The sequence below is a fragment of the Syzygium oleosum genome, unplaced genomic scaffold, assembly GCF_021117445.2.
Source record: "Syzygium oleosum isolate NSW1041296 unplaced genomic scaffold, Sole_v2.1 Sole_v2.22, whole genome shotgun sequence".
In the NCBI taxonomy this organism is placed as follows: Eukaryota; Viridiplantae; Streptophyta; class Magnoliopsida; order Myrtales; family Myrtaceae; genus Syzygium; species Syzygium oleosum.
In genome coordinates this window covers 4599985-4672073 of record NW_026607506.1, presented here as the reverse complement: position 1 = coordinate 4672073, position 72089 = coordinate 4599985, and the positions used below count along the sequence as shown (strand labels likewise).

General features: G+C 41.2%; 2 pseudogenes; one reads left to right on the top strand and one right to left on the bottom strand.

The window, feature by feature from the left end:
• LOC115669855 (wall-associated receptor kinase 17-like) overlaps positions 1–1443 on the top strand; it is a 6456-nt pseudogene extending 5013 nt beyond the window's left edge.
• A 22452-nt stretch (positions 1444–23895) lies between these two features.
• LOC115665859 (wall-associated receptor kinase 2-like) lies at positions 23896–42730 on the bottom strand (annotated as a pseudogene).
• Positions 42731–72089: the final 29359 nt, after the last annotated feature.

Here is a 72089-nt window from a genome sequence, read left to right as displayed (position 1 = left end):
AATTGATTACTTATTCGGTTTATAATGACGCTCGTCAGATTTTAAATAAGGACTGTCATAAGGATTGTTGCATGATAATATGTATAATTATTTTGTTAGAGAAACAATTTCTATCACCATTAAATGGTAGTTATATTTTGAAAGGTTTGACCAATCATCCAAATTAATGGTAATAGATGCAGATTATGTAAAAAAGGATTAAATGGGTTGTGCATTTGAAATTAATTTCTTTTAAGTACTATGTGGACCGCATAAGGATTACATGCTTGAATCACTAATCTAGTTACATATATTAGTTGGCAGCGATTATTCTGTGCTTCTTCACAGCTGTTGGTGCTTTAGTCTTTTGCAAGTGGCGGAGGAGGAGAATCGTAAAAAGAAACTTCAACCGAAATAGAGGAGAGCTCTTGAAACACCAAAGAGTTCAAATCTTTACGGAGGCCAAGCTGGCCAAAGCAACAAACAACTATGATGATAGCAATAAGCTCGGCGAGGCCGGTTTCGGCTCCGTCTATAGAGGCAGAATAGCTGGGGACACCGTAGTCGCGATCAAGAAGCCTAAAGATGTGCACAAGTCTCTGATAAGGAAGGATTTCCAGCATGAACTTGAAATAGTGATGCAAATAAACCACAAAAATGTGGTGAAGCTCCATGGCGTATGTTTGGAGACTAGAATACCATTGCTAGTTTATGAATACATTTCGAATGGTACGCTTTTTCAACACATCCATCAGAATGTGTCAACCGTCTTTAGATCGTGGAATAACTGGCTCAGAATAGCCGCCGAAGCTGCTCTTGCACTCGAGTATATGCATTCCTGCGCAGAACCTCCAATCATTCATGGCGACATCAAATCGGTGAATATACTTCTGGATCAAAACTACTCAGTAAAAGTATCTGATTTTGGAACTTCGGTACTTACATCACCAGAGCGTAGTCATGTCTTAGCCAATGAAATACAAGGCACATTAGGGTACATCGATCCAGAATATTTAACCACTGATATGCTAACAGTTAACAGTGATGTATACAGCTTTGGAGCTGTCCTCGTCGAGTTGCTCACGGGAAAGAAGCCTACAAATTTTATTACTAAGTCTGGAGAGTCAATCAATATCATCCATTATTTCATCTCTTCCGTGAAGGATAAGACACTCACCGATGTCATCAACTTTGAGGGCGCTACTAAAGATGAAATGGAGAGAGTAGGAATGGTTGCTGAAATTGCAGTGAAGTGGTGCGAGGAGGCCGGCAATGAGGGAAGTGGCTGAGCAACTCGCCGGGATTAATCGCGAGCTCAACAGCTCAACAGTTGAAGAAAACAATGAAGAGACTGAAGGCGAGGTGCACGAAGAAAACCTCTACTCCCATGCGACTTCAATTACTTCCGAGATGAGCCAACATGGGATGACGGGCTCTCTTTTCTGATCTGGAAATGAATTCAGCAGGTTCCAGCATCTGATACTTTATTACTGTAGTAACATGTCTATTAATTGTCCGTAAGGACTTCTAGGGATGATTGTGTATTCTGAATATATGTAATGTTTGCCATTTGTTTTGGACTTGATAGTTGTGCAAGCATTTGTGTAAGTTTGAGTGTCACAATCTAATATTATATATGTACAGCTGTGCACTGAGGTAGATTTGTAGAAGGCTGACGTATGGCCATTTGGACATTATCATAATCTCTCTTTCCCATTATCTTTTCTTCGTTGTCTATTTTTTCCTTACATATAATAATAGGTCAGAAAAATACTCTACTCACTCCTTTTTATCATTTTTTTCTATTATTGTAATCCCAGTTCACTTTTATAGCAAGTAAAAATCTCCATTCACTTTCGGTCTTTTACTTTTACCTAATTATATTGCAATTAATCTTAATATAATTTTCATTTCCGTGAAAAAGATAAAAGAATTGTTGGCCAACAGGATTATAATAGGCCAGAAAAAAGTATCTACTTGCACTCTTTCTTCCTTTTTTGTAATAGGATCTTAATTTGATATGATGGGAAAACAAAAATAAAATCTCGATTTGCTTCACTTTCTCTATATTTCTTGTTCATTTAATCAGTTTAGATGTTTCGACCAAAAAAAATTCAGTTTAGATGTTAAATCGGAGTGAACGTGGGAAAAACAAACCGATTCAAAACTCGGAAAATACCACATCTTCCAACCTTGATATGATTACTTATAAATATGATGAAGGGATGAAAAACACTATATTAGTCCATCAGGAACCAGAAAGTTCTTATCCAAACCTATTTGAGAGGATCACAAGATCAAGAAAGAAGTATCGGGGAATTTACTTGATAATAACTTTATTGTAGAACAAACTGTTTTTGTTTTTAGGATGAAAGATCTTAAATTGTATTGTAAGTTTGGTACTAATAAACCGCGATGAAAAACACTAGGTGGCAAGGAATATCTTGCCTATATTAAAGGCGATAGAAATAAGTAGTACTTTTTCGTACTTTCTGCCTAAATTTTACAAATTAATGGCTTACACTAAAGTTTAGCCATTGACCGCGGTCCTATGTAATATCTCAAACGACAGTGTAAAGTAGTAGTCTCAAATTATACTTTTAATTGATTTGTAGGTGCAATTTGAGCCTGGCATTATTTTCAAAATATTCCAAAAAAACCATCTCTTATCAAAAGATTGAAAACAGAAGTATTTCTTGCAGTTTACCTTCGAGTAAGGCATCTTCGCTCTATTTCTATGGCTTCCTTACATACCAAGTCACCACAATGCCTCGTATTATATTGAAACTGAAGTCAGAATAATGCCCTTGATGGATGATGGAAACGCCTTCCACATGTGGCAAACCCCTCACATTTTGCTCATTCCTAGGATTCAAAGATATTTAATTTTTCATATTGTTTAAGGTTTTTGATAGCCACATCTAATACCACAAGTGGTGCTAGAATAGCAATTAACTGCAACTGTGCCATATTGGCAGCACTTTCGTAAATTTTTTAAATAGATGGACCGATACAAATAAACAAAACATATACTTAAAGGACCCAATCAAAAAAAAAATCGCGGGCTTGATTAAACATTGTGTAAGACCCAATAGTTACACTGTCACGCCAAATAACGGTTAATATCACGAAAAACCCTAAACTGATACACATGTAACAAATTTACCTCAAACTAATTTTTTGATCACCAAAAACCCCAAACTGGTACACCTATGATAAATTTACCCTCCGTTAATTTTCGTTAAATTTTACTATCAAATATCTTAGTTAAATGACATGTGGCAATTAACGGATGTATCAGTTTTGGGTTTTACCCTCTGTTTGTCACAGGTGCACTAGTTTGTGATTTTTTTTTTGTATAAATCTAATTTAACGGAGGGTAAATTTGTCACAAATGTACCAATTTGAGGTTTTTTGTGGTAAAAAAATTAGTTTAGGGTAAATTTGTCACAAGTTTACCAGTTTGAGGTTCTTAGTTGTCAAAAAATTAATTTGGGGTAAATTTGTCATAGGTGTACTAATCTGGGGTTTTTCGTGGTGTTGACACCTAAATTTTGGTAACCCATTTTATGTATTTATTGGATAGAAAAATTAAGGATCGATTCCGATCCCTAAACAAAAATATCACTTAAAATGCATATAGATGTTAGGAGCATTTTCATATCATTGCATTATAGGTAATGGACTGGCGTGATGGGGTCCTGAGCTTAATTTATGTTAATTGGACTAAGCCCATGGTGTAAGAAAATTCGGCCTAGCTCATGAGTATTATAAGAGCCGAAATTTTCCGATTGGATAATTAAACAATTAATCTTGATTATTATTCAAATCTTGAAAGATAATTATTCGATTTGATTTGATATTATCAGGATTTTAAGAGATAATAAAAATTTCATATTAGTAAAGTGTATCTCTTAGAATTTAAAATTGAGAATTGTAATCTAAATCTAGTACTATATAAAGGGACGCTCATTCACGTTTGAGGAGGACACAATTCATAATTCACGACAAAACAGAGAATGCGGCCACAGAGAGGGAGAGGGAAAAAAAAAAGCGTTAGAGAAGAAGACCAAGAAAAGACAAAAGAGGGGGATCTCTCTTTTCTCTCTCGGTCAATTCTACAACTTCAAGGGAGAGAACACACTTTCACCACGAAAGGGAAAAAGACAAAAAGAAAGAGTCCAAAAGATTTTCCCTGTAAGACCATCGAGTCCAGTCGCCTTGGCGTGAAGTCTAGATCAGTCCAAAAAATTCACCCGTCGTCTGGTGATTACCTAGCAGCCTTCACGAAGCCTCGTTGTCGCGCTCAACAGCCGTCCACGCTTCAAACCAGGCGAGTCTTCAAGCAATTCCAGCAAGACCAGAATTCATTGCCACGTCGGCCATCAGCCCACCACGCCAAATCACAGCTTTGTCGTTGCAGCTGCAGTAAAGCAACCCTCAACATCAACGGAGCTTTTCGCTGTTTTATCTATTCCCTTTGCGGGTTCCTCGAAGGCCCAGTACCGGCAATTTCATTGTTAGCGGGGGAGTAGCAGTAGAACTTCTCCAGGTGATTCAGGCCAAGCTCAGTCACGCCGGACCGGTGCTCTTTTCTTTGTCTTTGTTTTGCAGATTGCTTGAAACTCATCCCCACGGGTTAACCAGCCCCTGACGAGACCCGTCACCATTAAGTCGGCCACCGCAATCCGAGCCATCCCATCATTCAAATTTGGAAACATCGAATTAGGTAATATAATATCCGATTCAATTTCGATATATTAAGTTGCCTAATTTGAGTTTATTGTGATCTCAATTAGATGCCGTGTCGATATTCTCATATCCAAAAATATTTTCGAAACCCGTGAATTGGGATATTTTCCTAATTTCACAACGTGCATATCATTGCCAGTCTGATTTCATGCCTGAAATACGACTTGCGATCGCATGGAAAATCGTCAATCTGATCTCCTACCCGAGATACGATTCGCGGTTGTACGGAAAATTGGATTGATCTCATGCCCGAGATACGATTCGCGATTGCACGAAAATTGGCCAATTCGATCCTCATGCTTGGGATATGATTTGTCAATTTATTTTCCAAATTTAAATGGATATGGATGATATCTTGGTGATTGGATGCTATCTTTGATTTTGGTTTGATCTTTGCTTTGATTTGATTTGATTCTTTGTTAAGAAATCCCAAAAAGATTAGATAGGATCAAGGTAAATTTTTCTAGATAGATTGCATGCTAGGATAAGGGTTTATCTAGTTAGGATAACATTCCAATTAAAATTAGGATTTGGCCTAGTTTAATTCCTAAAATGAATTGGATAATATCTTGCACTAGATAATAAATTTTCATTATTTTATAATTTTGAATTTCAATGAAAAATAAAAAAAAGTATCATGTGCATGTCATATAGATTAATTGCATCATGCTTGCATGTCATGTTGCTATGTCAACATAACTTGCCATGTCATTCATAATTTGTCATGTCATCATGTATGCCATGTCATCACTTGCATCTGATATGTTAGGTTCGTGAAATTGTGTGTCATGCTAGAATAGTTGCATATTAATTTTGCTCATCATTAGAAATCTCATGCTAGACTAGTTGCATAAGACCTGTTAGTATTCTAACAATCTGGGTTGTGAATACGGGTAATGTTGCACGTGGAGGAAGTTCAAATCCAACAATGACAAATTCTGGCTCCATAGCACAATCTGTAATGGGCCTCTCTCCCCTTCGTGAGAGCTTCCATCTCCCTCATTGGGAGTCTACCTCTCCACTTTGTTGGAGTTTTCTCCTTCTTCAACGCATCATCTTTACTTAGTTCTTTCTACATCGATTTTTCATTCAAGGTTGCCGATTCCCCCTGGCTGCGACAAAGCCGATCTGTTTCGTCCGTGCTATCTTGTTCTCCATTGGTTGTGCGTCAGCGAAGGAGATGTTCCTTTGGCAGCGTCTCGGTGATGCCGATACTCGAGTGGTTCCCTGCCCATATTTCATTGCTGAGTGAATGCACACCAAGCGTTTGTTCTAATGACTGATAGAAAAGTCTAATTTGTTTGTTTGTACTCCTCCCAATCTCTCTTTCGTGAGAGCTCACCTCTCCCTTTTTGGGAGTCTTCCCTCCCTCAGTGGGAGTCTACCTCTCCACTTTGTTGGAGTTCCCTCCTTTCGTCATCGCATCAACTCCACTTACTCCCTTCTTCACCCATTTCTCGTCAAAGGTTGCCAATTCCCTCCTGACCGTGGCGAGGACGATCTGCTTCATCAGTGATGTCATGTTCTCTGCTGGTTGTGTGCCAGTGAAGGAGATGTTCCTTCAGCTGGGACTTGTTGGTGCTTGGTGATGCTAGAGATCGAGTGATCCTCGTCTATACTTTGACTGATGAATGAGTGCTCACCAAGTGTTTGTTGTAATGCCTGGTAGTTAGCGGTTGGAGAATGGTGGCATTTTCATGGGTGGTGTGATTACTGCTCTAGCCTCAGCCCCTGTAATTCAGATAAACAGAAGTTAAGTGAGCAGATAAATTCCCACACTGTTATTCTCTGCTGGTTGTGCATTCACTACATTGTCCATTGAACAATAACTGAAGGCAGGGTCTGGTTTTTTGTTGACGACTGGTGGTGATATCTTCCAGCTCGAACATATTCCATTACCTCGGTATGGCTGGAGGGGGTCAATGAAAATGCGCTGAAATCATTTCAGCACACCAAGTGTTTGCTACGATGCCTACTAGGAAGTTGTTAGAGAAGTTTGGTGTTTTCTTTGGAGGTTGTTGGTGATTGAGGAGTAACTCTTATTCTGTCGCTAGTGGGTAAAGGAGGCGAGCCATTTACTGCCCCTACGTTGCCATGAATATTATAGCCTGGAATTGTCAAGGCATTGTAGGAATACCCACTCTGAGAGAGTTGAAGGCTACGTGCCGAATTTGTAACCCAGATATTGTGTTTCTATCGGAGACAAAATGTGATACTAGTCGAATAGAAACTATTACACGACGGATTGGATTTATCCACTCCTTTTCAATTCCTGCGGATAATACAGCGGGAGGTTTAGCTGTCATTTGGAAAGATCCTGTGGTCTTATCCATTTCCTTCGCAGACAAAAACTAAATTCATACGGAAGTTTCTATCAGAGAAAATCCTGAGCATTTCTTGTGGCTTTCGTTGGTGTATGCACCCCGTTATTTTGGACTTAAGCAAGCATTTTGGGAAGAATTCACTAGTCGGGTTCGAAACTTTGGAGAGGACTGGGTTGGAATTGGAGACTTCAATGAGATCATCTATGATTCAGAGGCGTCCAACAAAAGGGGCCCGGGCCCATCACGTCGCTTCCTAGCGGACTTTATGGATTTAGCGGGCTGTGTTGATCTTGGGTTTAAAGGCCAACCTTATACATGGGCAAATGGTAGAGGGGGCTTTGCAAGCGTTCGAAAAGACTGGATCGAGCAATCTGTTCAACTTCATGGTGTGAGAAATTCCCTCGGGCAGGGATTGTCCACTTACTAGCTGTAAATTCAGATCATTCTCCTATTTGGCTGAATTCGACTTCCCTTGAGGATAATTCAAGACGCCCTTTTAAATTTGAAGCCGCTTGGTTGCGGGATTCAACCTGTGTTAATGTTGTGGAAGAGGCTTGGAATAGTGTGGTGGACAATTCAATGGCCTCTTGGCATAGGAAACAAAAATCAACTGAGATAGCCCTCAAAAAGTGGAATAAGGAACACTCTGGCATTTGCCAACAACGCCTTAAGAAGTTGACTTCATCACTTGTTTCCATTCAAATGGAGGATCCTTCAGAAGAGAATAGCAAGAAAGAAAAAGAAATCAAGGCGGATATTAATGAGCAATGGGAGAGACTGGAGATGATGTGGAAGCAAAAATCAAGACAATTGTGGCTACAAGAGGGTGATCGAAATACCAAATTTTTCCATCTCTCTACCACTATTAGAAGGCGCAAAAATTATATCTTGACAGTGCAAGATGATGGGGGCCGATGAATCACGAATATGGATGAGATCAAAGGATTTTTTCTATCCAAGTATACAGAGCTTTTCTCGGGACCAACACTCAATCCACACCCTTGCATAGGGGAGTTATTCCCTAAGGCTATTTCTGAAGAGGAAAACTTTGAACTTTTGAAGATTCCAACGGAAGATGAAATCTACAGAGTCCTAAAAGTGATGGCCCCTCTTAAATCACCGGGCCCAGACGGATTTCATGCCATCTTCTATGTGAAATGTTGGGATGTGGTGAAGGCCCAGATTATCCAATTTGTACAGCAATTTTTTCGCACAGGTCATTTGCCCCACCTCATTAATCATACTTTCATAGTACTTCTCCCAAAATCGTAGAATGCACATACCTTTACCCAGTTTCGTCCCATAAGTTTGTGTAATGTGAGCTACAAACTTATCTCTAAGTTGTTAGCCAATAGACTAAAAGGGTTTCTTAGCCGTTTGATTTCACCTCAACAATCGGCTTTTGTCTAGGGTAGAAGTATACAAGAGAACTCAGTTATGGCACAGGAAATCATAGACTCCATGAAAAAGAAACGAAATGGTAGGGCTTTTGTGGGAGTAAAGGTGGATATGTCCAAAGCTTACGATAGGGTTGATTGGGTTATTCTCGATACAATATTCCATAGCGTGGGGTTTTCTGATCACTTTTGTAGACTCATAAATCGGTGTATTTTAATAGTTCATTATACTTTGCTCATCAATGGTAGGCCGGCTGGAGGTCTTACACCTCAAAAGGGTCTACGACAAGGTGATCGTATCTCACCATACCTATTCGTAATTTATTCTGAACTTCTATCTCGAATACTCAATCAGGCAGAGGACTTAAAGATGATCATAGGGATAAGAGCAGGGCGGGACAGTCCACCTCTGACACACCTTATGTATGCCGATGACTTGTTGTTATTTGTTCAAGCCACAAAGAGACATGTGAGAGCGCTGAAGGAAAGCATTCAAATTTACTGCTCCTGGTCAGGTCAGAGCTTAAATCATCAAAAGTCGTATGTTTTCTTCTCAAAAAACACTTCCACGGGAATGAAAAAATTTTGCATGGACGAACTCAACATGAAGAAGACAAATCCTGATGCATTGTACCTTGGCAACCCTCTCGTCAAACGTGGAAATGGCAGAGCTAGATATCAATTCCTTGAACAGAAGGTTGATAACAAACTTAGTCATTGGAAAAGGAAGTCCTTGTCTTGGGCAGGTAGAGCAACGTACATTCGATCGGTTGTTCAGAATAGTTTGATCTATGCTATGCAATCCAATAGGTTGCCAAGAGTCACTTGTGACAAACTCGATGCAGCCACTAAGAAATTCTGGTGGGGTGTCCCGGCGGAGAAAAACAAGTTCTTCACACCTAAATGTTGGGACTCTTTGTGTAGAAATAAGAAAAGTGGTGGACTGGGTTTTAGACATATCAGGGATTTCAACAATGCTTTGATCCTCAAACTCAGCTGGGGACTGATACAAGATAGAGGCAAGTTATGGGTTCGACTCCTTGAGGGAAAATATTTACAGAGATCCAATTTTTGGAACCATGAGGTTAAGGCATCGGCATCTCGGTTATGGAAGGCAATCATGGACCCTAGAGAAATACTCAAACTTGGCACTCTTTATCAGGTAGGAGATGGTAAGTCAATTGAGGTTGGTAATCACCCTTGGATCCCACACGTACCAAACCATCTCCGTTCTTTTATTGATCCTGATCCTATATTAAAGCAAAGGAAAGTAGCGAGCTTCTTTATCCCAAGGACAATCTTGGGATGTAAACAGTCTAACTCAGGTGTTTTGCCCAACATCGGTCCAAGACATTCTTCAGATTCAAGTTCCATCCTCCATTTGGATGGATAAACCGATTTGGCAGCCAGCTATTGATGGAATTTTTACCGTTAAATCCGCTTATAAGCTCATCAAAGTGCCTACAGCAAATGGCTCTAACTCTGGAATTTGGACCAAAATTTGGAAAGCTAGAGTTCATGAGAGGCACAAGATGATGTTTTGGAGGACAACGGCCAATGTCTTGCCCTGTAGAGCTAACCTGGGTAGGTTATTTCACATTCCAGACCCTTCATGCCCGTTGTGTGGAAATTCAGAAGAAACTCCGGTCCATCTATTCATAGCATGCCCTTTGGCCCAGATTTTTTGGAGACAGAGCCCATGGGGTATCATCTCATCTGTTTGGAACTTCACATCACCAAAGGAAATGATAAACTACTTCCTTGACCCAGGACGAATTGCAGAGATAATGGGATTCGATTGCAAACTCTTCACTCTCTATGCAGCGATTCTATGTACTAGAATGTGGTTTTATAGGAATTCCATTTTACATGATCAAGCTATTCCAAATCCTTCCCAGGCAATTAAGTTGGTTTTACAGGAGTTCATGGAATTCTCGAACAAGTTCAAGGAAGAAAACACAGTCGCACCAAGTCCAGAAGCCGATTTGATTGGAGTAGGAATAGACACCTGGCTCCCACCATCATATCAAGAGCTCAAATTTAATGTAGATGGTGCGTGGAAAGATAACAAAGGAGCCATAGGTATCATTGCACGATCGGCTAGCGGATTAGTAGTCCAAGCTTGGACAAGGAAAGGTCGTTGGAACTCGCCTTTGCAAATGGAAGCAGCAGCTCTCCTTCTCGCCTGCAATTATGCTCAGTCCCTGGGCATTCGAAAAGCGATCTTTGAAAGCGATTGTAAGGTCTTAATTGATGCCATCCAACAAAAGGGTATTTGCCCTTGGAGTATTCAACCTTTCGTTGCAGATTCTCGCTTTTAATTTCAGCACAATCCAGGTTGGAGCTTGGACTGGACCCATAGATCCAAGAATAGAGCTGCTCATGCACTTGCAAATTGGGCCTCCAATCATATTGGCACCACATCCTCTTTTCTTTACCATGATCTCCCTTCTAGAGTTAAAAATATTGTACTAGTAGAGTCTTCTTTTATATTTCGCTCTAATGTAGGTAATGCTTCCTTTTTTGTAATTGCTTTGTTTGCAATATAAAGTTTAATTTCTAGCAAAAAAAAAAAGTCTGGCTCCATAGCATCAGGAGGGGATGATTTGACAAGTCGTCGGAGAAGAAGGACTTCACAAGTCGTCGTCGTTTGAACGTTTCAACGAAGGAAGGCGGAGTTCACGATCACGAGCAAGTCTTCGTCCCGCACCGTACCGTAGAAAATTCATGAAGGAAATAGACATTTCGGAGAAGAAGTGACAAAGTAGTCCTCGCCAGTTTGTGTTGGTCTGTAGACACAAGATTCATAGCTTTCTTTGCACTACCCATGGAAAGATGCAGTCTGGGATTAGAAGGAAGGTTGACCAAGAAAAGTTTCTTAGTCCTATCAAATATCAGCTGATATTTTATCAAATTTTTACCCAAGGCTAGTTTGAGGACCCAACTGCCAAGCACGATCATCCTTTTTACTGATATGCTTAGTTAAAATTACGATAATATAATATAGTAATTTATATCACTTTCTAAAAATATTAGAGTAGTCCTTGCAGAAGAAGTGACATAGTAGTTTTTGCCAGATTTTGTAATCTAGGGACACGACCATAATTAGCAGGTTGTGGAGGAGAATCGGCACAACAACCTACCGCCTTGATTACCCGCTTAACGTTGAGTTCCCTAAGACAAGAATTGAATGCACAATCATTGACTTTTTAGCCGAAAGCATGGGAATGCCCTTACCATTGAGTCAATCTCAAGATAGGTTCTTGGAATTTTACAATACAAGATCCGCAAACCGTATAAGACCCCTTAATATTTGACAATCTAGGTCGCAAATACAGGTAATGTTGGGCGGGTCAAAATTTCAGATCCAATAGTGTCAAGTGAGAGCATTGGCTCCATAGCGACCTGGGGGGAAGACTTGACAAGTCGTCGTCGTTTGGACGTTTCAACAAAAGAAGGGGGACTTCACAAACCTGTCTTCGTCCCGCATTCATTAAGAAAAATGTCATTTTCAAGAAGAAGTGACAAAGTAGTCCTTGCCAGTTTTGTTTGGTACGTAGACATGAGATTTGTCCATTTCCCTACCATTACTCATGGGAAGATGCAGTCTGCAGAAGTTCCTGTCCATTGACGGAGTTCCTGTCCATTGAGGATTAGAAGGAAGGTTGACCCAGAAAAGTTTCTTAGTACTCTCAATTATCAGCTGATATTTTATCAAATTTTTACCCAAGGCTAGTATGAGGACCCTACTGCCATGCACGAACATCCTTTTTACAAATATAATTAGTTAAAACTACGTTAATATAGTATACTAATTTATAGCACTTTCTTAAAATATTAGAGTTGACCTTTCTGTTAATCTTAACGTTTTCGATACAATATAAGATCTATGTTCATTGTAACTAAGTTGTAAAATAGACTTACAGTTCTTATTACATTGCATTCTTTTGACAAATTAGTGAATAAAAGCATAAAGCACTAATGTAAACAATTAAGGAAACCGGTACTACAGTAATTATAGACTTCTAGATGCGATGATAAGTGAACTTTTTTTTAAAGAAAGAGTTATGTGCATTATTTAGTATATGATGCAATGCTACATTACGTCTAAACATAGGTTATTAAAATAGATATGTGCTTTTTCTAATATCGCAAGACAATATGCTTTTTGTTCTTTACGAAATATCAGATACCGTCAAAGAGTGGTAAAATTAGCATTTTAGATCATGATACATCTTTGTTGACACCTCATTTTCAAAAAATAAAACAAATCCAAAAAATAAAAAGAACCCAAAAAAAATTTAAATAAATAAATAAACAAAAATTCTGGTTCGATCGAGCCCAATTGGGCCCAATTCACGCGTTCGGCCCGCTGCCCGTCTGGCCCTCCTTTCTTTCCTTTCTTGGGCCGAATTCGGCCCTCTTCTTCTCTTTTCTTTTTCTTTCTTATGTCTTTGGGCCCAATCATTTCCTTGAAGGCCCATTACAGCTATGCCAGCCCAGCCTGTTGCCTTTCTTCTCTAGCACGCTCACGTCTGTGGGCAGAGCGGTGGTGACGCTCACGTCTGTGAGCACCGATGATGAATAGCGTTCGTGAAGCTCGCCAGAGGTGACGGGAGCAAATCCAAGCTAGAAGATGTTCTAGAACCTGATGAGCTGGTTGATCGTTGGGGAAGAACAGAAAAAGAATTCCGCGAGCGAGGCGATAACAAACCGAGAGAGAATCGGTTCTAGGCTAGGGGAAGGAGTTAGAGAGAGAGAGAGAGAGCTCACCGAAGAGAGTTGAGAAGGAGGAGAAAAAGGGTTTTGAGGAGAGCGTTCCGGCGTCTTTAGACGACGAGGCAAATCTCTTCCCCTATTCTTCTGTTCACCGTCGCCGGAGGACTCGGGTTGCCTGTCAAAGTTGAGTTCCCTGAAACTTTTATTTCGACTTTCATATTGCTGGTCGCTACGTCTTCACGGCCAAACAGAGGAAATATCGGCGAGAGTTGTTCATTATTGTGAAGAAAGAAGAACGGCGATTTTCTGCAATATTATTGATCTTCATCGACACTGATTTTCTGCGATTTCTGTTATATTTGTAATGTGATCCCACATTTAGGTTTGACCCACGTTTTCTCTTTTGAGTGACGGTTATCCACTGGCGGTTTTTCCACGCTTCGTACCCCTTCGGTGATAACCGCCCTCTTCGGTAACCGCCTTGATGGGAAGCGGTTTATAAAGATGAACGTTCATTCCATAAGGGCTAACACAAGGTCTAACGCAAACCCTCTCATTCGGTAATACACCATCAGTACGCGAGGGGATTGGGTTAGTAGAGTGCGCCCGTAATCGTTTCGAATTGACGTTGAACTACCGTGGATTTCCGACGAACGTAAAGTTGAACAATGGCTGGAGGTCAGTTTATTTTCGATCCTGTTTTCCGCATTTGATTCTAATTGTGCTTGAATTTTGTTCTTCTACGCATGATTAGAATCCTTCAGTTTTAGTCTCACATTTGGTATCAGAGCATGTTTAGTGCCTCTGCCTTGTTTTTGTTGAATTTTGGGTGCATTTTTCGGAGCTTTTGAAATGAACAGTAATTCGGGCATTTTGGGGCTAAGAGGGAAATCGCCGATTCCGGCCAAATTCCGGCGACCCACCGCTCGACTTTGGACCGGCACGGTCACACTGCCATGGAGAAGAATAGCCCTAAGTTAATCTGGCATTTCGGTGATCGCCGGAGGCTGTTTGAGCGGCGGAAGTTGCGAGTTGGGGTTTATGCGTTTGGACGGAATTTTGCTTGATTCGAGTCTATTTCTTGGTTGTTTTCGCCGAATTTTGGGTCCATATGGTCGCGCCGATGTGGTCTCCGAAACCCATTAATTATTTTGGTATGATATGGGCTACCGAAGGAGACCCATTTGGACGAATGCGCGGCGGAACGGCGAAGAACGGCGAAAAATGGCAAGAAAACGCTTCTGTTCGCGCGGAGGAAAAAGCGCGTGGCCGCCACGCGCGCGCAACCGCTGGCGCGTGGTTTCCACGCGCGCCGCAACCGCAGCGCGTGCGGCCCACTCGCGCAGCGGTGCAGCGCGTGCGCCGCACGCGCCCGCGCTGTAAAGAAGGCGCGTGCGCGCCACGCGCCCACGCATAGGGCGGCGCGTGCCGCGCACGCGCCCGGGAACCGGCGCCCCCTTCGGTTTTTTACTCTTCCGCCCTGCTTTTGCCCGTAATTACCATTCTGCCCCTTGCCAAATTAAGTTTATTGTTTTATCCTTCATGCATTTTGTGAATATTTTTATGCATGAAATTAAATGTCTAGTGATCCATATATTTTAATTAATTGAGGAGTAGCCACAGCATCTTTAATTAATTAAATTATATATTAAGAGAATTCGGACCACATTTGGAAATGGACATTGATTGTAATTAATCTTATTAATATGATGAATTTAATCCCACAGGAATTTTCATTATATTAATTTGATTAATTAGGTTGAAATATCATATTATTTTTCTTAATTTACCCACAGGGATTAAGGAAAGGAATATAATATGATAGTTTCTTCATGAAGAATTTATGAATCTATTTAAATTAAAAACTTAGCCCACAGGCAGTTTTTATGTTATGTGATTCATATTTTGTGACATGTTTTACATTGGTAGAACATGATATATGTTGATTTTGCCTCAAATTTTGTGACATAAGCATGATTATTTGATATGCAGTTTTGCAACCTGTGAATTTCTCTGAATTTAAGAGTGATGTTCCCATACTGAATGGTGAAAACTATAAAGTTTGGAAGGAGTCAATTCTTCTTCAATTGGGGTGCATGGACATTGACTATGCTATAAGGAAAGACGAACCACCTGCTCCTACTGACACGAGCACTGCAGCTGAGATAGCCCTTTATGAACAGTGGGAGCGGTCCAACCGCCTTAGTGCCATGTTCATAAGGACTAAAGTATCTCCTAGTATCCGTGGTTCAGTCGCTCAGCATAGCAATGCTAAGGCTTTATTGGAGGCCATTGATGCTCAGTTTGAGACTTCAGAAAAGGCACATGCCATGACCCTAATAATGAAGTTTTCATCTCTAAAGCTCACAAGTGTTAGAGGTGTGCGTGAGCACATCATGAAGATGAGGGACATTGCAGCTCAGCTGAAAAATCTTGAGGTTGAGATATCTGAATCATTTCTTGTGTACTACATTCTGAACACTCTCCCGCAACAGTATGCACCTTTCAAGATCTCTTACAACACACATAAGAATAAATGGTCAATTAATGAACTTATGACCATGTGTGTTCAAGAGGAAGAGAGGCTGACTATGGAATTGGGAGAAAGTGCTCATTTGGCAACACAAGAAAGGAATAAGGGTCACGGCAAGCAGAAGGGGAAAGGTAAAATACCTCCCCAAGCTGACATTAAGAAGGAATCCAAATGTTTCTTCTGTAGAAAGAAGGGGCATATGAAGAAGGATTGCGTCAGATTTAAGGCCTGGCTCGAGAAGAAAGGTAATCCAACCTCTTATGTTTGTTATGAATCTAATATGGCTGATGTGAGTCACAGCACTTGGTGGATTGATTCTGGTTCTACAATCCATATTTCGAATTCCTTGCAGGGTTTTCGAAACCACAGGAAGCCAGTGGGAAGTGAACAAAGCATCTATTCGGGAAACAAGATGCGTTCGCATGTAGAAGCTATTGGGACATGTAGATTAGTTCTCAATAGTGGCTTTGTTTTGGATTTGGAAAGGACCTTTTATGTTCCAAGTTTCTCTAGAAACTTAATTTCAGTTTCAAGACTTGTACCTTTGGGTTACTCTTTTAACTTTTCAGATTCAAACTTCAGTTTATTGTTTAAATCTGAAATTGTTGGGAGTGGTATTTTGTCTGATGGTCTTTTTCGAATTAATTTACAAGACAATGCCTATTATAATGCGATGCATGTTCATGACAATGCTGGTATAAAACGATGTGTTGTGAATGAAGATTCCTCCATGTTGTGGCACCGGAGATTGGGACATATCTCCATAGATAGAATTAAGCGATTAGTAAATGATGGAGTACTCGGTACTTTGGATTTTACTGATTATGATATTTGTGTGGACTGCATAAAGGGAAAGCAGACCAACAAGACAAAGAAAGGTGCCAAGAGGAGTACAGACATATTAGAAATCATACATACGGACATTTGTAGTCCTGATATGGACTCGTATGGTCAGAAATACTTCATCTCCTTCATTGATGATTACTCACGTTACATGTATCTCTACTTGCTTCATAATAAACATGAAGCGTTAGATGCCTTTAAGGTTTTTAAGGCGGAAGTAGAGAAACAATGCGGCAAGCAAATTAAGATCGTGAGATCAGATAGAGGTGGAGAATTTTATGGTAGATACACTGAAGATGGACAAGCACCTGGTCCGTTTGCAAAGTTTCTTCAAGAGAATGGGATAGTTGCCCAATACACTATGCCAGGTTCTCCGGACCAAAATGGCGTAGCAGAAAGAAGAAACCGAACTTTATTGGACATGGTGCGGAGTATACTTAGTAGCTCCAAACTTCCTAAGTCCTTGTGGACTGAAGCTCTTAAGACGGCAGTGTATATATTAAATCGAGTTCCAACCAAGGCTGTCCCAAAGACGCCTTTTGAGTTATTCAAAGGTTGGAAGCCAAGTTTGCGACATGTACGCGTTTGGGGATGCCCGTCTGAAGTAAGAGTCTATAATCCACAGGAAAAGAAGTTAGACCCAAGGACTGTAAGTGGGTATTTCATTGGATATGCTGAAAAGTCCAAGGGATACAGGTTTTATTGTCCATCTCGCACTACTAGGATTGTGGAATCAAGAAATACTAAGTTTCTTGAAAGTGACTTGATTAGTGGGAGTGATCGATTGAAGGACATTGTTTCTGAGAAAGATCATTCAGATACTCAACCTTCCACTTCAAGTATTAGGTTGGTTGTTGTTCATAACGCCCCTTCAGTTCAGCCGGCTATTGAACAACCAACTATTGAAGTTCCACAACTTGCTGATAATGATCTGGTAGATCCAGTTGTTCAACAATTACCAGAAGCTGTTGAACAACCAGTTGAACAACACGCTCCTCCAGAGAATGTTGATACAACATTAAGAAGATCTACTAGAATGAGGAAATCAGCAATTCCTAGTGATTATATTGTGTATCTACAAGAGTCTGACTACAATATTGGAGCTGAGAATGATCCTGAAACGTTTTCACAAGCCATGAGTAGTGATAAATCCAATTTGTGGTACAGTGCCATGAAGGATGAGATGAGTTCTATGGCATCAAACGAAGTCTGGGATTTGGTTGAGTTGCCTAATGGTGTGAAGGCCATTGGTTGTAAGTGGGTCTTCAAAACTAAGAAGGACTCATTGGGCAACATTGAGAGATATAAAGCTAGACTCGTTGCCAAAGGATTCACTCAAAAGGAAGGAATCGATTACACGGAGACCTTTTCTCCTGTATCTAAGAAAGATTCTCTTCGTATTGTTTTGGCATTGGTTGCCCATTTTGATATGGAATTACATCAAATGGATGTGAAAACGGCTTTCCTCAATGGGGAACTAGAGGAAGAGGTTTACATGAAACAACCTGAAGGATTCTCCTCTAGTAAAGGTGAGCATTTGGTGTGCAAGCTTAAGAAATCTATATATGGCTTGAAACAAGCATCCCGCCAATGGTACTTAAGATTCCATGATGTCATCTCTTCATTCGGCTTTGTAGAGAATATCATGGATCAATGCATATACCAGAAAGTCAGTGGGAGCAAAATTTGTTTTCTTGTGCTATATGTGGATGATATTCTACTTGCAACCAATGATAAGGGGTTGTTGCATGAGGTGAAACAATTCCTCTCTAAGAGTTTTGACATGAAGGATATGGGTGAGGCATCTTATGTCATTGGCATTAAGATCCATAGAGATAGAACTCGAGGAGTTTTAGGACTATCTCAAGAAACCTATATCAATAAGGTCTTGGAGAGATTTCGGATGAAAGATTGTTCACCAAGTGTAGCACCCATTGTGAAGGGTGATAGGTTCAATTTGAACCAGTGCCCGAAGAATGATCTAGAAAGGGAACAAATGAAGAACATCCCATATGCTTCTGCTGTCGGAAGCTTGATGTATGCTCGGGTTTGCACTCGACCCGACATCGCTTTTGCTTGTGGGAATGTTGGGAAGATATCGAGTAATCCAGGGATAGACCACTGGAAAGCTGCAAAGAAAGTGATGAGATACCTTCAAGGTACTAAAGGCTACATGCTTATGTATAGACGGACTGACAACTTGGAAGTAGTTGGTTATTCGAATGCGGATTACGCTGGTTGCGTTGATTCTCTAAAATCAACATCAGGATACATTTTTATGTTAGCTGGCGGAGCCGTGTCATGGAGGAGTGCGAAGCAGACTTTGACTGCTACTTCCACTATGGAGGCTGAGTTCGTTTCTTGTTTTGAGGCTACCTCGCATGGTGTATGGTTGAAGAGTTTCATTTCAGGGCTTAGAATTGTTGATTCTATTTCTAGGCCATTAAGAATATATTGTGACAATTCAGCTGCGGTTTTTACGGCTAAAAATGCTAGAAGTGGCAGTCGAAGTAAGCACATCGACATTAAGTATTTAGCCATAAAGGAACGTGTTAAGGAGAATAAAGTGGTCATTGAACACGTTCGCACTGAATTGATGATAGCTGATCCTTTAACTAAAGGCATGCCACCAATGAAGTATAAGGATCATGTGGCTAGTATGGGAATAATTCCCATAATGTGATTTATTGTCATACGGACGATTTTTGTTGTTTGAAACTCTTACTCAATTGTAATGTTATTCTCAATTTCTGGTGTACACATTCAGTTGTTTATGAGAATAACAATTATCCTTGGTTCTGGAATAAACATAGGGTTTATTCATTAAGATGTGTTGTCACATATGGGCTGACATTAAAGGAATAAGATGCATTGTAATACATGGAAGATATTACTCGCTCTTAGAGGACATGTCGCCATGATTCATGTGTCTTGTTTCTTTTCTTAAGCATATGGTTTTCGTGGATTTGGTTGGGTAATCTGTATGATGAAAATGTTGGGATCAAGTGGGAGAATGTTATATTTGTAATGTGATCCCACATTTAGGTTTGACCCACGTTTTCTCTTTTGAGTGACGGTTATCCACTGGCGGTTTTTCCACGCTTCGTACCCCTTCGGTGATAACCGCCCTCTTCGGTAACCGCCTTGATGGGAAGCGGTTTATAAAGATGAACGTTCATTCCATAAGGGCTAACACAAGGTCTAACGCAAACCCTCTCATTCGGTAATACACCATCAGTACGTGAGGGGATTGGGTTAGTAGAGTGCGCCCGTAATCGTTTCGAATTGACGTCGAACTACCGTGGATTTCCGACGAACGTAAAGTTGAACAATGGCTGGAGGTCAGTTTATTTTCGATCCTGTTTTCCGCATTTGATTCTAATTGTGCTTGAATTTTGTTCTTCTACGCATGATTAGAATCCTTCAGTTTTAGTCTCACAATTTCAACTCACCTCATGAATCAGGTGAGTCTCCTTCTTCCCTACGTTGTTTTCTCTTGCCTTACTGAAGTTGAGGATAGCGAGTTCAACCGATTGATTTGTGGCTTTATCGTGTGAATCCAAGGCTATTTCATGATTAGTAATGCTGATTCGCAGTCTAATATACGGTATCTAGACCGAGAATTGAGTAAAATCAGAATTGGAAGCTTTTATTTTAACCTGCATATTACATGTTTGATGAAATGCCAAAGAGACGGTTGAATCTAGGTTTGTGATTAAACTTAGAATCGACTTGTATTTTGTTCTAATAATCGTCGAACTATGTCTGAATTTGTGTTTTTCTCTATCGTTTCTTTGATTTTTGTGGCATATTCGTCCTTTGTCCGAGTCGGCCATTGATGGAACCTTCGACGGAGATCCACTCCACTTTTGCTGGAGCGATGCTCGCGGTTAGAGGCCGCTTCAGTTAGTCCATCTCTCACGATTTGGTTTGCATATATGTTTTCTACGTGCGATTGAGTTTCAGTTTGCGTGATTTTTGAGTTTGAGAATTTTTCGCCGGAGTTAGTCCGACAACGTAGTAACCGTCGGCCAATTAGTGGCCGGTGGTGATTCGCCGGCGGTGGCTTAGCGTCGGAGAATATTTTGGTGGTGATTGAAGTGTCGGTTTGAGATTTTTGGCGAAGCTCAGTAAAGGCGTGAGAAAGGTGAGCCCTCGGTGAAGCTTCAGTGAGAAAGGTGAGAAAGAAAACCATCGGGGAAGAAGACCAGAAAAAAAGGAATAAAAACAAAAGAAAAGAAAAAGAAATAAAAAGAGTCGAATATAATGGAGACCGGGTCACGTTCTGATTTGGTGAAGCAGAGGTGCAATGGGCCGTAGGTCAAGCCAAGTGAATGGGCTGAATTCGAATTGGGCCTAGATGGATAAAAAACTGAAATTTGATAATTTAGGCCTTATTCATATTGAGCCCAAGAGCTTGCCCGAGTTAACCCAACCCGGACCATCTGGGTCCGGGTCAGACCAGTGAGTCCGACCGGGTTCTCTGACCCGGGCCGAAGTCCTTTTTCCCGAAATTTAAAAAAATAAACAAATAATAAAAAATTCAGAAAAATAAAAAATGTAGAATTCTCTTGGCTTAGGGCTTTTAATAAATACTTTAGGTTTGAATAAATTTTGATCTCAAAATTGAATAAGCCTTTAGGGCTTTACCTTAGGGATTTTTTATTGTTTTTTTAGAGACGATGCTAGGTCTCTGTTTGTGTACTTTCATTTTGATTTCATTTGATTGCGCATTTTAAATTCATTGATTGTTGTTTTCCTCTTTTAGAATGGTTAGGATGAAAATTCAAAATTCTCGATTGGTAAAAAACTGCCGTGACACGTTGGTTAGCAAATAGTCAAGTTTAGATACCGAAAGTGCATTAGTTGAAAAGCTAGTGTAATCAAGTCCTCGATCCTTAAGAATCTCTGGTTGCGTATGTTTTCGAGATGACGCTCCCGCAACTCGATTAGGGTTTCTAGCCGACCCTTAATCATGGTTAATGGCGACTCCTATCGAACACATAGATTTAAACAATCAATGTCACGCGAGGTATGGAATTAGGGAATGTCCCATAAAATACTTCTAAGTCTATTTCCACAAGATGGCCCTCGAGGATTAGGTCGCGACAATCTTTAATTGATTCTGAGCAAAATACTGTTCGTTCCAACATTTGAGTATACACCCTTCCCATCGACTCATTGCCTCCTAATCCAAAAGCGTAACTTCACCTACAACGATATTCGGTTGCAGACAAAAGCTCTCCAAATGTGGGGATTAAAGAGCCAAATACATATTACGTATCTTGTCTACATTACGTATCTAGTCTACCCCCCAATACAAATTACCATCAGGCTGTTGTGTGAAACGTTTTTTACAATAGACATTGCCGGTACAACTCCATAGTCATAATCATAATTCTTGTGAATGATTTTACTAAGAGAATCATGAATCTACTAAGGACAATATTGTTTTGTAAGTTTATGTTACATAAGTCTACTATGTATCTCCTAGATTAAAATCTATTTTTTTAATTGTGTCTTTCCAGATATTTTGTAATATTTTGTTGTTGAGGTTTTAAGAATGTGTTTTAATTTCTTACACTAAATTATATTATTTTCATTCTAATCAAGGAAAAAGCGTTACTTTTGTTTTTGGTCGCAGGAAAAAGCATTGCTTGTCTATTTCTTCTTTTATTCTTTTTTCCGAGGGAGAGGGGAGGCATGGGTTCCACAAGTTGCATACAAGTAGGCTCACGTGTCATGACCAAATTCAGACGGGACAAGAGAGAATGTAAATTGTAAAGATGACCCCACAAAAGCTATATAAACAAAGCCTACATGAGTGGGACCCATGAGCATTTCTATCTTGTTATCACATGAAATTACAAAAATTTCCTTAATTGAGGTTATAAACAAAAATAATTTTTTGCTAGACACTTTTATATACGTCGTAGATAATAAACGAAGTTCTACTTCAATTTTCATATCTTTTTAGAATAACTAAGCAGATTTTGGGAATGGAGATTCTAAAAATGTCCAATCGCACAAAATCGGTGGCCTTCTTTCCATAAGATTGGTAATAGTATGGTATGATGTGGCGTGGGATGAGGTGGGTTGGGAGCAAGAGTGACATCCCCGCCCTTGCTATCGATGATAGTTAATGAAACCTTATATCAGATCCGTGCTCCACGAGAGGCAAGTTTATAGGTCTTGTCCCCACCTCAACGGGGCATTCCGATTTCGCATTCTGTTATATAGCCTAACATTTATGTTAAACTTAACTTTAATTCAAAAAATTCATTAAATTTAATATTGTATAGTTATTCTAATTCTTGAAAATTTACAAAAAAATTGATTGTTTGAGTACTATCCAAACAATAAAATGCTTAAAAAAATACCCTTTATGTATAAAAAAAATATGGTATAAAACCCTAATGTTGATATTTAAAGCGGCTAGAATGAAGGGTGGGGTGGAGCAATGTCGGTACTTTGCTGGCGAAGGTTAAATTGCCATCCCTACCTTACGAGCGACTCGCTAGAGATCGTGACCTCCATGGACGACAGATCAAAGAGAGAGAGATAGTTGATTTTACTATTCTGCTAGCTCCGAAGCCCAAGCTATGCATGAGATGTAAGCTGATATTTGATAGTACCGCAGCAACTTTTACCCTATGTCTGGATATGAAGATTTGATGGGGAATGAAACATTATGGAAAGAAAAGGATAGTGACAATTTCTATCTCATGGACTTTTTCCTTTCGAAAATCAAAGTGTTGCAAAAAATTCCTGAATCTTTTGTTGCTTCCCAAGAATGCTTCAACGAACAACGTTACCAAATACGAAACAAAACTCCTATGAGCTTATCACCATCAATGGCATTTCATTCAGTCTCGCACGCACTGTTTCTTACACATGTATCGTACAATTCTTAAAAGCTCTGGTGTTCTTCCTTATGGCTGTGTCGTGGAACCAAACTACAAAGGTTTCAATGTTATCGTGCAATTGGTCAGGATGGAAATTCTCAAAACCGGGATATCTTATTTCGTTGAGTAGAGTTTGTCATTCATGCACTCTTGCAGGTCTTGCTTTTCTATGTGGCGGCACTTATTGCTATAGGGACAAAAAAAGTTACAAAAAAAGTGCGATGCAATGCAAAAAAGTAGTAAATTGCCTTCGTGCTTTATTTGGGAAAGAAAGTGAAATTGCATTTCCAAAAAGTAATTCCCAATAGAATTGTTCGAATGGATATTCAACGCAGCAATCTTTCCATGATTATTCATTCATTAGATAAATTGGGTATTCGTCATAGCTTCGCAAACAATAGCTAGAACACAAGTGAGTACAATCATGTATAATTCCCCGTACTTAATTTAAATAGAATCATCCTCTTACAGGACTTCCAAATCGGTAATTAATCAGCTGTAAGAGAAACATAACCTCTTAATCAAAATATCAGGATAAAGCATACGACCATTGGACTTGTTTCTTGTATATAGCCACGCACTAAAAACCACAAATCAGATGCTGGAACTAGTAGTGGCTGCTTCGATGTCAAGTGCGGACTGGTAGGTCGAGCCCAGTTTGTTTATCTCACTGATTGAAGTCCACAGAGAATTAGATATTGTCTCGTCGAGTAAACTTTGAGTCTCTTCATCATTGCATTGATCATGCCACAAGTTATTGTTGATCCTAGCAAGTTTCTCGGCCACTTCCCTCATTGTTGACCTATTCACACCATTATAGTTCAAGCACCTTCTAGCAAGCAAACCAACCGCCTTGATCTCCCGCATTTCACCTTCATTGGATGCCTCGATATTTATTATATGGAGGAGTGTCTGGTTCTCCACGGCAGAGATGAAAGATTGGACAATGTTGATAGTTCCCCCAGATTTTGTCAGTCAAATCGGAGTCTTTCCGGTGAGGAGCTCCACAAGGACGACCCCAAAGCTGTAAACATCGCTCTTCATGGTTAATTCACCAGTGCTAAGATACTCAGGGTCAAGGTAACCTATGGTACCTTGTACTATTTCGGCATTGTGAGTCTATCCAGGCAAAATCAACACCGAGGCTCCGAAATCATATACTTTCGCGGAGTACTTCTCATCCAAAAGTATATTCAAGGTCTTGACATCTCCGTGAATGATTGGCAAGTCGGCCAAGGAATGCAAGTACTCAAGGGCCAAGGCGGCTTTTGAGGCAATCCTGAGGCAATTCTTCCACAATTGTAAGACCGTCGATCTCTTGTCATGAATGTGGTGATAGAGAGTCCCATTCGGTATGAACTCATGGACCAACAATGGCACTTTTGTCTCCAAACATATGCCCATAAGCTTGACCAAGTTTTTGTGATTCACATGTGAAATAATGCTGATTTTGTGCCGAAATTCATTGGGAGTACTCAGAGACCCATCATTGTTCATGTCTTTCAGTTTCTTGACAGGGAGATCTCTAGGCTTCTTGACCGCGACTAAAACGTCGTCGTCAATTCTTCCTCTGTAAACTGAAGCAAAACCACCCTCACCGAGCTTGTTGCTAGCATCGTAGTTGATAGTGGCCTTAGCCAGCTCTGCCTCAATGGAGATTTTCACTCTCTGGTGCTTTAAGATCTCTCCTCCATTTTGCCTAAAGTATCTCTCTTTAGCTATCCATTTAGCTATCGACTTGCGTATGAACAAGACTAGGCCGCTCACAATTATGCAGCCTAACATTGTCGCTGCAACGGCTGCCACACAAAATCGAGGAATGGATGCATTAGTTTTCTCCCGAACAATTGATTTATTTTGACAAATAATGAACTTGGACCATAAACGCTGATCTTAAATGTAGCCACATAGATACTTGACAAGTCAGTCACCAAATGGAGGATCCGGATTAAGCTACACAATAAAAATGCCCCAACTTTTTCGACATATACTCACATCTTCGAAAAAATCACATACGCGTGCACGCTTGCCCACATCAATCAAACTCCCAATCGCAACTTTTCCTCTCGCTCATTGCCCAAAATTGGGAGCCGTAGCCCACCACCACCTTAGCCATTGGCCATCAAATAATCGTTGAAGCGACGATGCAGACAAGATGAGGACCACCGTGGTCGTCGCAGCCCCACAAACCTCTCTCTCTCTCTCTCTCTCTCTCTCTCTCTCTCTCTCTCTCTCTCTCTCTCTCTCTCTCTCTCTCTCTCTCTCTCTCTCTCTCTACAGTGGTCACTTATCGGGATTGATCTCATAATTCGTACTTTCAACCCTTAGATAAGAGGTTGAAGGCCCCAATCCGGAGCGGCAGTCTCGAATTGAACCTGAAATGGGGTTAGGCAGAGATGGTGCAAGAGAGAGAGAGAGGCTGCGATGGGGAGGTGGAGACGCTGGAAATGGCTGAAGGTGGCTAGCTGCCGGTGGCTGGCAGAGGCATGCGCGGTGGGTGTTGGTGACCACTGAACGGTCAGTTGCAATGTTGAGTCGGATATAATATCAGAACATCTTAACGTAAGCCAAATCAAGAGCAAGTGGACTCGTAGTCTAAAGCAAGAATAGCTTAGATTACTGAGCGACAATCAAAAGGGAAGTAGACTTACCTACAGCAATTATGACAAGACGAGAAGTTTGGCAACCAACTTTGCCATCACCAGTCATGCCAAATGGGCGGTTGCATGTGTAGTTCTGTTCGCTCATTTTTCGACGAGGAGTATCTTTCACCGAAATTTCGATCTTCGGTTTTTATTAAAGTAGGTTCTGTGGTTTGACTACTAGGAGAGTTGTGGTGAAACGTAAAGTGTAACACAGGACTGTATGGAATGGATAGAAATCTGATGGATTGAAAATGGATCTGGGCTAAACAGAGTTTCAAGCTACGTTACAATACTCCTACGAAAGCTGTAAAGGACTTGAAAGTTAACTAAGGCTACAGGAAGCTGTAAATACAGGAAGTAAAGATGCATAGGAAACTAAAGTGCAGATAAGTTTGAGTGTGTTTTTCAGTGTTGTTCGTGTGTCCTCCTCTTTGTTTCCTCTGAGTACTTGTATCTCCCTCTATCCTGCAACTGCTCGTCGGTTACTTCCATGTTTTCAAACTTTGAATATTTTGGCGCTTCCAATAACTGCCTTTCTAACCACGTTTTTCCAGTTTTATTGTCCGCCAAAACTTGATCTCAACCGCTAAGCTGATTTCAAATCTGGACAAGTAACTTCTCATAATATGCTCGTGCTCATTATCACCACTTCTGCTCGTAACTTCTTGCTGTTGCGATTTACATGGCCAGGCTGTGATTCTTCAGCATATCCCCGAAGTGTGAACCTCCCGAATTTCGGGAAAGGGTCGTCGTTCCAAGGCATAAATATTCCAAAGTCCCGAACTATAACTCTCCATATTTCGGTAAGTATATATATGTTCATCAATTACCGAATTCGGGACACGATGCCATTCACACTTGCTTCTCAACATGTTTCCGAATTTGGTCCAGATGTGTTTCGGAAGATGACTGATTTCCATTATACGCCATATTCGGCATTAAAGCCGATTCGGCACTTATGCCGATTCTTATTTTGGTGTCAACATATGCCCCCTTTTAAAAGAATTAAAAGTTCTTTTAATTCTTTTAAATGCCGAAAGAAAAGACACTTACGTTTTATTATTGCTGTCGCTTCGTCACCTCGCTTCGCGCGCTTTGCCCTTTCATCTTCAAAACCTTCTTCTAAAAATCGTTCCTTTTTTTCGTGCCCTTGCATTCTCACCTTTTCGACTCTCTGCAATTTCTCGATTCTCTGCACTCTCTCTCGGTATTCATCTGAACTCGATGGCTTCCAAGGCTTCCAAGGAGCAAACTTTTTCTTTTTCTGCATGAGATGCTCTTGATTGCTATCATATATTCCGAGATTATGAGGATTTCAAAGAAGAATTTCATCTGTTCTCCGTGGAGAATGACTTCAAAGACTCTTACATACTGGGTCCTGCAATGCATAATCAGTTCTCTGTTCCAAGGTGCCTATCAAGTCACTTCCCACGTCATCAATTTGAAGTGCTTCCAGTCCACGAGTCATCTATCTTGGCATATCAGTGGCACTCTTGTCCTCCTCGCCTTAGGGCTTTTTCCGTCTTTGAGCCAGACTTCTACCAGTGGTATCTTCGACTTCTCCGGTCTAAGGGTTCCCTTTGGGATACCCTTTCAATTCATAATGCTCTGCATCTTAGCTGTTTTGATTACCATTTGAATCGTGAGCTAATCGGAGCATTATTCTGCTTTTGGTCGCCTTCCACTAATTGCTTCTTTTTCCCTTTCTCTCCTATGTCGGTAACTCTGCTTGATGTATACTGCCTTACTGGGCTCTCTCCTTTGGGTACAGACCCTTCTACTTTGTCTCCCGATTCTCGTTCAATATTTGGTAAATTATCTGATTCTGAAATGGCCTATGGAGCATTCATAAAAAAGTACTTCAAAAAGGAGAGTATAGTTACCGACGAGGAGCACACTGCCTTTCTTCTATACTGACTATGTAAATTCCTTTTCTGTCACCCTATAGTTAGGATTTCAAATGATTTTGTTATTGTTGCATTCACTCTAGCATCAGGGACCCCACTAGCTCTGGGCAAAACCATGTTAGCTTTGCTGTATCGGAGTTTAGCCCATGCTTCCTCCTCTATTGCTTCGGAAGAAGTTAGTGGAGTTTTTGGTGGTCCTCTCTGGCTCCTTCAAGCATGAGCGGCTTTCTATTTCCCTGCCTGGTTTTCTAAGGACCAAGTTATCCAGCCCCTTTCAATCTCCATTCTTGACCATCCAGTTTGTCAGGCCTTGAGTAGGAAATTAATCTCTGTTGCCGAAGAGCCATCTTCTTATCTTCGGTATTTTATTTCTCAAATCTATTCTGCTAAGGAGAACCCACATTCCTTCACTCCTTTTTTTGTTTCCCGATTCAAGTCCTATCTCCCTACTTTTCAGAGAAATAGGAGTGATTTCTGGCAGACCGTTCTGACTTCTGTTGATCTTCCTGTAAGAATTTCAACAAAAGGCAGATTCGTTGCTGGTTTTGAAATTTACTCTCCTCAATACTGTGCCAGACAGCTTGGGCTAATTCAAGGGGTTCCTGTTCCAGCCCTTTATACTTTCTCTTATGCTTCCTTTGACAAAATATCCTGCAAGCTAAAAGATAGCCAACCTTTTATCGAACTGACCACATTGGTTCGGGGCGTTTATCGATTGTTTCGTGTTGTCGAGTTCATTGGATATCCCAACCGATCTTCAGCCGATTTTGACCTCTGGTGGGATGACTATCGAAAGACCGTATTTTCAGATCCTCTGGATCAAATTCTCCTGAAGATAAGGGATGCTATTCCCCTTACATTATCAAAAACAATCGAAGCTGCCATTGTACCTTCAACTAAATCAGCAGAGACTTCCAAAGGTAACTTGATTCTGCTTTTCCATATCCATGTATTTTGTTTGATAATCAACTTCCAATCTGACTTTATATTCTTATAGTGAGTAAGAAAAGGAAAGCTTCAGACTCACCTGCTCCTGCTCCAAAGAAAGTACCAGCAAAAAGTAAGGTGAGGAAAGTAGCTATTCGATCTTCGGAGTCCCCTCCAGAGAACTCTCCAACAATGAGTCAATCTCCCGAACCCACGCTACGAGCCATGATAAAGCCACGCACTCCAAAAGGTAATTCTCAAACTTTGCTTTTGGAGGTTATTACAGCCTTAACTTGTTTATCTTCTGATTAATCCAGGAACTCTTAAGACTTATCAGCCTCGAACTGCTTCTCTTGTTCCTCTTCCTGGCAAGGTTCCTACCCCACCAGCTTCCAGTCCTTTACCGATGATCCCTGCTCCTTTGACAGAGGCTAGATTGATTCAAGAACAACCTTCTGTTTCACATCCAAAAGAGAGTATACCGCCAAAGGATACTCTTGCCCCTGCTGTAGGACCTAAAAAAGATCTTTCTTCGTCTTTCATCGGTAAATATTATTGTCTTTTGTCTAATTCAAGACTTTATACTGTTGTCTAACACACATAAGCCAACATTTGCAGTTACTGATGAAACCATTCCTGTGCTTCAAGAAACTTCAATTTCTAAAGAAGCATCAAATGTACCGCCTGCTACTTATACAATTACTGTTTTGCCTCCCTCCACATCTCAGGCTGTGCCTAGTCCACCTGCCGAGATAGAAATCTTCTCTCGAGCTGAACAGGAAGAACTGGAAAGGATATTGGCAGGTTCTCACCCTAGTTCCTCCACAGCTCCTGATTCTCCAGAGTCCTCAACTTTAGCAATATCAGCCGAAATTCCTGGAGCAATAGCCAAAGCTAAATGGGAAAAGCTCCTAAACTTGTTTGAACCGGGCTATGGAAAGTTGATCAATGACTCTGATAAGGAACGCCAGGCAAGGATTCTCTTTCAGGAAGTATGCTCTGGTAATCCATCCTTTGTTTTATCTGAGCCTTTCCAGGACAAGATGGATCTCTTTGCTATTGGCTTTTGTGGATGCTGTGAGCACAATAAGAGTCAACCTTGATCAGCTTCCTCGCCTTCTCTTTGGGGAAAATTGAGGACTGGCAATCCAAGATGAGTTAGCCCATAAACGTGAAGATGCTCGTTTTTTCTACAACAATTTCAAAGTTGAAGAGAGCAAACTTCAACGCTTGGAGGCCAGGAAAGAAGAGCTCGAGGCAGAGCTGAAGATGGTGAATGCTCAATTAGAAGAACAGAAGCTCACAGTTTCAACTTTTTGCACTACACTCAGGCACAAAATGAAGCAATGTCGGGAATTGGAGAAAGAATTTGATGCCACTATTGGAATAGTCAAAGTTCATGAAAAGAAGAGAGCTGAGATTATGGACGAAAACCATAGGCTTGAGACTGAACTGAGAGACTTTGTAATCGAGGCTAAAACTCTGTTGGCCGAATGGCAATGAATTGAAAGTCTTACTTGCTGAATTTTGCTCTCCTTTGCATTCATTCAATATCCCGATGATATAAACTCCCAACGCTGTACTTTGTTCACATTAATAATTTAACCCTCATAACCAAAGGTTAAATCTAACCTTCATTTGGCCATTTTTGACATTTAAACCAACTCAAAGAAAATTGCTCCATTGTAACTTTCATAATTCACAGATCGAATAATAACCTTCTCTATCTTCTTTGAAATTACTGATTACCGACTTGATAACTGTTTGTCTATATGTATACACCACGTTCTGCCTCTATTTCAGCTCCCCAAGAACTTCGGCACATTACTATCCACGATTTGCTCCACATCCTTTATCTTTATAACTGCTCAAACTTACCAAATCTTTCCTGGGAACTTACAGCCTTGTTCATGATGTCTTCACATGGTTCTTCATCTCAATTGCTTCTTTGGTCACGATCACAAAGACGTCGCATTTCCCATGAAGGTAAATTTTCCATTGAACATTACCATATTTGGGCTTTGCCAACTATGACAACTTATTTATACCACCATCTTTAGGTGATCGATCCTTATGGAAGCGACTGCACGAATTGCTGATCCAAGGACATCATGCCTTATTATTGACTCAAAAGCATAAGGTAGAAGTTACCGATTTGGCTAATTTCTTCAGGTCCAAAGTGTTTCTGTCTGTAGATTCTGGCTTCCTCGATCTGGTTTGGGAACTATGCTCTTTATTTCCTGCTAGCTTTGATGAATTTGAGCATAATGTGAGGGAAATTTGAAATTTGGAGCCTACTATTGTGGAAGTTGACGCCCTTCATCTTCAAATTGAGGAAGAATCTTCCCGATTACGAAATTCCAAAGAAGAATATGCCCAAGTTCAGGACTCCTGTGCTCAAGCTAGAGATGACGTTGAAATGACACGTCAACTTCTCAATTTCCTTTCCAATCACCGTCGTGTGGAGCGAAGGATACTCAGAGATGAAATTTCCCGTGTCAAGTCTATGTTTGAAGTTGCTTCAAACAAGTACAGGCAATTGCTTCAAGAAGCTTGGGAGAAGTTTGAGATTGTCCGCTTTCATTCTCGTCATCTGGAGTATCTCGAGGGATAACAATCTAAACTCCATTAGGATCTTGCCCTGCATTCTCATTATGTAGCCCAGAATCTCAAACTTGTTAATGATTTGCAGATCTTCGTCACCAAAATTAGGCTGTATTTTCATTTCGAGTGAATAAGTTAACTTCCTTGTGTTTCCCAGATTGATGGATGATATTTCTTCAAAAATTTTCCATTTATAGAACGTGATAGTTCTTTTCCATTTACATTCATCAATCGGTATGCATTTCCACTAAGCATTTCGGTAACTAAATATGGTCCTTCCCAATTTGACGACCATTTACCGAATTCCCTGTTTTGGAGGTTAAATGGTAAAATTGCTTTCCACACTAAATCCCCCGCAATGAACTGTTTGACTTTAACTCTTTTGTTAAAAGCTCTGGCCACTCTCCTCTTTTGTGCAATCAACTGATCCAAAGAAGCTGCACGAACCTCATCCAGCTCATCCAAATTTATGTGCATCTAATCTCTATAATCTTCGGACAACATTTCACTCTGCAATTCGACTCTTAAAGATTGTACTGTTATCTCCATCGGTAAAACTGCTTCTTGTACATATGTAAGCATATAAGGACTCACACCTGTGCTTGATCTTCGTGATGATCGGTATGCCCACAACACCATTGACAGTAAAACATCCCATTCTCTTGGATTTTCTTCTAGATGTTTCTTAATCAGCCCAATAACAACCTTATTAGTTGCTTCAGCTTGTCCATTCGCCTGGGGATAATGTGGTGTGGAATAGACCATTTTGATTCTTCTCGATCGTGCAAATTCTATTACTTTACTTCCGGTGAATACTGTTCCTTGATCCGCAGTAATCGACTCAGGCAAGCCAAACTGATGAATTAGATTTTCTTCAATAAACTTGACCACAGTCTTTTGTGTAATACTCTTATATGGAATGGCTTCCACCCATTTTGTGAAGTAATCCGTAGCCAGTAAAATGTAACTATGCTTATGAGAAGAAGGTGGATAGATCTTACCTATTATGTCCATTGCTCATCCCCTAAATGGCCATGGCTTTATGATAGAATGGAGCTCCATAACAGGTACATGTTGCAACGGTCCATGTTTTTGACACGAGAGACATGCTTTGGCATAGTTGATACAATCTTGCATCATTGTTGGCCAAAAATATCCATACCTTTTTAATAGCCATCTCATCTTGATTCCTGCTTGATGAGCTCCACATATACCTTCATGTGCTTCTGCCATAACCAATTTTGCATTATCTTCATCAAGACAGCGTAAAAACAACCCATCTGAGGATCTTCGGTATAATTCTTCTCCTAATATAACATATTTCTGGGCTTGCATCCTCAGCTTTCGATCTCTTGAATCTGGATTCTTCAAATATTCGATGATGGTTTGTCTCCAATCCTCTTCTCGAATTACTTTACTAACTGCTATCGGTATCTTTCTACGTTCAATAGAAGGTACCGATAGTGTTATAGTAGTCACGATGTCTGCCACTTCTTTTGATATTCGGTATCCAGAAGCTACTTGAGCTAACTTGTTAGCCTCGAAATTCGTCTCTTTTCACATGAACTATGTCGTACTCTCTGAATTGTTCTAACTGCCTCTTGGCCAGATAATAATAACCAATCAAATTTTCATTTGAGCATTGGTATTCTCCCTTTAATTGTTTCACCACTAATTATGAATCACCAAATACTTTGATAAACTGTACTTTCAGCTCAATCAATATTCCCAAGCCAACAATTAGTGCTTCATATTCAGCCTGATTATTTGAACATTCAAAATCTAACTTACAAATGCACCTTGTAAATTTCTCATGGGGAGAAATTATTATCAATCCAGCTCCGGCCATATTCTTAGCACGCGATCCATCAAAATACATAGTCCATGGTAGCACTTGACTGAGGCTTTGTTCATTTTCTTCCTTTTGCAAACATGGGTATTCGGTAAGAAAATCAACAATGGCTTGACGTTTTACTACTTTGATCGGCACATATATCAAGTCAAACTCAGACAAGATAAATGCCCAGTTGGCTATACGCCCTTTTATAACAGGTCGGGATAGCATGTATTTTATTATATCAGTCTTACCGATCACATGCACTGTAGTTGGCAACAAATAATATCTTAACTTCATACAAGCAAAGTATAAAGATAGACATAATTTTCCAATTGCGGTATATCTTTTTTCAACATCAGTTAATACCCTGCTTAAATAATATACCGCTTGTTCTTTTCCATTCTCATTCTCTTATGCCAACATACTCCTGATAGTTATATCGGTTGCCGATAAGTACAATTTCAGTGGTTTGCCTGCTTTCAGCGGCATTAATACAGGAGGATTCATTAGGTAGGCTTTGATCAAGTCAAATGCCTTTTGTTGTTTTTCTCCCCATACAAATTCATCCTGATTTTTAAGACGTAGAAGCTGTGTCATCGGCTCCATTTTATCAGACAAATTAGCAATGAATCTTCTAAGAAAGTTTATTTTCCCAATTACCATCTGTAATTGTTTCTTCGACGTAGGATGAGAAAGCTCCATGATAGCCTTTGCTTTGTTCCTGTCAATTTCAATTCCCCTCTGATTGACTAAGAATCCCAAGAAATTTCCTGCTCGTACTCCAAAGGCGCACTTGGTTGGGTTCATCTTCAATTTATACTTCTTCATCCTAATAAATGCCTGCTCGAGATGATCTAGATGATCCTCTTGGGCTGATTTCACCACCACATCATCAATATAGACTTCCAAGAATTTACCGATCATGTCATGAAAAATAAAATTCATTGCCCGTTGGTATGTGGCTCCTGCATTCTTCAATCCGAAAGGCATAACTACCCACTGAAAAGTCCCGATCGCACCAGGACATCTAAATGCTGTCTTCGGGACATCTTCTTTAGCAATAAAAATCTGGTTATAACCCGAATGACCATCCATCAAGGATAATATCTCATTTTCCGAAGCTGAGTCTACTAACATATCTGCCATGGGCATTTGATATTCATCTTTTGAAGTGGCATTATTTAGATCCCGAAAATCAATACAAACTCTCAGTTTTCCATTCTTCTTTTTTACAGGGACAATATTTGAAATCCACTCTACGTACCTGGCTGTTTCAATAAATTTGGCCTTCAGTAGCCTTTCTATTTCCTCTTTGACTTTACCGACTACATCAGGAGCAAATCTTCTTGCTAACTGCTTATGCGGATGAAATCCCCTTTTGATTGGAAGGCGATGTTCTACAATATCTCTCGACAAACCAGGCATTTCATGATAGTCTCATGCAAAGCAATCTTTGTATTCTTTGATCAGATTAATCAACTTGTCTTTCATGCCCCCTTGCAAAAACGTACTTACATACACTGGGTGGAAACAACCAGGTTCTCCTATATCAACCTCTAATAATGGATCTTGAGCCTCCATTGTTCTGTCTTCTTTGACTAACAACTCTTCCCAATCATCTATACAATCTGAGGCTTCAACATTTTGTTTTGCCATTTCCGCCAAATGTGTGAAGTACCTTTCACAAACTTTTTGCAATGCAAACTTGTTTTCCATAAAAAATGTGTAATTCTTCTAATGCCAAGCTTGACTTGGGGATCCATTCAGCTTTCATATCCTCGAAACGGCAATAAGCAAGGGACTGTGGATCTGTCTTTGGTAATTCAATAGCATAACCCTCATGTGAACAATCCCGATGTTCTTGACAAACGTCAGTCCAACCGATTGAAGCATATCCCGAATCTGCTTCAACATATTCCACTTTCTCGCCATTCCAAAACGCCAATATTTGATGCAAAGTTGATGGTACACACTGATTAGAGTGTATCTAATCTCTTCCAAGCAACAGATTATATGAACCATCAGATTCCACTACAAAGAAAGTCGTTTTAGACGACTTAGACCCTATAATTAAATCAAGCACTATTGCCCCCTTGACTTCGGTAACTTCCCCAAGAAAATCATATAACTGAACATTGGATGGGATGATGTCATTGTCATCTTTCCCTAATTTCTTGAAGTATTTATAAGATATGAGATTCAAAGTAGCTCCAGTATCTACAAAAATTTTACCGACAGACCTACCATTGACCCTTCCTGAAACAATCAAGGATCTTAAATGCTTTGCTTTTTCAGAGGGTACCTTCTCAAACTTGATAGCTTCTTTGTCGGGAAACTGAAATTCTGCCATGGCTGTCTCTTTTTCTGAAATATGTTCGATGTCTTCTTCTACTATCAAACTAGTTCCATACTTCGCTGGAAGTTTAACATGGACCATGTTTATCCGCATTGGAGAACCGTATCTCTTCGATATCTTGGAATAGCCAGTTCGGTAACTCCTGCCATCTTTTTGTGACAACTTAGGATCCAAATCCTTTTGTTCTAGCTTCCCTTGTTGCTTTGAGTTGAGAGCTACAGTAATCTGCCCAAAATTAATTGTCTGTTGAACCTGAGCAGCTTCTTTCTCCTTTTTCATTTGGATGTGAGAGCCACTTCCCAAATCACCTGGTTCTGATTTACTCTGATCTTTTTCATCAGGATTTCTTCTCCAAACCCAATTACCTTTCCTACTGATCGACGTGAAAGGTAAACCTTGCTTTGCTATACCTTTAGCTTGGTCACTCTCAAAATTCTTTTGTCTATTTCTCATTCGCTGGAAATGCCTCTTGATGGTTCTATAAGACGCCTATCCCGGCGCTTTAACTGTTGACCATTTTCCCTCAGGAGAGTCATACGGAACCTTAACCATTTTTCTTCTGTGGATTTCCTGAGATATTAATGGTGGAGAATCATCGAACTCATCTCCCCAACCAGTTGGCTCAACTGGCAATGATGAAGGTGGATAATCGTCTGTATTTCCATAATAGACCACATAGTCAAACTTCCCACTAGGTTCTCCAAGCAATCCAACCTTGGGGTCACCTTCTTTATATCGCTGCCATAAACTCTTTTTCTTTGCAGACTTTGGTAATGTGTCGCTTCCTTCATGAACTTGCGTATCCAACTCCCGAATTGGTGGGGTTAACCGAGATGGATCAGGGTGATATTCCTTCCTCTCATGCTTATGACCAACATTTTTTCTTTCTAGCACCTGTGCCGTCTGCCTCGGGTAAATTGCCTCCTTTCTTGTTTGTACTGAAGAATTTTCAGTAGCTACAATCTCAGATCTTACTCGTGGTCCGCTTATCCTGCGAACAAATGATCCCGATCGGTATCTCCCTCTCGTTCCCCTCATGAATTGGAACCTAGGAAACTCCCGATCTTGCCAAGTCAACTCCTGGTGACAGCGAGTGCAAAGTTGTTTGTTGTCCTCGTCTGTTGTCTCTCGTATATTAACCATGTTGATCATGTTCGGGAAAGGGTCTGCGTCTACTTCCATTAGGGCCTTGCCTTTGTCTTCGGCAAATTTAATCTTGCCTTGGCGAATTGCCTCCTGGATTGTTTTTCTAAACACAATGCAATTTATCGTATCATGAGTTGTAGAGTGATGCCATTTGCAATATCTCTTATCTGCTATTTCCTCCTTTGATGGGATTACTTGTCCTTCAGATAATTTGATCATTCCATCTTTCAACAACAGGTCAAATATCTCATCTAACTTATAAATATCAAAGGAATAATTGTTGGTTTCCTTAGCCTTGAACTTGGATACATCGCTTACCCTGGCCGGTTTAAGTGCTGGGCATACATATGGTTTTTCAAGTACAATAGTTGCTACGGCTATCTCATTCTCTTCCTCAACTATCCCACCATGTTCGGTACTTTCAGCAAATGCAACTGCTTGCCGATTGTCCTTATTCGGCTTCTTATCTTTCTCTTTCAACAAGTGTTCATATTTAGAAACCCGAGCGTTCAACTGAAAGAGATCGTCAAAGGCTTGTCCTTCAAATCTTTCCTTAAGGTTAAACCTCAAACCGTTAAAAGCCAAATCTGTGAATTCCTTCTCAGTAAGTGATGTTAAACATCGGTTTCTGAATTTCTTGAAATGGGCAATAAACTGATCTACCGTCTCGGTGTTATACTGATACATCCTGGCCAAATCGGCTACCGTTACCTCTGGTACCGTTCGGTAAAACTGAGAATGAAACTGCCTTTCCATCTCAGCCCATGTCTGAATAGAATTCGCAAGCAAGTTTGTATACCAAGTAAACGCTGTTCTTGACATGGACAATGGGAACAACCTTAACCTTAGATATTCATTAGTTCCAGCTTCTCCACATTGTGTCAGGAATCGACTCACATGTTCTACAGTTGACTGATCTTCCTCTCTAGTAAATACAGCAAAGTCTGGCATCTTGAAACCTCTTGGATATGGTATGTTATCAACCCAATCAGGATGTGGCTTCTTATATACTGGCCTTGGCAATCCTCTCTCTGCTCCCAATTGTTGCATTACCAATTCTGCAACTCTATCTGGGTTCCATGGTCCTAAATTCTGCTGGCCTAACCAAGAATCTTGACCCCTAGGATCAAACTGTTGAGGTCGATTCACCCTTGCTGCTCCACGTTAAAATTAACGGGTGGTGGTGGCCTATAAAGAGAGTTTTCTATCACATGAGGATATGGTTGAGGCGCAGGTGGTCTGATATGGTCAACATTAGGCATAGTTACTGGTGGAGGTACATTCATCACTGGTGTTGCATTTGTGATCATGGGATTAACTACATTAGCATCATTCGGGACATTTTGAGGGAAGCTATAAGCATTCACACCATTCACAAGGTTCATAGGGGTAGGATTCTCTGGTCTTGGTATAATTCTAACAGGAGGTTGAGAATTTGATTCTCCATTGCCATTATACCCCACATAAGAAGGTCCCGATGTTGGTGGCAACAATGTTGGCCCGAGAGGATTTGCATAAAAAGGCGGCACTCGAGAAGATGAACTGGGACGCGAGATTACCTCATTTATGGCGTTGATCACCATGGGTTTTATCACATCTGTCACATGTCGCACCATATGGTTGGTAAGCTCGTTCTGTTGTTCCTCAAACATCCTTTTCATAGTGGCAACCAAGGTATTGTCTGGTGCCAATGCACGGGCTTGTTCTTCAGTTAATTGTCGAGGAATATCGGCACTTTCCTCTACTTGATTAGCCGCAGAATGCTTAGAACGCACTCCTTCAACTGGATTGTTGACGTTACCTACCGGTATTCCTTCAGATTGCCTGGTTCTCACCATTTCTCCAAATCTTACCACGCAGGTCCCACTGGGCGTGCCAAAAAGATGTTCGCTCGTTTTTCGACGAGGAATATCTTTCACCGAAATTTCGATCTTCGATTTTTATTAAAGTAGGTTCTGTGGTTTGACTACTAGGAGAGTTGTGGTGAAACGTAAAGTGTAACACGGGATTGTATGGAATGGATAGAAATATGATGGATTGAAAATGGATCTGGGCTAAACAGAGTTTCAAGCTACGTTACAATACTCCTACGAAAGCTGTAAAGGACTTGAAAGTTAACTAAGGCTACAGGAAGCTGTAAATACAGGAAGTAAAGATGCATAGGAAACTAAAGTGCAGATAAGTTTGAGTGTGTTTTTCAGTGTTGTTCGTGTGTCCTCCTCTTTGTTTCCTCTGAGTACTTGTATCTCCCTCTATCCTGCAACTGCTCGTCGGTCACTTCCATGTTTTCAAACTTTGAATATTTTGGCGCTTCCAATAACTGCCTTTCTAACCACGTTTTTCTAGTTTTATTGTCCGCCAAAACTTGATCTCAACCGCTAAGATGATTTCAAATCTGGACAAGTAACTTCTCATAATATGCTCGTGCTCATTATCACCACTTCTGCTCGTAACTTCTTACTGTTGCGATTTACATGGCTAGGCTGTGATTCTTCAGCGTATCCCCGAAGTGTGAACCTCCCGAATTTCGGGAAAGGGTCGTTGTTCCAAGGCATAAATATTCCAAAGTCCCGAACTATAACTCTCCATATTTCGGTAAGTATATATATGTTCATCAATTACCGAATTCGGGACACGATGCCATTCACACTTGCTTCTCAACATGTTTCCGAATTTGGTCCAGATGTGTTTCGGAAGATGACTGATTTCCATTATACGCCATATTCGACATTAAAGCCGATTCGGCACTTATGCCGATTCTTATTTTGGTGTCAACAAGTTCCCAAGCGTATTCTTGCAATTCCCGTGACATGGATATTGTTGGAGTCCTTGTGCTCATCGATGTCTATTTTAAACAAAATCAGCTATAAATTATAATGTACGTTTATATGTTTTTTTTCTTCTTAAAATTATATATTGGTTATTTTGAACAATTTAACTCAACTGAATGAAAAACTGGTTTGAGGAGGCTGGATCGTGGAAATTATGGCCCAATCCAAACATGAAACTTTTGGCTCGCAAAGAGAACAGAACAATACCTTGACATCCTGGGGACACTGGGAAGGCATAGGGATTCCCCGTGTACCTAGCCTCACAGAAGCAACGATAACCATTCCCGTTTTCAAAGTCAAAGCAGTTACTGTTGGCGCCGCAGGCATAGCTCGATCGGTTGGATTGCGCCTTCTTGCAGGTTAAATTCCATTCAACTACCCAATCCACGACAACCCTTGAGAACACATCTTTGCCCATATGATCTGAGACAGGAAGCTTGTAATCGGAGACATCAAACGACTCCTGGTCCACTATGAACGCTGATCTACAAGAGCTGAAGTTCGGAACTGACATGTAATTCGTCATGCTGTTCATGGTATATTGAGGCTCCTGAGGCTCTTGGGGATCAACGTCTGACAGCACCCAAGGCCAGAGCAAGCGCCCTCGGCTGTGAAGTTGATGTCCTCGCGGCAATAGGAGGAGTATCCACTCCCGAAAGTCCCGGCAGCATCCGAGATAAGAGCCGAGGTGTCACAATCGAAGACTCTGAGCTTGTTCCGGGTGTGTGACAATGTATAGTGCACGCCCATCACGAGCCTCGTGTAAGGGTAACATTCGTCAAGCTGATGGCCACTCTGGTCATAACAGTCGTACGATTTGTATATACCAATGGTTATCGTCCCATTCTCCACAGATATGTCGAACACCTGACCATCGTCGGTGAAGAACAGCTTTGGAGGAGCCGAAGTGCGGTTGCAGAAGAGGACGAAGTCGGAGTTCCGCGCGCAACTTTCGTTGAGCATGAATGGGAAAGGCATGCTCATGTTAGGGGTGTGCAACGGGAACCACCCGGACCGGTCGGTTCTGGGCGGGCCTAGGGGGTGTTGGTCCGGTCCCCGGTTCCCATTTTTGGAACCGGTGGACGGTCGGTCCGGTTCCCGGTTCCATGGTGAGGACCGGACCGATCATTTATGCATATTTTTTAAAAATTAGCTAGTTATTTTTTTATCTTTTCAAGGAATTTATTTGTTATTACTGACTTGCCAATTTTGTGAGCCATCAAGCTGCTGCGAATGTGTTGACTTTTTTATTTTTTTTTAAATTTCTAAACAGTTACTTTACTTTCCCAATTTTCTGCCTTCTACTTACTTTCCCAATTCTTCCTCTCGGTAACCCTAACCACAGTAACTTGAGCAAAGCCAAGCCTTCCCGCGTCCAAGCCTTCCCAGTTTCCCTTTTGCCACCTCGCCTCACGCCTTGCTCCGAGCGAGTCGCTCGACGTCGGACGCCTTTCCCTCTTGTAGCCTCACCTCTCGCCTCGCTCGACGTCCTCTCGCGGCCTCGCCTCACGCCTTGCGGCCTCACCTCACACCTTGCTCTGAGCGAGTCGCTCGACGTCGATCGCCTTTTCCTCTTGCAGCCTCGCCTCTCGCCTTGCTCGACGTCCTCTCGCGGCCTCGCCTTAGGTCTCCCTTTCCGCCTCGCGGCCTCGCCTTCCGCCTCGTGGCCTCGCCTCACGCCTCACGGCCTCGCCTCACGCCTCGCAGCCTCGCCTCAAAGTTCTGCCAAACTCACTATGATGATGCAGTCACACGTGAGCTTCCATTTTTGTTATTTCTATGTCCCTCCAAAGTATAAATGATCGTCTCCAAATTGTTGTGCTTTTTGGCAGATTACTTGATGGAGAACAAGTTGGAGGTGAAGAGACTACGGTGGAAGATGATGGATTTTTGAAGGCCTTCAAGGGTTTTTACTTGACGTTAAACCTAGAAGATTACGTCGGTGAGCTCTCTCTCTCTCTCTCTCTCTCTCTCTCTCTAGTGTTGTACCTTTCTTTCTAGCTGACTTGATCTATCGTGGAATTAATTTGTGCGGTGGGGGGCTCCTGATGATTTATGCATAGTTTGGGCTCCTGATGATTTATCCATTAATTATTTGAGTTCAATTTCTAGTAATTCTAGTTTAAACTAATGTTGAGTGCTCATATATACTTATTGCAGGGCTATCAGCAAGTTTAGCCATGCTTTTTGGTCTCTCAGCTTTGATCATATTTTCAGGCTCTCAGCTGTGGTTTTTGGAACAAACCTCCAGCTCCTTTACTAATTTCTTTTGACGCTAAGGAAGTCAGGAAACAAGCTGCTGCTTCCACAAAGAGGTTGGAGGAAGGTAGGGCAATCTACTGGAACATGAGCTTAAGTCATTGAAATGGTTGTTTTTGCACCTTCAACGTATGGTTCTTGCTTGGTGTGCAGTGCACTACCATTAGATGGTGCAGGGGAGGCTTGATAAATTAATGGCATTTCTGATGCAGGGAAGCCATTATCTATCTTGGACGGGATTTTCATGGCAATTAAGGATGACATAGGTTGCCACCCACAGGTAAAGTTTGTTCCGGAAACTATAATTTGCCGCGGCACTTCATCTATGGCTAGATTGAGTGTTGAACTTCAACACTTAAATAAATGTAATTTTTGACTTCCAATGGATAGTATTGAACAATGGCAGAAGTGTGTATTGAACTTTTGTTGATATGGGGTTCTACTCTCTTTTTTTTTTGCCTCTCTAATAACACGTGTTTAAATTAGGGGATGTATATTTTTGGAAGCCCACATGGGACATATATTTTTTTTTTTACAAGTATTTGATTCATTTGAACCGGACCGAACCGGTCGGTCCGGTCCACGGTCCCAAATATTGGGAACCGGTTCTCTCGGTCCGGTTCCCAGTTCTTGGATGGGACCGGACCGGACCGGGAACCGATCACCCCTAGCTCATGTTCTCGCACATTCGGCCGCAGTTGTCCTTCTCGGTAAAAGTGGCCAAGGCCAAGGTCATTGGAAGAAAACACAACACAGCCGCTTTCATCTTTACGTTTTTCCAATCCGTGCTTCCTCTGGCTCTCCTCTAACCGTTTTTTATAATCCTACTTTCGGTGATGCCGATGCCTCAGTGGCAGCCAAGTCAGTGAGCACGTTGGAAGACCGAGTCATCAATTACGACCATTGGAGAGACTGAGCTGGGTTTTCCTGAAAACTTACCTGAATGTGAATATAGACATTGCTTTCGCGTGATTGTTTCACGTGATAGAGAAATTTTCAATTCTCAAAGTATTAATTGCATTCAACACAAGAAAAATCAGTTCTTGGAATCAACAAGTTTCATAATTGGTTGCTCAATAAGTACTTTTCAGGAACTTCTCAACAAAATCATTTTCTGAATATTCTCTTGCTTCATCTTCGAACTAAAAATGAAAATTGTAAATCCAAAAGTCCTCTGCCTCCATAACGAGGGATCATAAACTCGTCGGTCACTTATATTCCGAATGAGTGATCTAAACATAGATTTTTACGCTTTATTAAGTTAAATCTAGCGTGGGCATTTCTGATTTTAGACATGAAAATTGTAATGAGTGCGGTATATGATTTAGAAGAGATTCAAGGAGCAACTTCTCACATAATTGCCACTTTATCCTCCGCTATAACTTCTCTAACTTCCACTTTCTTCTTAACTCATCACTTTTGTTTTGTACACTAATTTGTCTACATTTTTACGAATATTTCATTTACCAATGTAATTTGAGAGAACAACCGCAAAGTTTAATTACCTCTTCCCCTCCAGTATCTTGATTGTAATCTCCTTCCATATACTTCTGTTTCTTCCCTTTTTTTTATGATCTTCAAGAAATTTTACTTAAAAGGATAGTCGGATCTTACCTTCTGCACCTTGTGAAAGACATAATTTATCCTTAAGGCTACCGCTAGTGCACCTCATACGTTCTTGATAATTTCTATATATTTCATCCGTGGTTCTCAGATTTTTTTTAAATAATATGGGATTCAACCATAATTTGCTAATTATCTGGAGGAAAACTAATACAACAACCTACCACCGTGACCACCTAATTAAAGTTGGGCTCCTCAGGGTAGGAATCAAACCCACAACAATCGATTTCTGAGCCGAAAGCAGGAGAATGTCCTTATCATTGGGTCAATTTCAACGTAGGTTCTGGAATTTCACAATCCATACAAAATAGACCCTGGGAAGACTTGACAAGTCGTCGTAGAGGCCGGACTTCACAAGTCGTCGTCATTTGAACGTTCTGACAAAAGAAGGCGGCATTCACGAGCAAGTCTTCATCTCGCTCTGTTTCGTAAAATATTCACAAAGAAAAATGACATTTTGGAGAAGAAGTGACAAAGTCGTCCGGTACCCGTTTTGTTCGGTGTGTAGACATGAGATTCATACCTTTCCCTTGCACTACTCATGGGAGATGCAGTCCGCTAGAAATTATTATCTATTGAGGATTAGAAGGAAGGTTTTTCTTTTTCATTTTTTTTTGTCAGGATTAGAAGAAAGGTTGACCCAGAAAATTTTCTTAGTCCACTCTAATATCAGCTGATATTTATCAAATTTTTACCCAAGGCTAGTTTGAGGACCCGTGCCATGCACAAATACCCTTTTTAGTAGAGGTGTCAGAACCGAACCGAAAAATCGAACCGAAATACGAACCGAACCGAACCGAACCGAAAATTTCGTGCATTTCGGTTCGGTTTCGGTTCGGATCATCAAAATTAACTAATTTTTTTTTCAGTTCGATTTATTTCGATTCAGTTCAAATCAGTTCGGATCGAACCGAACCGAAATAAACTTTGGTTTTAGCCCTAAAAACTAAAAAGCCCCGTCTCGCCCACTCAGGCGCCCTCTCTCGCGCTCGCATCTCCCTCTCTCCCTCTCCTCCTCATCGCTCCGCCTCCGAAATTCACGACTTCCCCCTCCGGCCCCGCCGCCACCGCCGCCGCAGCCTCCGCCGGCCGCAGCTCCCGCCGGGACCACGGGCCTGAGCCGGGCGTTTTCGTCCGCCGGTCCGCGTGACCGAGCCCTGGGTTTGAGCAGATCGTCTTCTCGCCAATCGTCTTCTCGCCGGAAAAAGGGAGGCGGAGGAGGAGTCCATTCGCCGGAAAAAGGGCGATAGGAATAGGCTCAAACCAAGAGACCAAGGAGTCCATTCGCCGATCGTCTTCTCACCGATCTTCGCAATCGGTATGCTTCGGTAGTCCGTGCTCTGGGTTTGAGCGGTATGCTTCGTTTTTTATGATCTTGTTTCCTCGCAAGCGGCAGCGATGGGGTGAGGACATCGCTTTAGCTATTTCGGAATTGCTGGTTTGTTCGTGGGTTTTTGTCTGAAAACTCCCGAAACCTCTTGCGGGTCGGCTTTGTTTTTTTTTTTTTTTGGGTTTTCTTGCTTTGTTCGTGGGTTTTTGGGATCTGCGTTGTACTTGTCGTCGAGAGGGCGGAGTACAACTGAGAGCCGTTTCCAAGTGTTCTAGTGAATGGTGGATTCTGTAGGCTAAGTGAGTTTGCTTGGGGGCCACATGTGCTGTCTGGACTTGTTCTTGTTAGCAGATACTAGGTCTCTAGTCCCTCAAAAATATCTTGCGTAATTTTTGAAGGGAGATAACTCCATTTAGTATTTGATATCCCCCTTCAATCCTTCCAATACTTGTTGTGTGAAGACTGTGGTTTGTCTTAGAAATTACATGTTATTTTCTTGGAGAACTTTCTAATGCTTACCAACTGCAACACACTTGCAAGTGCTCGATGATATCATATCGGAACTATAAGATTTATTACTTGTTTTGGTTGTGGTAGGGAGAAATTGCATCTAAAAGCAACCAATAGAGCAAGGTTCCTTGGCCAGTCTTTCGGTTCAAGAGCTTAGATGTTCTTCTTTAGGACGGTGGGAAAATCCACTGGTAAAGTGACTTTAACAAAAGAACTGCAAATATGACTAAGAATGAGCAAATTGGCATTTTTATGCATTGATCATTTACCTCACTAATATCTTGAGACTTCTTCTGCAGTTTAGATTATGATAATTTCTCCTCTCTTTCTTCGTTTATTTCTTTTAACTGGTCCTACATAGCCTGGTAGTTTGGGGGGAAGCGAATTCAGTATTTTGCGTGCACTTGTTGCCACCACCCGTGGTTTTTTGCTTGATGCTGTTTACAAGTGGTCATATTTGTCGACTACATTGTATGATCTCTGAGTTATGGATCTAATTTTTGCACTTGTTATAACATAATCTTTTTCTGTCTTCAGCAAAAAAGTTTTGGTGCCGGAGCATTTTGGCAATTGACATCGACTCAAGTAAGATCCTATGAATTTCAAGTCCTTCCTCGAGGAGGTTTACATGAATTATTTTTTGGTCAGAGTTTTTCGTATATTTGAATATGGAGTTCTCTTTTATTTTCTTTTCAAGTCCTTATATCTGGCTTTGTTGACAGTTTTCCTCTCTCCCTTTTGGTGATAGAAGCGTGTCTGACTAGTTGAACAGCTGGTCAATCGTCATTTTTGGTTTATCGACATGCTCTTTGTGTAGGATGGAATTAGTATCATATAGGTGACAAGATTCTTCTTTTGTAGGGAGAACATACATTTTTCAATTCACATGTGCTACAGTTAACAGATTCCATACATTTTGGTATTTCTCTTTTCTCATCATGACTCTATCCATGTGTTTGTTTGTTCTGTTGAACTAGTTTGCTTCGTGTTTATTTATCATAACTATTTAGTAACTTCTGTCCTGGTGCTTTAATGGCTACCCCTTCTATTATGCTTTTATTTGGATTAAGTATTTGCTTGTGATACAAAGTTTGTTAACTTGACACAACCACTTGAATTATAATAATTTCAGGTTTTAATTGTCATAGATTGGTAGATGTCTATTTCAATGAGTGAATCTAGTGGCACAAATAAAAGGAGGACGAGATCTACTGCTTGGGAACACTATAAAAGGACAGAAAATCCAGACAAAGCTGAATGTTTATATTGCGGGGCTATTATTGATTGTTCTACCTCTCAAGGGACTAGTGCGATGCGTAATCATTTAGGTAGATATAAGGAATTTCCATATGCGAACGTTGAGAAAAGGCAAAAAAGTGTCTCAGGTCAACTTGTTGGGGTTGGTAGTTCTAGGTCAGTTGGTCCATAGAAATTTGACCAAGAAACTAGTCGAAAAGACGTAGCAGCGATGTTTATCATTGGTGAATTACCCTTTAAGTTTGTGGAAAATGAGGCGTTTCGGCAATTCGTGAGTAGGATCTAGCCGAAGTTTTCAATCCCCTCAAGAAACACATTGAGGGAGGATTGTTATAAGTTATACTTGGAGGAAAGATGCAAATTGAAAAAATATTTTTTCGATACATCTCCAAGGGTTTGTCTCACAACGGACACGTGGACTTCTTGTCAAAATATGAGTTACATGTGTCTCACTGCTCATTTTGTAGATGGTGATTGGAAGTTGCAAAAGAAAATCTTGAATTTTTGTCAAATTCCGGGACATTCTGCTAAGATTATAGGAAAAGCGGTGGAAAAATGTTTGACTGGTTGGGGGATTAAAAGCGTTTTTTTCTATCACCGTGGATAATGCGAGTTCAAATGACTTGGGAGTTCAATACTTAAAAAAAAAAACTCCACTCTTGGAACACTCTAATTTTGTCGGGTGAGTTACTCCATGTGAGATGTTGTGCCCACATATTGAGTTTGATTGTGAAAGAGGGTTTGAAAGATATAGATGATTCTATTGTTAGAATACGCTCAGCTGTACGTTATGTGAGCATATCTTTAATGCTATCTTACTCTGTTCACCAGGAATGAAAGTCTATCTTACTGATGAGAAGGAGTTAATAATGGAGCTGTCGATGAAGTGGGCAGGGAATCCTAACATCATTGTTGCTGCTAAGGCATTCGGGTTGAGGGCTATGTGGCGAATTGATGGAAAGCATGTCCAAGGAAGTTTTATCGATTGTTGTGTAGTGATCTTGTATCTTGTCACATTGTTGGCTGATAAAGGTCTCACTATTGGGCAAATGCACCATAACATTCTTCTTTCTTTTAATAGACATTATCTATTGCCAATCAAGTCAAATTTGACAATGTTCGAAAGATACTATAGGGCAACGTCGATGTTAATGGCAGCTTTCGGATCAAGATGTTATGTGTATTGTAATATATTATCCTCCTTCCAAATCCAAAGTAGTTGAGTTCTTATATCCAAAGCATGAGGATTATGCTTTTCAAAATTATTATGTACTCAACTTATTTTAATTTGTAAGATCGATGATTCTCTTATGTAGAATATCATGAATATGTTCACATTTTGACATTAAATATTCAAATCTAGGAAATAAATGTCGTTAAATATTAAAAAGAATTATTTAACTTTCATCTTATTCGAAATGACAATTCAACGATACGTAATCGAAATTATAAATAGTTGAATTGCGTAAATGACTAAAATATTTTTATAGGAATAAAAAGCAAAAAAGAAGAAGAAAAAACAGAAAATTGAGCCATGAATAAAAAGCAAAAAAAAAAAGAAAAAGAAGAAGAAATCGAAAACTGATCCGAACCGAACCAAATCAGTTTTTCGGTTCGGTTTCAATTCGGTTCGAGCGAGTTTCGGTTTGGTTCAGGGGTGTTTCCTTACCGGTTCGGTTTTTCAAGAAAACCGAACCGAACCGAACCGTTTACAGCCCTACTTTTTACTGATATAATTTGTTAAAATTACGATAAAAATAGTACATTGATTTATGGTACTTTCTAAAAGTATTAGAATCGACCTTTCTTTGGATCTTTCTATTTTCAATACAATAATATAGTATCGATGTTTATTGTGACTAAGCTGTAAAATAGACTAATCATTCTATAACATTAGATTCTTTTGACAAGTTAGTGCAACAAAGCATGAAGCACTAATATAAACATTAAGGAAATTGGTAATATGGTGATTATAGAGTTCTAGAAGCGATGTTATGTAAACTTGTTTTTAAACAAAGAGTTATGCGCATTAAGTATAGGGTTAATACCATTAAAAATCCCAAACTAGTACACCTATACTACATTCATCTCAAACTAATTTGTATCACAAAAACTCTCAAACTAGTACACCAAAGCCACATTTATCCCAAACCGGTGCACTCGTATCACATTTACCCTAAATTAATTTTTATGTCACAAAAAATCTCAAACCGGTACACATGTCTCACATTTACCCCTGACTGGTGCACCCATGTCAAATTTACCCAGAAAAATATCAAATTTACGACAATTTGGGGTACATGTGGCATGGATGTACCGGCTTAGGGTTTTTTGTGACACAAATTAATTTGGGATAAATGTAGCACGGGTGTACCAGTTTGGGGTTAGGTGGTATTAGCCCTTTAGGATATGATGCAATGTTATATTACATTTAACCAAAGGTAATTAAGATAGATATCTACTTTTTTCCTAATTTTGCAGTACAATTTACTTTTTATTCTTTACGAAAGATCAAATACCATCAAAATAGTATTTATTAACATCATAAATCAGGGTAGTTTTCAATATATTTCAAGTAAAATACTGTCACGCCCCGCACTCCTCGGCGCGCCACATCCCTCGCAAAGGTCGATTCGTGTGCGACGTCCCAGGACGCGTCGCCGACCCAACACCCAACACAGAAATTTAAAGCACATGCGGAAGTAATTAAAACCACCCGTACATTAAAATACACCTGACCAAGGATAGCCATACAACAACCAGCACGGATAATTATACACTTGTTTTGACATCGGGAAACATATACAATATTCATATACAGCCCACACTCAATAATCAAAAGCGGGTACGTGGCTCGGCGATCAAACACTATATCTAGCCGGGGCTCCTCCCAAAACGTTTCAATACGCTGCCATCCTCAAGGCTGGGGGTCTGAAAAATTGGGTTTCAACAACAGTGAGAATAAATCTCAGCGAGTAATTCCCTAAACCTAAATTAGGCTAAAGTGCACCTCCTGACGAGTACTAAATCAACACCCCAAGCAAATCATAATTGACTTAGGCCCTCGGGCCCAAATCCAACACTCACCTTGCCTGCCGGGTTAGGCACTTACAGTTCAAGCATAAAACATAGGACCCAATCGCAAGCACACGTACACATCATTTGGTCACAACGCATATCATGCTTATGCTCGTGCTCATACGCGTGCTCACGCCTCATCAATGCATTTTCGCACGCTTGCACTCAGCACACTTGCCATTTATCAATTTCTCCTCCAACGCGCGTTAAACGCATCAGGTCCGACCCGCGTCAAACGCATCAGGTCTATCACTATCCAACACTTCCTGGCCCGCGTAAACGCATCAGGCCCAGTGTCTCTAGCCCGCGTAAACGCATCAGGCGCAACACCGATCTCCATATACGGACCGAACCCGCGTAAACGCATCAGGTTGGCCGTCTTCCGGCAATCCGGGCATCGTCCCGCGTTAAACGCCTCAGGACGGGTTCACTACCCTGCGTAAAACGCATCAGGGTTTATTGTGATCACACATTCACAAGCACCAATTTTCATCTGAACCCCGCGTTAAACGCATCAGGGCATTTTAGGTGATCACAATGCACATGTCACTCGAGCACACTTGTAAATGCACATGCCGTGCCAATGCTCGTGACGCAAACTCATGGCCATAAACTTCACACTCGGGCATTCACGATTTCACAATGGACATTCAATTGCACAACGCCACTTGTTCAATTCACAACACAATATGCTCAATTCAATGAATCACAAGCCCAATCAATCAATTAATTCAAATCAGCCATGGTACATCATCGACACACGAAAATCACGCAATATGCTCATTCCACATTTCAATATGCCCAACCAACATACTACACAACCATGAAGACAAATCAAGTACTCTGGCACGGCACGAAATTCACACATATAAGTCACGCGATTAGCTCAACATAAATCCGTGCAATTGAGGCTCGCCAAGCTACTCCACTCTTAGCCACATTAAACATGTCACGACATTGCCGAATCGCTCCTAATCGAGGACAATTTAATCACTAACTCGGTCTGTCCGATAATTCCGCCAATTACACTATTAAACCTCAAATCAACCGCGCCTCGCACCAATACGACCCGGCCATGGACAGCCACTAGTCCACTAATTCTAGGCCATTAATTATCCTCGAAATATTCCATCAGCTCTCCAGAACGCCACTCAAATCAGCCACCACAAAGCTAAACAAAACGCGCACTAAAATCCGCAATTCAAGCTCGAACTCTCCCGAACTTGGGCTATTCCGATCCAAATCTGTCCAGTCAATACTCAGCGCCTCTCGGGCCACTAAACCTCCATTAATTCATCACACTAATCTCGTAGAACAGCCACCAAAACAACCACCAAAACAGCCACCACCCGGTCTATCAATTTCATCCACTAAGTTCGCCATTTTGTCTAAATCTCGGCACCCATGCTTCGCCACATCACAGCACTATACGGGCCGCTAAACCTCGACTAAATAATCATCCTTGATCACCAAAAACACCACAAATTCAGCCCATATCACCCTCCACCATTTAACCCCTTAAAAACCCTAATTAATCCCTAAAACCCATCTAGAAATGCAAATTATCTTAATTAGGGTTTAGGGTCAAACTCACCGGATGTCCTAAGCTTGAAACGGGCCGAACATGCGACGAAAAGGGGCTGGGCAGCGGCAGTCCCTCGCCGGAACAGTGGCGGCGAGCGGCGACTCCGGCAAATGGCGCGAACGGCGGCGACGGACTAGACGATTCCACGGCTTAGAGAGGGGGAAAGGGACACGGCCAGAGAGAGTGGGACGGCTGGACGAGGCTGGGTGAGACGGTGGTGGCGGCGGAACAGTCCCCGGCGGCGGCGGCGAAGCTCCTCCGGCGAAGGGCCTTCCACGGCCAAAACAAAGAGGAAGAGAGGGAGGAGTGATGGCTGTGGGTGGAAGGGCTGCCGGCTGAGGTGAGAGGGACGGTGGCCCACGGCGACGGCACCGGCGACCTCGCGGCGGTGACGGGGCGGCGCGGCGAGCCGGCGAACAGCGGCGGCCGGGCGCGAAGGGCGACATCAGCGAGCTCGGCTAGCTGCTTGCGAGGGAGGAGAAGACGACGGTCGGGGCGGCGGCCGGCGGAGGGCGCGACGACGGCCGAGCTTGCTGGCGGTGGTGACTGGTGGAGCGGCGACGAGCCGAGCTCGTGCGCTCGGGAGGGGAGGAAGCGGCGTCGGGCGGAGCTGCCGTGCGGCGCGGCGGCGCGACGACGGTGCGAGGAGGACGGCGGCGTCGGCGGCTGCTTGGGCGGCGTCAGGCGAAGCTGGATGGGCGGTCGAGCAGCAGCCGGCGAGCAGAGCAGGAACGAAGCAGAACCAGTCGGGCTGAGGGAGGAAGAAGAAAGAGAAGAGAGGAGAGAGAGAGAAGAAGAAAGAATGAAAAAAAGGGAAGAAGGAGAGAGAGAAGGGAGTGGGTGCATGGCTGACATGCAGACGGGACGTGACCGGGGGAGAAGACGTGCACGGCTCGGGAAAGCAGAGGGAGAAGGAAAGAGAGAGAGAAAAGGACAAACGTGCGGGCAGGGGGGTTTTTGGCGCGACAGAAGGAAGGGAGAGAGAGAGAAAGAGAGAGAGAGGGGGAAAATAAAAGAAAATATTTGAACATTCAAATATTATTTGCAATCCGATGGCCCAAATTAAAAACCGAAAGTGGTCTACCGGTCCAAAATAAGCCTCGCACATAAAAAGGGACAAAGGCCAAATTAATTAGACCAAAACATAACGAGGGAGGTCTACTAGTCCAAATTCGCACGTGGTCAAAAACTCCCCTTTTTCCATCATTCCTGACAATCTCAACGCTGGCCACGACAATATCGATACCGTCCAATTTATTTCGTCCCGAAACTTCCGAAAATCGACTGCCAAGTTCAGGATCTAAATAACGGCCAAATTCGATCGAGTGCGATTCTAGCGAAATCTCTATTTTAAAATGATAACCGGGAGTGATCAGTTCCCGGGCGAGATTTTACTATAAGCACACTGACAAATTACGCGTTTTATAAATCCCAAAAATGGGCCGAAATTCGGGATGTCACAAATACCGCTCATTCCAACATTCGAGATCTCAGGCTTGCAATCTTGATTATTTAATTGTACACTATACCCATGGAATCACTACCTCCTAATCCAAAATAGTAGGCAAAAGTCCTCCAAATGTGGGGACTAAAGAGCCAAATCCATATTACATATCCTATCTACACTAATTGACGTGACTTTCAGACCGTTGCATGTTGATTTGCATGGTCGTTTTACATTAGATATAATCAGTACGATTCCATAGTGTCGCGACCTACCCGTCCGTTGGGTGGGGGAAATAAATAGAGATTTAAAGGTACTTTTCAATGGACGTGAACATTGATTGATTCATTCGAAGGATAAACCAAAAGACTTATCTATCCAAGGACAAAGACGCTCCCAAGCTTCATACTTCTAGCGACATTAGTTTATAATCCATGCATTCAACTGGAGTCGCCACTAGCCACTATCGAGGATTGGCTAGAAATCCTAATCGAGAGTCATCTCGGCACGGGAGAGTCATCTCGACGCATGCGATAATTAGGGATTCTAAGGATTGGGGACTTGATTACACTAGTCATCTAACTAGTGCTTTTTCAGCACCTAAACTTGATTAATTGCAAACTAACGCGTCAAGGCAACCTATCAAAGGTATTAAAATTCATCTTAACCATACAAAAAATGGAAAATAACAATTAATATATTAAACTGCATAGTCGAATAATCATAATAGAAATAAATAATCAGCCACCTAGCATCGTCTCTAAAAAAGAAAAGGCAATCAAAAGCATCGTGGTAAAGCCCTAATGGCTTGTTCAATTTTCAAGAGTTTTCACATTTTTTTCTATTTGTGATTTTTAAGCCAAGTCTAAAATAAAATTAACACTAAAATCTAGCGAAATTAATTCAAAAACTAATTTATAAACCTTTCCTAATTTTTCTGAATTTTTTCGAAATTTTTTATATTAAAAAATATTTTGATATATTTTAATTTTTGATATTATTTTAATCTTAAAATGGATTTCGGACCCGATCCGACTTGTAGGTCTGACTCGGACCCCAATGGTCCGGGTGGAGTCCGATTTAGGGACCAAGAGGTCTGAATTTCGGACCGGCCCTTTTGGGCTCAATCTGACTATTCCCTGTTCAGCTCACTTTTTGTTTAAACCAGTTTGGTCCATATCTCTATCCAGCCCAACCTTCCACCCATCTCTCTAACCTAACCCAGCATTCTCAGCCCATTCATCTAGCCTAGATTCCGGCCCACTACGCCTCCAATCCGACCCAACTACAACCCGATCCAGCTAACAGGATCCGAATTTTCTATTTTCCTTTCTACATGTTTTCCTTTTTCTTTTCTATTATTTTTTTTTATCTTTTTCTCTCTCTCCTCTATTGTTCATCGTCTTCCTGCTTACGCTACTTCTACCGAGACCACGCCGAGAACTACGTCGCCTTCAAGTTCGCCGGAACTCCTTCCTTGGCCGAAGATTAGCACCTCCAGTCGTCAACACCAGCCACCGACGCCGACAACCAGCACTAACTCATCTTCGCCGCCGGCTATTGCGTCTATTACCGAACCGCCACCATTAATCGTTATCAACGGCCGATTCCAACCGTTACCATTCATGACTAGCATATCTCAACGAAACATATACACAGCGTGTAGAGGGAAATAGGAAGCTGACTATGGCGGCCTCTAACCTAGGGCTTAGCTCCGGCGAGGTGAATGGATTTGTCAGCGAGGGGGCGTTCATCCATGGCTGACTCGAACCGAAGTTAATATGCCACAAAATCACATTAAAGACAAAGAGAACTTGGAGTCAGTGACGACATTAGAACAAATCGTGCATATGACAAAGTTTTTTAGCATCAAATTTACAAAAGTCAAATTGGGCATTCGTTTAGGCATTATATCAAATAGGTGGTATGCGACTTAAACTATGAACTTCCGAGTCGAATTCACTATGACTCACGACCCATACATGATATATGATACTCTAAACTGATAGTATTCACCACAAATCATTCTCCGAAAGCAAGAAATTACCTGTCCGTGAATGGAAGTGGCTACGATGAAGAAAGACGACCGGTGGATTGATTTCCGGCGAAAGTTAACGGCTATTCCAGTGAGCGACGAGCGAGGAAAGTCATTTTTTCTCAAACAAAATCTCGTTGTTCTCTCCCTCTCGGTCAGTCTGTTGGATGTATGCCCTAAAGTAACCATGTAATAGTTAAATGTTAGGGATTTAAGGTGTACTATCAATTTTATTATTTATTTAAAGGCAATCGTATTCATTAATTTGTCCAATTATTTATATATATGAATGATTCCATAAGATTAGTTGTGATTGAACCTATTCTTAAGACGTTAAGAATATGTGTGACGGGTAAACTAAATCTTTAAATTGTTTCTAATCGATGGATCACTGAGTGGATATTAATGATCATGTTGAAATTGATGTGTTCTTAACTTCACTATTAAGTATTTGATACTTAAGGAAATGACGAGTCATGAGTCATTGGTTATTATGATGCCCAAGTTAGAACACAGGTGCTTGTACCATATAAGTTTACTGAACATGACACACATAGAATGATTAGCAACATGGAAGCTTTTAACGTGATCAATGTCTAATCGTTTATGCTCTGGTCTTGTGTAAATAATCCTTAGACCTGAGGCACTGTGTTAACTTGTATGTTGGATGGCTATGGTTCACAGGCGCGCATATTGCCAGTTCATTGATCCGTCTTTGTACTTAATGGTCATAGTTCATTCACATACGAAGTTTCGTGTGTACGCAAAATGAAATCTGCCTCTTTGTTACATGCAAGGTACAATAATTATGTCTTATGCGATCTGATCATAACATTGCATTGAATTCCTCGACCGAGGTTGTAATCGAGAATGAACTATTCATGTCTCATATAAAATGCATGTCAATTAGGTTTGTACATATAATCGAATTGGTGGCTTGACAAATTCCATGGTCTTTGTTCGATCGGGACATAGTAAGGCAGAGGGATTGAATTACACTGTAGCCAAAGCTAAAAGGTTCATTATGTTCTTAAAGCTGGTAGTCATGACATATTGCTAGATGTCAATCATGACTTGTAGGGTCTAGATATTGATCAAGACAATCAATTATCTTGGGAGTATTAATGTCTTAGTATAAGTCTTATTACCAACTCAGTGATCAACATAAGGATGTCACACGCCATAACCAATTCGGGATGACGTTGAATGGGAGATATGATATTGCAAATATGTTTGCAATCATAGTAATCGAATTATCAGGCTGAAATTAAATTAAATGAGATTTAATTAAATTTAATTTATTTAATCATGAGCGTACGTGCATATGATGCACACACATTGTCATGGCCACGGGCCGGTTTCGGCCCGGAACCAGCCCGATCAAACCCGGGCCCGTAGTTCGGAACCGGAACCAGCCCGTGGCCTACGGGCCCGGTCCGGTTCCAGAAATTTTGGAACCGGCCCGGAACCAGCGGTTCCGGGCCCGATTCCAAAAAAATAAAAAATAAATTTAAATAAATAAATTAAAAAAAAACCCTACAGCAGGGCCTGCACATCTGCAGGCCCTGCTGCGGCCCATTGCTAGGGCAACCTTTGCAGGCTGCCTTGGCAACGGGCAAAAAAAAAAAAAAAAAAAAGATAACCGTTGCAAATTGCAACAGTCATCTAGCTTTTTTTTTATCCTAAATTTTCTTCTCATTTTTTTCTTATAAATTCTCTCAATTCTCTCAAATTCTCTCAATACTCTCAATTCTCTCAAATTCTCTCAAATTCTCTTCTCTCAAATTTTTTCAATACTCTAAATTCTCTCAAATTCTCTTAAATTCTCTCAATTTTCTCAATCCGCGCAATTCTCTCTTAATTCTCCCAATCAATCCGCTCAATTCTCTCAATCCACTCGAAAAATGACAAGTGGAAGTCGAGTGCCAACTGGCAAAGGTAAGAATATCATGACGGAATCCCATCATTCTTTTGATCCTCGTGATTATGCAGATTTTCAAGATGATGAAATCAACATTTTTCCCGATGTGAAGCGCGTCCCGACGCAAGAAAGTCTTCATCCTCCTACCGAAATATCTACAACAAAGGAGGCGAAGCGGGAACTTACATCTGACATTTGTGATCACTTCATGAAAATGGAAAAGTTTGATATTGGTCAAAAAATGTATGATATAATTTGTAAACATTGTGGGAAAATATATAAATATACAGGTGGACAAGGATATAGAACATTCAACCGACATCTTAGGAGCAAACATCCAACCCAAGCGGGAATCGATATCAGGCAACAACAAAATTTCCGGGTACGTCAATCCCAGCACTTCCCCTTTATTTCATTTTAATGAAAAAACTTATAAGGAAGAATGAGGTAAATTTGTTTCCGTTGAGTATTTATCATTTAATTTTGGAGAAAGATTTGGTTTTAATCAATTTGTACAAAAAAGCATGTGCTCCACAAGCAAAACGTGTTCCTAGAAATTCACTTAAACGAGTAATTAAAGATCTTTACAAAAATGGAAAAAAAGATTTACAAAACTTTTTTATGAAATTTAATGGATCCGTGCATATAGGTAGTGATATTTGGAGTGATCATCGGCAAATTCATTCTTACATGGACATAACATATCATTGGATAGATGACGATTAGAGTATTCAAAAAAAAGTTATTGCATTTAGATTTTTTGATGGTAAGCATACGACAAATAATATTTATAGAATAATTAGGCAAATTTTAGAAGAATGTTATTTGCTTAACAAAATTTTTTCAATTGGTTTTGATAATGCCGCGGTAAATACCACTTCAATTGCCGATTTAGAAAATATTTGTAAACCCGCTTTTGGCGGAAAATTTTTTCACGTTAGATGTGATTGTCATGTTTTAAATTTATGTGTACAAGATGGTTTGAAAACTCTGGATATTTTTCTTGAACCAATAAAACGACGATTCAATTTTTATGGAAACATTCCCAAAAAATGAAAGAATGGGGTAGATTTTGTAGAGAAAATGACAAAAAGCCAAAAAGATTTTCAAGATATGTTCCAACTCGTTGGAATTCTAATTTTCACTTGCTTAGTGAATCTTATGAATATAAAGATTTATTATGTGCATTCATTTCTAATAACATACCTCAGATTAATTTATACCCACAAGAGTGGGGTATTTGCAATTTTTTTTAGATATTTTAAAGATTTTTAATGATGCATTTATTTTTAGTAGAGTGTATTAATATTGTCGGAGTTTTTGAGGAATATGAAAATGATGTTGAATTACAACATACTATAGTAACAATGAAAATGAAGTGGCTACATTATTATAGCGAAATTCCCATTATTTATTTAGTTGCTTGTGTTTTTGATCCACGTTGCAAATTAGATGGTTTAAGTGATTATTTATATATGTATTATCAATGTTTACATTATGATACGGTCAATGTTATAACCATACTAAGTGAGGTTAAAAACGTAGTAATAGAATTATGTAATGAATTTTATACTAAATATAATTTAGGTGATATTGGATCTTCTCAATCTACCGAGACACAAAGTGAGAGTACGGGTAAAATTAGTAGAGGGTACCAACTTTTATTACATAGACAAAAAAAACAAACGGGAGTAATAGGAAATATTTCTGAATTAGAGATTTATCTAACCGTTTCCTTTGAGTTTACTGAATCCGAAGGTAGTACAGATTTTTTAATTTTGGATTGGTGGAAGAGGCACGTAAGCCAATACCCAATCCTTTCTCTTATTGCAAAACAAATTTTTGCAACCCCTTGTTCCACAGTTGCGGTCGAACAAGCATTCAGTGCCGGAGGTAATATTTTGGACGAACATCGTTCAAGATTAACTCCAGAATCAGTGGAGGCTCAAGCTTGTGTCGATAATTGGACGAAGGCTTAATACTGACAACAAGAGATAGATCGGAATAATGAATCCGAATTCTTCAACGACGAAGATACCACCGGTACCGGTACCGCTACCGGAACGGGTAGCGGCGACTGAGGGTAAAAGAACTGTTGGAGTTGGCAAATATTTCGGGGATCCTTGTTTCTCATACCGGGCACGCCCACGTGAGCTTAGGGAAATCGAAATATAATCCGACGACATGTGACCCCTGCGCACGGAATGCGGGGGTTCGGATAGGCTTAGGTTTTGAGGTCATTTTAGGGCATATATATTGTGCTCCTTTTTTTTTATAGATCATTGTAACGAATTGTAAGGCGCTTAATGATAATTTATTAAGTTCAAGCCCCCTCTTTCTCTCTTTTTGTCCCCAAATTTGATGACAATTTACATTTTGATTACAATTTATATTGAATAATTCATAATTTCATAATTCATTATTTTTTTATTTCATAATTTATTTTTTAAAATTTTAAATTATGAACCGGAACCAGCAGGAACTAGAACCGGAACCGGCCGGTTCCGGTTCATACATGGCCACGAACCGAAACCGGCGGTTCCTGAACCGTGGCCATGTCTACACACACACATCTAAAGTGGACACATATTAATGGGCAAAAGTACACTAGAAGTGCCATAACTTGTGTACAGCGATCACTTTGGTGCCATAACTTTTTTTCGGATCACTTTGGTGTCAAATTGAAGGAAAATCGATCACTTTAGTGACTCCGGCCAAAAAGCTGACCTGACATTTATATTAAAAAAAAATAGTCTGACTTGTACACGGTGGAAATTACGTGGCTTTTTTCGAATTTTTTAATTTTAAAAAAAAAGAAAAGTTGCAGCTGCGGCGAGGGAGCCCTCGCCGTTGCTGTTGCCAACCCACCACCGCCGAGAAGGGCCGGTGGTGGTGGGCGCAGTGGTCGGCGAGGGTCGCCAGCCCCTGGCCGGGGCCCGGCGACCCTCGCCTAGCCCAGGGAGGGCCGGATCCGGCGACCCTCGCCGAGCCCAGCGAGGGCCGGATCCGGCGGCCCTCGCCGAGCCCGGCCAGGGCCGGATCCGGCGAGGCGAGACCTCGCCGTCGCGACCTGGCGACGGCGAGGTCTCGCCTCGCTCAGGTCACGACGGCGAGGTCGGCCTCTCCTTCGTTGGGCGAGGCGAGACCTCGCCGTCGCGACCCGGGCGACGGCGAGGTCTCGCCGCCGCCGGCGAAGGCGAGGCCGCGCCTCGCCCGGCGAAGGCGAGGCCGCGCCTCGCCATCGTGACCCGTGTGACGGCGAGGTCGGCCTCGCCTTCGTCCGGCGAGGCGAGACCTCGCCGTCGCGACCTGAGCGACGGCGAGGTCTCGCCTCGCCGGATCCGCCTCGCCGACCACTTGCGCCCACCACCGCCGGCCCTTCCCGGCGGTGGTGGAGTAGGCAGCAGGGCGAGGGCTCCCTCGCCGCTCTGCAGGTTTTTTTAAAATATAATTTAATTTTTTTAAAAAAGTACACGTCAGCGGGCTAAACGGCGTCGTTTTTGGTTTTTAATGCTGACTGGACCTCTCTGGCGAGCCGTGGACCTTTCCGACAAGCCGTGTCAGCGCCACATCGGATTTCCGGCGAGCCACGTCAGCATTGGCACTAAAGTGATCGATTTTTTAAAAAGTTGGCACCAAAGTGATCTGAAAAAAAGTTATGGCACCAAAGTGATCGCCGTACACAAGTTATGGCACTTGTGGTGTACTTTTGCCCATATTAATGTGCCAAAATGATCGTGCACTCTTATGTTTATAAAATATATTTTATATATTAATTAAAAGTGCACACAGTCAACAATAGTTGTTGACTGTGAGCGTTTTAATTAAAAAAAATTATTATGTGCAGCACACGGTCAGCTTGTTGACCGTTTGCACACACGCACGATCAGCAACTGCTGATCGTGCATGTGAGGCGATCAGCAACTGTTGAAGATAAAGCAAGTGTTCAATATGTGTGCGTGAGAGGTAAGAACGTTTTCTCTTTTTTGGCGTTGTGACTGAAATATCGAGAGTGTAAAGAATTATCGTTATAAGATTACTAGCACAATTATAGTGATGATTACCCGTAAGTTCTTTATTTCGCGAGACGTGTGATTGATGATGTGTCTGAACTAGAGGTCTGACGGTTGTAGAGCTTGAATTGAAAAACATACGAACTAAGTCAATTTGGGCATACTAGACGGTTGTGGGGCTCAAATAGAAGAACATCCGAACCAAGTCATGTTGGGCACACTATGAGAGCTAATATGTTTAACCCCTATGTTGTTCCGATTTTTTATTGAAACGCTTGAACAATACCTTTGAAAATATATGTATGGTTTTAATTTTTCGCAGCATTTATATTTAATTTTAACTATGCATGTTACGTAGAAAACCAACACAGTCTCCGGCCAAACCATCAAAATTTTTGCTCTCTTTACTCTCTATCCTGCAAAACTCCCCCCTTCCATAAAAATGCCTCCTCTCTCCTTTTTTTTCATTCACGCCGGCTCTTGTCCGCGGCTCATGGACGATTGTCCTTCGCGAGCGAGCGGACGGATTCCCCGGCCGTTAGTCTCCTTTGTCTCTTCCCCGTTTGTCGCTTCTTCGCTTCTTCGTTTCTGCCTCTGTTTTCTTTTTGTTTCTGTCTCTGTCGCTTCTGGGTACGAGCGTGAGGGAGAGGGAGAGAAAGAAGGGGGGCTGGGTTGCGAATAAAAGACGGGAAAGAGGGCTGGGCCAGAGAGAGAAGAACGGAAAGAAAGAAAGGGCCAAGCCCAAAAGAGAAAGAAAGAAATAACACAAAGAAATGAGCGAAATGGGCTCGGCCCAGCCAGCTAAAATAAAATAAAAAAAGGGCCGTCTTAATTGGGCCAGGTCGAACCGGCCCAATTCTTTTTTTATTACTATTTCATCTTATTGTCCCTTTCACACTGTCTTGGTCCATTTACATTTTTAGGCACTAATTTATCGGACTAGCAAAAATCCGGTGTCAACACATAGTTATAATCATCATTGAAATATTTGCGATCTCGAATTTAATGTCAACAAAAGAAACATATTACTAAGAGAATCATGCATATACGGACAACATTGTTTTGTAAGTTTATGTAGCATAAATCTAATTGATATCCCCTAAATTAAAATCTATTTTTTCAATTATTTTTTGAGAGATTTTGTAGTATTATGTTGTTGAGTTACAAAGAAAGAAATGTAAAGTAGCAAAGGCCTCGTTTGGTTTGGCCTTGCAAATTTGCTTTGGAGGAATACAAATACCTTTAACTTAAAACCTTTTGGGGAAATGCAACTAGCGTTTGGTAAAAAATCATTTGTGAAACTATTTTGGGCCAAGTAGTGTTTGGTAAATTTTATTTTGCAAAGGGCTTTGGCTGGGAATTTTTTTTATTGAAAAAAAGTAAACCCTTCACTAGAGCTAACGAAGGGTTACGGCCGCTGACGAGCCAGATCTAGCATCAGCGGTCGTAGCCTGAGGTCGCCCGACCCTAGGCGACGAGGCCTGAGGTCATGCAACCCTAGGCGGCCCTCGCCGGGGTTGCCTAACCCCAGGTGACGAGGCTTGAGGTCGCGGACCTAGGTGGCCATCGGCTGAGGTCACAAAACCCAAGTCACCTGAGGTCGCATGACCCAAGCAATGTTGCCGCCTAGGTCGGGCGACCCAAGCCGCGACGGTTGCCTGAGGTTGCGCAACCACCCAGGCGGTCAATGCTGTGGTCGCTAGACCTAAGTGACCATCGTTTGGGTGGTTGCGTGACCTCAAGTGGCCATCGCCGAGGTTGGATGATCTCGTCGGCCTCTCACCAGCCCTTTGCCGTCTTGATTTGGCTGAAAGCCCTTGCGCAAAAACGATGAATAGTAACAATGAGGGGTAAAATCGGAATTTTAAAGAATTAATGAGGGTAGTTTAGGAAGAAAAAAATTAATTTTAGCATTCTTAATGCTGGCTTTTAGCCAAAAGCCCATTAAAAAGTCTTGCCAAATGTCTTGGCATTTTCCCAAGGAGCTTTGGAGGTCGAAAGACCTTTGAGAAAGCTGAACCAAACGGAGCCTAAGATAACCCCGCAAAAGGTAGATAAATAGAGCCTACATGTGCGAGACCCATGAGCACATCTATCTCATATCATCAAGTGAACTCACCAGTCCTTGTAAGTAGGGTTATAAACAAACGGACTTCTCCCTTTAGTTTTCACATGGGCTGTACTCTGTCAAAACTTTTTAGAAGTGCCAAGCAGATCGTGGGAATTGGATACCCTAAAAATCTGTGGTCGCACAAAGCCAGCAACCTTACTCCGATAGTGATGGCAATGGTGTCGGGTGGGCCAAGAGGATGGGGAGTTTAATCTTCAGCCTCGCCCAACAATAATTGAGGGGACCCCATATCAGACCCGTGATGTCTCCAAACATTTATCTCAAACTTAATTATACCTCAAAAAATGGTTTAAATGTAGCACTGTATAATTGCTCTAGTCCTTGAGAAATAACAAAAGAAAAATGATTGTCCCTTCGCAATCGAATCATAAAATTATAACAAATACCCTTTTTTATATAAAACACTAAAATAAATATTAAAAGTGACTAGGACATGGGGTGGGGCGGTTCTTGTGGGTTAAAATGCCGTCTCTCCCTTTCCAGCGACTCGCTGGAGATCGTGATCTCCATCTCCATGGACGACATATCAAGCTTTACAAACAGAGAGAGATAGTTGATTTCACTATGCTGGGGAATGAAAAATTATGCAAAGAAACGGTGAGTGACATTTCTATCCCGTGGATCTTTTCCTTTGAAAATGAAAGTTTTTGCGAAAATTTACTGAATCTTGGTCTCTTCCCGAGAACGCTTCAACAAACAGCGTTACCAAATACGAAGCAAAACTCTCATGAGCTTATCACCACCAATAACCTTTCATTCAGTCTCGCACGCACTGGTTTCTTACACAAGTATCGTACAATTCTTGAAAACTTTGGCGTTCTTCCTTACGGCTGTGTCACGGAACCAAACTACTTCTAATATTTGTAACGTTATCGTGCAATTGGTCAGGATGGGAATTCCCGAAAACGGATATATTATATTGTGAGTAGAGTTTGTCATTCTTGTGCTCTTGCTTCTCTATGAGCGGCATTTTTTGCTATAGCGATAAAAGAGTAAAAATGGGTTAATATCACGAAAAACCCCAAACTGATATACCTATGATAAATTTACCATAAACTAATTTTTTGACTACCAAAAATCTCAAACTGGTACACTTATGACAAATTTACCCTCCGGACCATTGTCCTTATCCGTTGGACTTGACGCCAGCTCTGCCTCTCACTACTCACAGCTAGGAAATTGGCCCCAGCCAATTTTGCCTCAGCCAGTCTTACCTGAACAAAATCCACAGCCAAACCTTGGCATCAGAATGTGGAATGAACTCCTGCTACCGCAAAACACTCCAAATACTGCTCTTCCAGACCTTTCAACACATGCATCCTCTTCCTCGAACCGAACGCCAGTAATCACTGAAGATAATTTCGAACACATTCTGACACAGAGACAGATAGCAGAATATGAATGTGCAAACAATTTAGACAGCTCGGATTATGACTATAACTCTGGATGGCGATAAACTTGTACTATTTCACCTAACCGACACTGTTCATTGTAGCATATGATAGCCGGGTCCTGTTTCACCTATGAATATGTTTTCAGTGTTCTACGAGTGTGTTGTAGGTGTGCCCAATAATGTACTTAGTTTTAGGTGAGTTTTGTTTTATGTGGACAGAAGTCCAATAATGTACCCCGTTTTAAGTGTGTTTTGTCTTATCTGGACCTTCGTCCAGCAATGTATTCCCCGACGCCTATATAAGGCCATGTAATCCTTCGGTTTGGAATAAGCGGGAAAGTTGTGAAATTTCAGAGTTCTCACTTTCCATGCCTCTCTAAAAATCCTTTTCTTCAAAGCCTGGCATGATTCTCTAAGAAAGGCAGCTCGGCCAGTTAGGCATAACTTCATCCTGGTCACTCTGAGCGTCTTTATGCTCTGAGCTAAATCTCCAGGTAGTTTTGCAGCTAATAGGCAGTCCCAGAAGGGTTTGAACAAGAGGTTTGCCCGTGTGGGATAGCATACCTGCTGTAAGCTGACCTGGTTTTCCCCGGCTCTCAGCATAGATCCCCTCATTCAAGTCCAACGGATAAGGACAATGGTCCATAGTCATAGGGGTCTTGAGAGAGTGGTCCACCCCATTGATCATGAGATGATTGTGCTGGATCTTGAGATGACTGTGCTGGATGTCCTATGTCTGACATTTCATGATCTTGTGATGATCCGAGCTGTGCTTGTGCTTGTTCGTGTTCGTATTCTCTGAGTGCTTGTCTTGTTTCAGATGAAGATCCTTTGTGATCCCATGAAATGGGTGTGAAGTAATCCCATGCTTTTTCTGGGATAATACGATTTTCTTGGCATAGGATCCTCTGGAGTTTCCTGTAATTATATTCAACAGAACCAATGCGACTGGGGAACGATTTATAGACACGTGCAACCTGGAGTTGTGACTGGGGCTTGTAGGTAGTAGTACCTACTGCAGTAGGAGTATCGGAAATGGTATCATTATTGTGCACAAAAGTCCAAGGACGGTGGAGGAGTACAACAGTATGTGTTTCTGGATCATCTCGAACTTTTTTCACCTCTTCGAGAAAGAGTCGTTTCCAATAAATAGGAGGGTAAAACCATTTGAGTATAGTTAAAATGTTTTTCTCGTGTTCATTGAGCCCAATGTAATCAGCCATAAGTAAGTTGGTTAATTGGAGAATAAATTTTCTGGTGGGAAACTCAATAGCTATTAAGTACTTATTGGTTAGATACCATAATAGCCATTTAAGTTTGTCAGGAAAATCATTTTTTCTCCAAAGTAATGGGTGAATGAAAGGGTACCTCGAGTGTAATCCAGAAGAGTCAAGAATAGATCCTCCATGGTGGCGAAAAAGGTCTGTGTGGCATTGCCACATGAGGTTGTCAAGATTTTCAGTGAGCTTATCTTTTTGAATTTGCTCAATTATTTCTTGAGGATATTCCAGGCTTGGCCAATCTTGGAATCGTTCAATTTTGTACTTGTCTAGCCGGAACGGGAAGGAATGCCTGAGAATATACATGTTGATTTCTGCTGATGCTTTTGATCTGGAGAGAAAATCTGCAAGCACATTCTTCTTTCCTGCAATATGTTTGGTTTCGAAGGAGTATTTCGAAAACCATTCAGCCTATCTGAGTAGCTAAGGATGAGGGATTTGCTTCTGCTTGAATTTGGTCATTTGGGGAAAAGAAACCATATCCAGTTCTACCAGAAAATGGTGACCAATAAAATGGAATTCGAACTTTTTTATTCCATTCTTTACTGCCATAATTTTCTTGAAGGTAGAATGATAATGCATTTCTGCTTGGGAAAACTTGCCACTTTTGTAAGCGCAAAGATGTTACTTACCATGAAGTTCTTCAAACAATATGGCTGCCCAATATTCATCATTGGCATCAGTCTGCAAATTCTCTTCCCTTTGGATGGGATTTGCAGAGGGGAAAGATCTTGCATAATTACTTTGAGTTCCGCAACTGCTTTGGTTTGTGCCTTTCCCCATGGCATTGGATGCTTTTTTAACATCAGTTGCAAAGGAATTAACAACCTTGCAATATTCGAGACAAAATCTCTAAGATAATTGATTATCCCGAGAAATTGTTGAACTTGCTGGATTGTAAAATTCTTTTTAGGAAATTTTAGTAATTCCCTAGCAATATGCTGCTCTGGATAATATGTACCTTTGTTAAGGTGCATGCCGAGGAATTCAACTTCTGTTTGGGCAATGGTTATCTTTTTCTGAGAAAGCATGATGCCATGTTTCTTCACAATTTCTGCAAATTGCTCAAGAAGTCGACAGTGAGATTCTTCGACTGGGCTATAAAGCAATATGTCGTCGATATAGACAGCTACATTGGACAAGATCGGCTGGAATATGCGACACGTAGCCTTTTGGAATAAGGAAGGAGCAATCTTGAGACCAAATGGAAGAACTCGCCATTGAAAGTGTTGGTTGGGGATACAGAATCCCGTTTTTGGTCTATCATCATGATGAATGCCCAAATGCCAAAATCCAGCTTTAAGATCAAATTTTGAATAAATATGGGCTTTAGTGATTCCCACAAAAAGGGAATTTCGAGAAGGCAAAGGGAATTTATCATCTTGGAGGAAATGATTAAGAGACTGGTAGTTGATAACCAATCTTATTTTTCCTCGATTTTGCTCAGCACGTTTATTAACATAGAAAGCTTCACAAGCCCATTGAGAATTTGAAGTTTCAATAAGGCCTTGTTGTAACAATTCTAAGCATTCTTTTTGAGCAAGAGCCAAATGCTCTGGATTCATTCCCGAGTGACTTGCCTTAGTAGGATTTATATCCTCATTTTTTTGAAGGGGAGCCGAACATAGAATTCTGGGTTTTTCCACAAAGGATGAGAACATTTCTGGGAGAATTCGAAATGATTTTCTGAGCATGATTCCAACAGTTTCTGCATGATTGGATCTAACAGACTCATTTGAATGGAAAAGAGTCTTTGGATATTGACGAATTCAGAGAATTGATCTTTATACCTAAGTCTTTTTCCAGGAACAATTCTCAAGTCTGGAAGTTGAGTCATGATATCCCACCCAATAATCAAATCTTTATTGGGAAGACTAGATCCAAGAATTCTAGTGGTAATGGAGCACTGAGGGAAAAACTGAATAGACACAGGTGTGGTGCGAACATTTGTAGAAAAAGTGTCTCCCGAAACAGAGTTGAAATACCGAACATAGGAAGTCCAGTATTCTTCAGGAAGAACTTTAGTGTCTAGGATTGAAGCACTAGCACCAGTATCTATGAGAGCAATGACTGAAATTGGTTTGGCAAACTTTGAGAGATAGATTTTGACTGGGAAGTGGGGACAATGAAGTTGACTGGAATGTATACTGGGGTCCAGATTTTCAGGTTGTGATGATAGATGGAAAAGTTCTTCAGGTTCTGAATCAGAGTCTGTTTCACTGGGGGTGAGATAATAAGGAATGATGCAAAGTGTTTGGTCAGTGGGATTTTTATCGACAGAGAACAGGGATTCGATATCATCATTATCAAGAGAGATACCTGTCTCTAGTTCGATATTATGATTGAGATGATTCTGACCTTTTTTTTGCCTGAGGACAATTTTTGGCGAAGTGACCTTTCTTGTTGCAAATGAAGCAAAGATTTGGTTTCTTGCGTCCTGTGAAGTTTCTTTGTTTCCGCAGGAATCGCCATTTCTTCCTTCTTCTTCTGAAGTGCTTAGATCTTTTTACTCGATACTACTTGAAGTGCTTGTTTTTCTTTGAATATTCTCCGCAGGAACCGTCACAATCTTTCTTTGAACATTTGATCTTCAAATATTGTTTGGCGCAAGCACCATCAAGTTCACGATTGTCTCTGATGTAGTTTTTCATCATCCGTCTTCGTAGGCAAAGTTCATCAAGACAAAGATGAATTTCTTGTTGCAGTTCTCCAAAGGGGATATCAACAATTCTTCTTTGCTTGTTAAGAAAAATCTCTCAACTTTGTTGGGAGAGTTCTTTAGGAATGGAAGCTAAGAAGACTTGTTTCAAATTCGGATCAACTCCTAGGCCATAAAAGAGTTTAAGCATTTCTCTGTAATGGCGATCTAGGTGCCTTTTTTGGAGAGAACAACATTTTCTTTCAAAGTATTCTCTTCTTTTGAGTTCATGAAGATCAGCTGGTTTTCCTATGAAATATAGGTAAATGATTCCAATGGCTTGGGAAAAGTCTTGAAGAAGAAGAAAAGTCATTTGATCTATTTCAGAAGTTGATTGCCACCAGTGTTTAAGGCTTCCAGTAAACCTTATGGCAAACTTTAAAAGAACATCATATTTGCTTTCAACAACAAGAGCTCTGGTGTTCAACCAAGCATGAAATTCATCCAATTTTTCTGGCCATTTGGAATAAGGAGTGTCATCAAGAGTGAAAAACTGTTTGGATGAGGAAGCAGAAATATGAGAGGGGTTATTGATTTGAATAACCTCTAGTTCAGATGGATTTGGTTCCATGTCTTGTTCTGGCGGATCAGCCATGAAAATCGGAGCAGTAGTAGGTGGTACGTGGAAAGATTCAATGGAAGGAATTGGAAAAGTAGACGAAGAGGAAGTAGATGAAGAGTCAGATTCGAAATCTGAATTTAGCAAATTTGATACCTTTGCTACTTGAGAAGTGTGCTCTAGTAGATGTTGGTCTGAATCAACTTTTGGATTTTGTTGTTGATCTTTGCTTAAATCCCTCAAAAAGGATTCCAAAGGATTTGAGATCATCATCTGCTGGTCAGAACTCTTTTCAGGTTTTCCAGAGGACTCAGCAACAGGTTTTGATTTTTCTTTCATTCTTTCCTTTTGGAGCTTCTCCATTTCCCGAATGCGATTGCACATTTCTGTCATATCACTTCTGTCTCGTTGGGTAGAAGTTTCAGTTGCAAGAGCAGCTGCAGCAAAAAATGGGAGTTTTGCGGTGGTGAAAGAGAGTATCCGATTCTTGGAATAGAGAAAAAATCAGTAGGCTTAATTTTTCCTTCTTTAAGGATATTGATTTGCCTTTTGAGTTTCTCTATTTTATTTTTCAGACTTTCAAGATAATGGTAGCCAAGATGCTGGCCTGATTCCAGAGCATGAAGTCTTTTCTAGAAATCCACAAGCATCTTTTTGATGGACTCATCGTATCTTCGGATATCTTGTTACACATCAACAATTTTGGAGTCAAGCGTCTTGAAAGCTTGATTTTGTGCCAGAAGAGTTTCCGATTGCCAATTTAGAACAGCCTCAGCAGCAGGCGTTCTTTTTGGCCTTCCACGTTCATCAACATCAATGGGAGAAGGAATTTTTGGAGCATGAATGTATCGTCGCTGTGGATCAGTAAATTCCTCAGTAGCAGGAAAAAAAAGCTGAGAACTTTCAACAGGATTTAAAAGAGGGAAGTCAGCTTCATTGAACATGGAGATAGATGGAAGTTGCCCGGTGGTTGGGTTTTCAGGAAAGATTGGGATTTCAAGTGGATAAGAGTTTTTCTTTACGCACTTATAAATGGGTTTGTAGAAAGGGGAAACAACAGATTTTTTATATGGAGGTGACGACGGTGATGGTGGAGATGATGGAAATGATGGGGGTGATGGAGTTGATGGGGATGATGAAGACAATGGTGAACCATATGAAACCATAAATTGGTATTCGCTATTTTCTCCGAGGGTATCTATGGTTGGGTCTCCATCCAAATATCTTTGGTAAAAGCTGTCCTTGGCCTTCCTAGCTTTTCGCTTAGTCCTGATAGCTGGATCTACTTCATCTGGGGAATTTGTGCATGAAGAACATTGGCAAAAAGGATCCCATAAACAATGACTATAAGGGTCTTTGTAGTGATGGACAGGATGTTCGTCACTTTTGAAGTATTGAACTAACTTTTTTGGGTCTGGTTCCTCAGAAACTGGATTAGGAACACAGGGTTCTATCATAAAGATAGTAGGAAAGATGGAAGGAGTTTCTTCCTTCTCTTTGCGGAATTTGATGGTTACAGTACCATCTCTTTGTCTAACAAATTCAGAGTCCGAAGATTGGAGAGGTTGGCTAATTTGGTGGAGCTTTTCACAATTTGTTATCCAAGATTTAGGAAGAAGCTTGGCTAACTTTTCTTTTGGAATCTGCCGAGGAACATAGATGCAAGAGGCCTAATCATTTTGCATGGGGATGAACAGTGCATCTTCATTTCCATGTTGGAAATTCAGATCTAGGGCATGGTTTTGGACTCTATACACCATTTGGTATGAAGAGTTGCAGCAATAGAATCGGCAGTTTGAGGAGCTCCAGTAAGCTGAAGTTGCACTTTCAAGAAAGAAAGTAGCTGGGGATCAGAAAGGGCAATATTAAAATTTGGATAAAAGGTTACGAAGACTGTTCCAGTATTTAAGGTGGTTTGGATAGTACCAATACAAGTATGCTGGTATTCGAGGAACTTAGTATCCAAAAGAGCCATTCTTGCTATAACAGGCAAACCTTTTCGCCCATGAAAGGTAAGAGCAAGACGGACTGCTCTATAGTGAATATGCGAATACCCTTGTTGGATCCATTGTTTGGGAAATTCAGGAGGAATTTGGAGAGTAACAAAGTACTCCTTTTCAGTGGCAGGAATTGGGTGTTGGTCAAATTTGGAAGATTGGATGTATTCTTTGACCTTTTTCGGAGTATGACAGATGAGATGTCGTATAGATCTGATGGGGGAAAAAGATGAAGTAGGTTTGGTAAAGGCTGAGTATGGATTCATGAGAGTAAGTTGCGTTTCGGAAATCTTGGTTTCATCACTAAAAGAGACTTCATAGAGATAGTCTATCTTAGAAGCATGTGAAGTACGAAACTCGGTTAAAGATGAAGAAGAAGATGATGGAGTGAGAGAAGCAGTAAGAGCGATTGGAGTTGTATCTGGATCGGTCATGATGAAGAGAAAGGTGTCACGCCCCGAATCCTACGGCACGCGACAACCCTACCGCGGTCGATTTAGTGCGACGTCCCAGGAAGCGTCGCCGACCCAAAACCCAAATCAGAGAACATTACACATGCGGAAGCAATCATACACCCGTACATAATTAAACAAATGACCAAGGAAAGCAACAACATCATAAATACATACTTACATTAATAAAGGGGATTTACAATATCCATTAACAGAGATATACATAAACCAAAACGGATCAGTAGCCACCAACTTCAAAAAGGGTACGTGGCTCGAGTCGGTCAAGTACTAACTCTAGAAAGGGCTCTTTCAAAAAGTGTCGGTCCTATCTAACTATGTTCAAGGCTAAACCCTAGCTATGGTCAGGCTAACCCCTATGGTACCCAGTCTGGGTCGGAACCCGAAGACTTGGATGGATCATCGGACGACTCGGACTCGGAGTCCATAGACTCTGGCTCGGACTCGGTGTCATCCTCCGGCTCTGGCTCCAGCTCCAGCTCCATCGGCTCCAGCTTGGGATCGAACTCCCACTCCATCGGCTCCTCCTCCTCGGGGTCGGAATCCTTGTCAAACTCGAAGATGACTGGCCGGGGGCCGGAATCCTCTGCGAATACGGCGTCGGGGCTCACTATCTCCCCATCGGCAGGATGTGGGTCCCACTGGCCTAATCCGTCGAATGGGATGTCGAAGGTCCTAAGGGGCCTGTAAATGCCGAACTGGTCTCGGAAACACCAACCAACATAAGGATGAGCCTGGAACCGTGGCTCGCCCACGTTGACCCAAACAATAGTATAATGCCTAACATAAGTCTCCCCGTTC